Source organism: Haemaphysalis longicornis, unplaced genomic scaffold (genome assembly GCF_048455015.1).
Source record: "Haemaphysalis longicornis isolate Haplotype H1 unplaced genomic scaffold, Haemaphysalis longicornis Haplotype H1 scaffold_1, whole genome shotgun sequence".
Lineage (NCBI taxonomy): Eukaryota > Metazoa > Arthropoda > Arachnida > Ixodida > Ixodidae > Haemaphysalis > Haemaphysalis longicornis.
The window spans coordinates 368,270,790-368,342,878 of NW_027526203.1; the positions used below are offsets into that span (position 1 = coordinate 368,270,790).

General features: G+C 50.6%; 1 long non-coding RNA gene across 1 annotated transcript; it reads right to left on the reverse strand.

Moving 5' to 3' along the window:
• Positions 1-30,117: 30,117 nt before the first annotated feature.
• LOC144171399 (uncharacterized) lies at positions 30,118-37,667 on the reverse strand. The gene is made up of 3 exons (XR_013322955.1): positions 37,353-37,667; positions 34,907-35,059; positions 30,118-30,375 (listed from the first exon to the last, which is right to left on the reverse strand). It is a non-coding gene; the product is annotated as an uncharacterized LOC144171399 (long non-coding RNA).
• Between the last annotated feature and the right edge of the window lie 34,422 nt (positions 37,668-72,089).

Consider the following 72,089-nt stretch of genomic DNA (forward strand, 5'->3'; position numbering starts at 1 on the left):
TGTATAAAATGGCGGGCAGGCTGCGAGGAGGAAATCTAGGGAGAGTAGCGGGCAAGTCAACACACCGCTTCACGTGCAAAGGTTGGGGCCCCCCTCACCAAGGTTGCAACTACGGTCACGAGAAAAGCACGCGCTGCCGAAGGAGCCTGGGAAAGGTTCGCAGTTGTGGTAACGCTGGCACGTGAGTTCCTCTTAAAATAATTCGCCGAGCTCCTCTGTTGAAGCGTGCAGAGCAGGAATGACAACCAATTCGGTTCAAGACGAAGCAAATTTATTTTCTTTCATTAAAGGTACAAGGATGGAGCAGGCCAAAGAAGCTGTACTGCTACGAGCAGCTTACCGAGGCGACACACACGACCGGAGCACGAGACAAACGCAAGCTATCACTTTCACAAATTACAAATTACGAACTCGTCAGATCAATGCGACGTTCCAGGAGCGAGTAACTCGAAAGCCCGTTCCAATTTTAGCTGTGGTTGCCTTTGGTCCCGGGTTGATGTCAATACATTTACATTCGCGATCAAAAAACACCTCATCATGCCTCATCATCACCCCTCATAAAAACAAAAGCCGCAGTCAAAAAACACCGCATCATTTGCGCTCTAAATTCGAATTGCAAAGAAGTGTAATCGTAGCACAATTTTCTGGCCCCACACAAAAAAAAAATCGAACATTTAAAGTTCCGCGACGGCTTTTGGATGTACATAACTCAAACATATGCTTGTAAGGGGTACGATTCAGGTTACAAGAAACAACTATGACCTGTCCCTTTTTCAGCATATACTTACCGGTTGGCGTCGCCGCTTGCGTTGGTATCTGCCGCTCCACTACCCGCCGCGGCTCTTGTAAATGCCCGGTGGGGGCATAGGCGGGGGCTCGGGTAGGCCGCCAGGGTCCCACGGATGGCGTAGTCCTTGCTAGGCCTATACTGGGCACCTTGCGAACGGCGCTGCTCAGCCGACGCGCTGCTTGCGAGGAAGGCACGCGAGGAGTGGGCCACGGAATGCTGAAAGTAAATTAAGAAAAAAGGTATCCCGGAGGCGCTGCTAGAACCACGTTCTGCCACGCCGACGCCGCGCAATCGCACAAGATGCCACGCGCCGCCGGAGCCATGTGACCAAGTGAGGGACGATGATGATGCTTTGCTTCACTCGCTGGAAGTGGTGCTGGCCCGTAGAAAAAGGCGCACATCCCCTCGGAGGGATTGGCCGAGAATAATTTGTTCCAGTCGTAGAAACCAATTAGATAAGACGAAAGTATACGGGAGCAGAAAAAAAAAGGAATTAGTGAGTATGGTAAAGAAAAAAAAAAGAGAGGAGAGCAAAGGTGGGGAAATGTTGAATAAAAAAAATTGGCTCCAATCTAAGTTGTGAAGGTGGTTGACTGCAAAGCTTTAAACGGCACCCACAACTATTCCCATGCGACGTACCGAACGCAGCAATGACGGCAGAAGGCGGAGAGGAGCGTCTGGGGAAGTGTGAGAAGGAGGGCGGCACGGGCGGCTATCGCGTCATCTCTCTCACTGCCTCCCCCTCAGTATTGTTTCATGCGTTGCCGCCAAGGAGCGGCCTAATCCGTCCTCCCGTCTCCATACGCTGTTCAGTTCACTGCTAATCCAAACCACCTAAACGCCGTTATGATACATTATGCGGTTTGCACCTTACACGAGGAGGTGGAGGGTGAGGAACATCTTTATTCGACTTTATTCGACTGAAAGCTGCTAGGTCGGCAAGGTCCTTAGTCCAGGACTCCATTGGTTCTACCCGCATTCACCGGCCTTTCGGTCAGCCGTTACTGCCTATTCGGGTCAGAGCTGGCAGTTCACTCTCCCACAGCTCGTAAGGAGTGGGAATTAGTTTCAGTTCTGGGTTATTCTGGCACTCTCAGTCCATATGATGTAGAGTAGCACGTTGGTCGCAGTAGTCGCACAGAAGTTATAGGGTGTGGGGTGAATGCATGTAGTCTCGTCTCGTGGGGTGTGGGAACGTGTTTGTTTGTAGACTGCGGAAGGTCACTTCTTGTTCTTTGGACAGCGAGTCAGCTCCTGGCGGGTAAGTGCATCGGGATAGCTTGTAGTGTTGCGTTGTGTCGCTTAAAGTAGTGAGAGGGTGATCTGCCCGGTCGTCATCCTGCAATGGTGCCCGGTTTTATAAACCTCGCACGAACGCATGGGCTGCTTGATTGCCGCGGAGTAAAAAATTGGAACGTGCCCAAATTATTCATGGGTGTTTTATTTTTTTTGGGGGGGGTGGGGGGTGGGGGGGGCGGTTATGGGCTAGAACCTGCATTGCTTGTTTGGAAATTCTTCCCACCATGTGCGTACGACAAGCTGCTTGGGAGTAAGTGATGATGGCGTGAGTCTGCGCAATGGCTGTTGAGATCGCTGTCTCTTCCGCTTAAAGGTTATGCACTGCTTTACACTTATGCACGTTATGAGGGCAGTGGGGGCTGCGATAACTGCAGTTCTGGTGTTCGCGCGGGCGTAGTCCGCTGAATCCGTGTACACGGTGGTGGTAGATTCTCCGTATAGTTTTTTGAGGGCTTGGACTCTGGCTCGTCTTCTACCTTCCTGGTGCTGAGGGTTCATGTTTCGTGGAAAATGGGGTACTCACAGCATTGGCCGAATGTCCAGTGGGATGTCCGACGTCGTTTCGATGGTTTGTGGAAGTGCGTAGTCTAGGCGTTGGAGTACGTGGCGTCCGGGGTGGGGGGGGGGGGGTGGTAATGGGTAGCCGTGTTCTCTGCGCGGTGAGGTGGGCTTCAGTCTGTACTTCTACAATGTTATGTAGTCCAAGTGCTTGCAGTCGAGTTTTTGTGTACTTGTGGGCAAAGCTAGGGCTTGTTTGTACGCTTTGCGGATAATTGTGCTTATCTTTTGCTTTTCTAGCACCTCAAAGATGGTGTAGGGGACGACATAGGTGATTCGAGAAACAATGAACGCTTCGACCAAACGTAAAATGTCTTGATCTTTCATGCCGTGGTTCTGATTCGCAATCCTTCGGAGCATCGTTGCAATATCCGCTGTGGTTGCTTCTAGTTTTTGGATTAGCTGGTTGCTTTTGCAATTTTCTTGATAGGTTATGCCCAATATCATAATTGCTGAAGAAGGAAGGATACTATGTCCGTCCAGTGACATCCTTATGTCCATGGCTGTGTGGCGTCACCTCTTTTGCACCAGTAAGAGCTCGGATTTGGGGGGGGGGGGGGGCAGGTTAGTCCGCAACCTTTTGCATATGTCTGAACTACGTTGGCGCCCTGTTGGAGGCGGTCTTGCATTATTCCTTCCAAACCTTTGTTGATCTATGTCGTGAACTTCACACGAGGGCTCTGAATGAGCGTGCGTTGTAGACCCGCCGCTGTGCTCGTTGAGTGCACCGTCTGCCTCTTTGTCTCCTGGTGTGGGCGTAGCTTAGTCGGTGAGACGACGGGCTGTTGCTCAGTTACTCTATTCGGGACCAGGTTCGATTCGTGGCGGTGGCAGTGATTTCTTTTATTTGTTTGCGGGAGTTGCCTGTTGACGGCAACGGACGCGAAAGAACCCTTGGAGGGTAGAGGTATACTGCTTTGCAGTAAAGTCAACTTTATCTGAATCGCTCCTGTACGGCATACAAGACGTCTCTGAAATTAAGGAGTACACGGCGTGACAGGCACTTTAGACAGCGACCCAGCTTTATACATGCTCACAAAATGCAAAAGCACACGAAGAGTCGGTGACCACCCTAGACATCGCAAGGGAGTCTCCAGCAGGCGTCTTCGAGGATTAGAGAACCGGCTGGAAAAAATGAAGTAATGCATGTTCAAGTGATTCAACTTTTTGGCAGAAGTGCCACAAGAGAGGGGTCGTTAGATATGTCATATACGAGTAAATATTTATTGTGGGGACAACGCAACAAAAAGAAGTCAGCTAAAGTTTAGGTAAGCGAGACTGGCAGAAACTACTTCTCCAATGAAACCTCAGATGTTAATATGGATTACCGTGAAGAGGGAACCACCTCCATTTCTTGTGGAGTCCGCAATGAACGCCTCGTATTCCTGTTCCCCAGGTGTTCAAGCTGGGAGACGTGTGCCGCCCGTGATCGGAGGCGTCTTGGGCCAACAGGTATTGGCGATAACAGGCAAACAACACGCAGGGGTTCAGGAAACTTCCCGGACCGTGACACGAGATGCTTATTTTCCTTGAGCGCAGAGCATAACCAAAAAACAGGCTTCTAATAAAGTAGATAAAAAAATTTGGCTAGTCACCGGGCCCACAAACGTGCAATGGACGCGCGGAGGATTTTCTAGAAAAAAAAAGAGATGTGGTTAACTAAGCACAGTAAACAAAAGGTTGACATACCAGGAAAAGAGAAAGGCAGAACAACCAGCTAAACAACAGCGTAATGTGTACCATTTCTCAGGAGAACCAGTTAATCCTTGAGACAACTGAAATAATTTCAGAAATTTTCCACCTCTCAATGCCGAACCTTCAAAATGATCTGCCTCCATCTGGTGCACCAGCAATAAAGCTTTTCTAATGAACGGGAACCTACCACACCGCACAGATGCAACCGCCCAGATCCACAGAACATGGACACAGATGTTAAACATTGACTGGCACTTCAGAATATAGGTGGTATGACGTAAAGGCAGATTACCTTACCTATGCCCTCACTGGATCTCGGGAGCGCTTCAGAATGTGGGGCCGTCTGAACCAGCTCGAACAAGACTTTGTGGACGAGCCTAGTACAGCGTAGGTCAGAGCCATACTTACCGCTGGAGGGGGTGGTGGTGGTGGTGATTTATTAACAAAGGAGGGAAGAGAAAAGGCCTGGGGATATTGTTGAACTCAACGGGGAGTTCACCCTCATACGACCCAGTCCAGGGAAGGGGGTTGGGGCTTCAAAGGATAGGAAGAGAGAAGGGGGAAGAGAAGAGCGTTAGGAGAGTGGGAGATAGTCTATATCGCGTTCGTTTAGTCCATGACTCGATGGCTACAAACGCAGTGCTAGTCCTGTTGTAACCAGGAAGTTGACTAGGTGCTGGAAGACCTCCCGTCGGATGGCGTCCGGTCCCGTGGGGAACAGGAAGTCTTCTAGCTTGTGGCTTGGGGCACCGAGTCGCTGGAGTTCGGCCCGGAGTTGTGTCCTTGCGGTGTCGTGCTGCGGGCAAGAGCACAGCAAGTGCTCTAGCGTCTCGGGCTCTGGGCAGTCGGCGCAGGTGGGGGATGCTCGGCGGCCTTGGTGGTGCAAGCGCGCTCCCACGTTGCAGCAATTGAGCCGCAGGCGAAGAAGGAGCGACCGGGCGTCTCTGCTAATGCGTCCGGGCAAGACCCGTGGGGCCTGGCCACTAACTACTCGGGCATCTGGATGCTTGGCCTCCACCACTCGTGCCAGGATAGTCCTTGCAGCGTCAAATGACACCACATCCCGGGAGGCTGGAACCCCTGCCTGGCGAGCAGCACCTTTGGCCAAGGCGTCTGCAACCTCGTTGCCCGTGATGTTCACGTGCGATGGCAGCCAGTGAAGTCGCAGTGGACACCCCTGCGCTTCCACCGCATGAAGCTTGGCCGCCAGCGACCGCTCAACGTAGCCGCTAGAGCTGTAAACAATCAGGATGCGGTTATGAAGTGACGGGGCAGAAAGAGAAAAAAGTGAAATAAAACTTTCTACTTCGGGCACAGCGGCTTATAAATTCTTTTCGCCAACACTGCCTTTTCTCCCAAGTGTCGCATTGCTAACTACCTCGAGGCATTCAGTTAAGGTTCGTCCGGCAAGGGCGTTTTATGGTGCTTTGATGATAACTTTATTTCGGGCATTCAAGAGATATGGTAGACGATATAACCTATGCATGTTCGTGATGAGTCGACAACAATCGCCAAGGCACAGTTTCATTCAAGGAGGTGAAGAACTGTGTCCTAGAGCTATTCTTATAAAAGAGAGAGAGAGAGAGAGACAGAGCGATATATATATATATATATATTTGAAAAAGACCGGCCCCCGGTCGAAACGTTAGAATAAATGTTGTTATGTTTTTCAGTTTGACTTCTCTATCGTATATATATATATATATATATATATATATATATATATATATATATATATATATATATATATATATAGCGAATCAGAATAGGAAATGAGGGGCTCGTTGAAATAAGACAGAAATAAGAATTGGCAGTCAAGAAAACCTCGGAAAGCAAAGGGGAGGATGTAGTTGGTCAAGATAAAGAATTTGGAAAATAAGAGAGTGGAGAAAAAATGCCCGCCAGGTGGGATCCGAACCCACGACCTCCAGAATACCGGTCTGGTGCGAAAACCACTACGCTACCGGCGGGGCTACTTCAGCCTCCACTTTCTGGGGTATTTATGTTCAGGTGTTTTTGTTTCCTGCGCTTGGGGGTGGTAGCCAGCGCCACTCGGACTACTCGGGGTGAAGGGGACCTTCTTTTTAACCCCCGGGCCGTGACTCGAGCGTCTACGACATGTCGAGAGTGGTCGACCAGCGTTGAACCCTCTTAAGCTCCCTATGGCACCAAGACTGCCAGAACAGAGGCCCTCGCTATGCATGTAGCGAATCAGAATAGGAAATGAGGGGCTCGTTGAAATAAGACAGAAATAAGAATTGGCAGTCAAGAAAACCTCGGAAAGCAAAGGGGAGGATGTAGTTGGTTAAGATAAAGAATTTGGAAAATAAGAGAGTGGAGAAAAAATGCCCGCCAGGTGGGATCCGAACCCACGACCTCCAGAATACCGGTCTGGTGCGATAACCACTACGCTACCGGCGGGGCTACTTCAGCCTCCACTTTCTGGGGTATTTATGTTCAGGTGTTTTTTATATATAGCGAATCAGAATGGGAAATGAGGGGCTCGTTTAAAATAAGACAGAAATAAGAGATGGCAGTCAAGAAAACCTCGGAAAGCAAATTGGAGGATGAGGTAGGTCATTGAAACAGATAAAGAATTTGGAAAGAAAGAAAGAAAGTGGAGAAAAAAATTGGGACCCGTCAATGCAAAGATAAATGACACTAGATTTCAAGATGAAGGCGACCTCATTAAGGATGGCATTGGACGACGTGGCTTTTTTAGAATCTATAGAATTCGAAGGAGTGAGTCAGGATGCATGTCTGGGAAGGGATGTCGAACACGAGAAAGTCTATTTTTTGAATGATTCCATGGACGTCCGCTGCGAGGATGGTGACACATGGTATATTGAGGGATATCTTTTGCCTTGGGAGGAGGGGAGATCAAGTGAAGCGCATGTGATGCCAATAAGTGCATCAGCGATGCTTGGGTCGGAGTAAACGTCGACTTCACGGGTTACGGAGGTCGTTGATGCGGACAGCGCAGACGGGACGGGAGTTACGCTGGGCGGTATGGGTGGCCGTTCAGTCTGGGATAGACGAGCGGTGCCAGAGAGCCAGAGCCGGTGGGACGTTGTGGGGTTGTCGTGGCTTGAGATTGTCCCAGGTTATGATGGAGAGAGAGAGAGAAACATCTTTAATGGGCAAGTGAGGTCAGGGTGGAGACTCCTTGACGAGGGAATGGGCGTTTACGAAGGGATTCAGTTATCTGTTTTTCAGAGATATTTTCCAAGTGTTTCGGCCGAAGAGCCACTGCAGCCTTAAGATTTTCCAGGTGAGTAAATTTGTTTTGGCAGCCTGCTGAGGGTGTAAATAGTGGTTTCCAAGCTAACTGATGACACAACGTGGAGACGAGTAAGGAACGCTGGTGAGAAATTAAATATATCGTTCCATGGCCAGGAGCAGACGCTTCGTAGGCTATTTGAATGGAACACTTTTATAAAAGAGTAAAAAATTACTGGAGGATTTTAGTAGCTTAAGACAGCCGTAATCTTAGCTGGCCATTCGGCTTAGTGGGTATGAAAGTTGTGTGCGTGTGTGTGTGTGTGGGGGGGGGGGGGGTATTTCCAAACGCGACGCTGCACAGAGCTCCCTCGTGACATGCGTGTTCATGCGATGCAGAACGGTAATTAAACGTCATCATTGCCTGCACCCCAAAGCTAAAGCGACCCAAAACATACCAAATCATTATTATAACAAAAAAAAAAAACAGGTAGATTTGTGTTTAGAAAAAAATTAAATAAAAAAAAAACTAAGCAATAAAAAACGTAAGAGATAGACCTGCTGGGGCTTGAACCCCGAGCCGTCAGGGCCAGTACTCAGTATTCAACATCGAGGCCACAGAGCCCTAATGGTGGACTCGTTTTAGCAGGCGCTCAAAAGAATAGCGCGCGCAGTGACACAACGCCTGTCACGTGGGTGCTCTGTGCAGCGAAGCGTTTGGAAACACGCTATGGGGGGGAGGGGGGGGATATGTTGACGCCGCAGCCAACAAGGAATATATCAAGCGGAGGGAATTTCCCCCTGTCGTTGGCTAATCCCATTGAGTCGGTATGTTACTTGGTAGTATCATGAAACTAGCAATACACGCACGCGATGTATACCAGGGAAGTATCACTACGGAAAGCTAAAAGGCTTTCGCATTCAAAGCAGGTAGCAGATTTAGATGTACCTCGAAAGCCGTGTTTCATGCAGCGTAGGCGTTGAGTAGTTGTTAACTGACTTAGCTCTCACCGCACTTCCCTGGGTTCGATTGCCGTTCCTACCACTGACGGCAGCGATCATCATAATTTACCCTGGATTGAGTGCGACACCTATCCGACGACTATTCTAAGCTGCGTACTGAGAAGCTACGGATCTCTATTGGGGCAGCTACATGGATTTAGCATGCCACACACGCGTTGTAGCAATGAACGGAGGAAGGCATAATGACGTGGTATTCATAGTTCGTAAGCAGAATAAAGTATACCTCGAAACACGTTTTTTAAGTTGTGTGGCGATGGTGTACAGCAGTGGGTAAGTCACCTGGGTCACAAGGCGCGTCTTAAAATACCCAGGCAACCTGCATAATTTGCGCCACATGGATAAGAACGCACTAGAATAAATAGTAAAAAACGTTCGGCGTACTACCGAGAGAGCAACTAGACTGGATGCGGAGCTATTATGGATACGGAGCTATTCTTGTTGTAGTCCGGTAGACAAAATGGCCGCCGAAGTAAGTGGTTAACAATATACAAAACAAAATACACACGCGTGATCCGATGGGACTTTCTTCGAGCACATACACACTTGGGATACTGGCCAGAAATGGAGAGTTTTGAGGAGCTGATGTGCCCGCTTCACAAAATTCACAGAAATGTTAATTGGAAGCGTAAAAGTTGTGGAATAATGCGTGCCGCGTGAAACCTGAACGTGATGGTACGGGAATAGAGCGGGTGCATACCAGCCGTGTAGAACTCTGATTGTAGGGGAGCTGTGGTGTGTGCCATTCTGCTTGCTGGCAGAATTCGCGCCTTTAGACAGAGAAACCAAAGTGAAAAAAGACAGGCACACACGATGCACCAGAAAAGAAGCCGGTCGAAGTAATTCCCGCCAAAAGACAAAGAAACGAAAGAGAATAAAGGGAGGCAAATATGATGTAGCAGGGGAGAGGTTGTTAATAGGTATCGCCAAGCTTTCGCCTTCAGAGCAAGCAAGCGGAATTAAGTGCCCCTGGGAATTTTTTTCAGTTGTCGCTTCCACTGATTTATTGTGCATCGCGCCGCCGCCGCCTGACCGATGGCGCTGCTTTCAGTAGAGGTGCATCATCAACAACAACCAAATCATCATCACCATCATCATCATACCACAATCATAATCATACCACTACCACCGTCAGCATCAGCAGCAGCAGCAACAACACATCCCCATCAATATCATCATCAGCACCCCTACACCCCCCATCCCTATACCACCAGACCGTAAGCTGCAGCATTCTGGGCTTGTCACATCCGCGGTATCGACATAAGAGGCCCAAGCGTGTATGTGAACCCAAAACGTGTGGGGATGGAATGCCGCACTAATGTGAAGCTATGAAACCTTGGCCGAGACTCTAAATTTATCTACGGAGAACCGGAGTGCTTCAAGGCAGACTAAATGACATTCGAAAGGAACTGTTCATCATGACTGCGACATCGAGTGTTTTGCAGCGGCGGCCCCATGAGGCAGTGTTGGATTCCACGACTCAGACGTGTTTTACGGGCACGTAATTGAGAATATGGTTAGCGACTAACACAGATGTAACTCTTATTGTAGGTTATACGCAGCACCTCTTCATGAACATACCGAGTCACTGCACCGCCGACAAGCCTTCGATTAGCTAGCACACAGGCCTAGCGCCACATCTGTGAGCTTGACAATATCCGCTTTGTCACCCCGGACTTGCAGACACGGTGTTAGAAAGATAACATAGTTCCAGATAACTTATTAGAAAGAGGGACGCGGCGTTCCTCTTTCACGGCGAACACTGCGCAAGATGAGTCACATAGCCCGACACGACCCAGCGGCGCATGCGTGAGAGGCTGCGGGTTTGGTCGGCTGCCGATCGGCTGAGCGGCCGCTCCCGGCGCGGCCGCCGCAGCTACGTGAGCAGAATTACTGAAAACGGGGCCTTGTGCGCAGCGCCGACAGCGGACCCGGCGAATCACGCGATGCGCTTCGAGTGGTGTGTCGCCGGGGGTGTGCCTGCGGTCAAAAGGTTAACTTGCGCATCCTCCGCTAAACCGCAGGAGGAAAGTAACAGAGCTTTGCTTTAAAACATTTGAGATCGCGTGGGATTGTCTGATCCGGCTCAAGCAAGACGTCATCCACGAGCCCAGCACAGCGTATATCAGAGTCGTTGGACGTCGACTTAGCGTTGGACGTCGAAGGCTTTTCACGGCGCCTCTCGCTAATTCGGCGTATTTCGCGAAGCCTGCGTAATCCCGCAAAGAAAACTGCGGGGAACGTTTGTAAAGCTATGTGTTCAAATTTCTGAAAGGCAGAAAGACAATCCTCATGGTAACACGGGAGAAAGAGATCCCATATTTTTAACTCAATACCCTTTTCACCACATTTGTAGCTCAGCATGAGCAAACACTCTATTTAGCCTTCACATGTAACACATCCGACTTTAGCGGCCGCAGTACACCTCGCGAAAAATTCCACTGTGATCAAGAAGCGATCCATCTAGTATGTGCGAAATATTGCTCTGCGTACGCATGATAACGCTTACGTTCCGTATCACAGACGCCGTAAATATTGCTGTTTCGATTACGAAACGACAGTGTGGCGTAAGGATGCCGCCAGTGCAAGGACCAGCGTCCGGCTCCCTATTCAGGGCTTAAATTACAATCAAATTATATGAAAGACTTTTGTCTGCGTGGCGACGAATTTTTTAGCCAACGGTGCCAAACCCAAAGTATCCCATTGCTAAGTTCCTCGGGGGTTTCAGTTGAGGTTCCTCTAGTAAGGGGGGCAGTATATTGTCATGATTTTAACTTTCCTTTGTCCATTGAATGCACCCTGTAGCGACTACGTGTGCTGATAAATTGATAACGGCGTCCACGGAAGAAGTTCAATTAAGGACATGAAGCACTGTGACCCAAAGCTATTGAGTATAGGAGTCATACTAAACTGACTGAAAAGTGAAGGATTAAGACTAGCAATCAACGGCCAAAAAAACTTTCCTGTTCATTATCAGCTAGGGGCAAGTTTTTCGTAAGACTAATGAGTGCTACGTTTTTATAACGCACTAAAACAAAGGTACCCCGTGTGTTAACTGAGAGGAGACGTCGGATGCGCGTAAGGCCCACATTGATTCCGATCGAAAAATAATTAGTAGTCGTTATAGGGTAATAGGCAGAGTAAGTACCCTCGACCTCACCTCCAACCCAAACCTCTGTGTTTGAACCCAAAATTATTTTCAGAGAACCGTGCCCCAACGACCCCCCCTCCCCCTCATTCCCATTTAGCCAGCCTTGCGTACAGTTCCACCAGCTTGTGGCCGAGAGAGGGCACTACGCGCTTTCTGTTTTGAGTGTCGAGCAACCTTTTACTCAAAAGCTGCCAAGGAAATTTATTGGGACGCGTACAAAATTAACTTAGTTAAACCCGGAGAGCAATCTGATTTCTCCATTCATACCGACACAATATATCACCGAAAGAAAACAGAAACAAAAACAAAAAAAAAACCTGCCGATTTCGCGGGGAATGATCATAGACGCTGTTGAAAATTCCAAAACTCTACTATGAACTCGCGCAATTTATCCATACTAATGCCACCTGGCCACGATAAACCGATAGAGGTCGCTTTCGTACAATCCCTGAGAGCAATGGAATAGCTGGCGGTTGTGATGAGTGAGGATGTTCAAACGTTCACTCTACTTCACTCCTATCCAGTTATTAGAATGGCGCGGCCACCTGCCGAGAGATGGCGCAATGTGTATTACAGAGGCGCGTGAAACGAAATCCCGTGGTCAAGCTGTCCGCCACAGTTGTAGCATGAGCCGCGTGTCCCGGATTGTGTATCAAGATCTCAGTCGCAACCCCTGATCTACTGCTTCCTAGCGTATCAGCCTTTAGGACGCAAACGATACATAACTCTCCAAAGGGGAAAAATGCGGTTACACATTGGCCTGAGTTTTAAGCCTTGTGGGCCTGAAACATTAGACATGGAATGTTAGGCAAGAAATATTAGTTATTAGATGTCCTGAACAGATCCAAATATCAGATTTTTGCACAAGCGCGCATGCGTGAATATTTACGGCACAAATGTTTAAGATAACATTGCTGCATTGTCAGCCCAAGAGGATTTGAGAGTGCACCGGGTGATGTTTTAAAAGCGCGGATCAATCTTTGTCCCTTGCGGTAACGTATTACATGCCAAGTCTCCTTCCTATAAATGAAATTAATATTATGATACCAACATTTTTGATTGGTTTTCGCTTTAGAGAAAGTGTGTCAATTGAAGTTTGTCAGCAGAAATATACCTTTAATAATACTCAAATGTTTGCAGTTGAGATGCTCAAGTTTCCTCCAAGAAATATTTTGGGCCGTTTTTATTTACCAATTACTGAAACACCTCAGAGAAAAGGTATATTTTCGAATTCAGGTTGACGATCGCAAAACATTCACTTAAGTTTAAAACATGCGCGAATAAAATCACTCATATTCACTTTTGTATTTGACTTCACAACAAAAATTGCTATTCAAACATGCCTTGGTAATAAGCCTAACAGACTGCAGAGCTGGCATTGTTCTAGGTGCTTTGGCGTTTCCGGTCTAATATCATTGATTACCTAAGTGGACATCAGCAGAGATATCACTGGGAAGGGGTTAATTTCATATGTCAATAGCTCTTTCGATGCAATGAAGTGCAAGGCTAAAAAAGGGGAAAAGTACGAAGGTTACCGTAAAAACCCGCGTATAATACGAACCCGCGGATAATACGAGGTGTAATTCAGGGGCATCAAAATCAGAAAAAAAAAAAATTTTCATCCGCATATAATGCGAGGTAAAGAGCACAGAAAACATTTATTTGCACTGCAGTTACCGTTCAGTCATTGTCAGTTTTGGCTGGCACTGTCTCCCGACGTCCGTTCAGTCATCGTCAGGTTCGCTGCCGCTGTCTCCTGTAGTCGCCTTGTTGGAAATGGCTTCCCACAGAAAGTGGTCCTCAGTGCCATCAAGGGTGTTCGAGGTGCCGCATTTCTTAAAAGAGCGACTGATGAGCTCCTCTGGGATGCTGGCCCACGCATCCGCGATCCAGCCACAAAGCACCGCTGGAGAAGCCCGCGTCAGCCATCCGGTAGCTGTCACTTGCGGGTCTCCTGACCTCATCCACTCTTGGTAGCAGGACCTGATGCAGTCTTTGAAAGGCTTGTTGATGCAAACGTCTAGCGGTTGCAGCTGGGATGTCATTCCTCTTGGAATGACAATGAGTTCGGTGCGGGGTTCGCGCAACAACTTCTTCACGGAATCAGCCAGGTGGCAGCGAAAGGCGTCCAACACGAGCACTGACGGGAACCCCCAACAGTGCTCCAGGCCGCCCACACCACACAGATTTTATCCAGTCAAGCACCAGTTGCTTTCTCCACCCGCGAACACTGCTTTCGGTAACGCCGAACTGCCGTCCTGCGGCGCAGTTCCTGATGGTCTCGGCACATAAAATAACGTTTCTTTGAATTGCACCCGAATACTGCCTTCGTGCACCCGACATCGTGATAGACTTGCGCGGTGAACGTGCCGATCCTTCGCGTGGTAAAAACAATCAAAATGGCGCCGGCTGAGAGAGCTTCAGAGAAGCAGCAGCCAGCTAATGCCACCGCAAGACGGCGCACCCTCCGCTGAAACCGAACCCAAACTTTGGGATCCACATATAATACGAGGCACAAATTTTACATAGTAAAATTTGGAAAAAAACCTCGTATTATACGCGGGTTTTTACGTATGTAACGCAATAAAGCTTGACTTTGGGCTAGTTGGGTATGCATGACACCTTGAAAAACAGCGCAAAAAACCCGGATGCTCGTGTCTGTGTAAACTCTCTACGTCCGGTTTTTTTCGCGCTGTTTTTCAAGGTGTTACGAAGGTTACTTGCAAGAATATACACATGATAAAAATAATCCTCAGTGAATTCTTCAACGTCACACGATTAGTGGGCACCATTTAGTTTAGAAATTATATATGGTAAATTTCAGAAAAGCAAAAAAAATTGCATCAATTCGCCCGCAGACGTAATTATGGATTCTCTTTGCAGTGAAAGCAGCTAATAGCCTACTGGCCATATTTGTTCGGAGAGTAAATCCATCGAATGATAACAGGCGTGAATTTAAGCGTCGAAAAGTCGTAAAATGTTCGCCATTATTGTTTTATAAAGGTGTTTAGCTGTTCTTTGTTAACTGCGTAGCTGTTGTTGGGTGCATTATATTTTTACCTAATCATACTACACCTTGTCTTTTGTACTAATTGTACTAATAAAATCAATTGCAAATTTCTGCCTCAGGTGTTTATCACCTTGCTAAAAATACGGTTGAATTCTGCCTGGGAAACTTGTCATAAAGTGTAAGGAAGGAAGGAAGTAAACTTTATTTTCCTAAGCACCCTTAGTCCAGGGCGCCGTCTTGGGAAGCTGTGGCCATGGCTTCCTCCGCTCTGGACGTCAGCGGGAGCTGTGTAGCAGCGCTGGGGTCAGCCAGACTTGCCTCCCAGGATGCCAGAGTAGGAGTCGGAATGCGGGTCAACTTTGGACGTTGATCACAGGCCTATATTGTGTGGAATATGTTTGGGAAACCTCCGCTGAACGAGCAAGTAGGGGTGAGGTGAGGTGAGTGTGAGTGGGGAAAGAGGTTCCCAGCCTGCACCACATATGTATCGCAGGGAAAGAAAAGGAAGGGGAGGGGGTAGAAATATGGGTTGAGGTAGTGGTACAAAGGTGGTTGGGGCAGGAAAAGGATGGGGTAATGGGGAAGAGGAGATAGATCTACCATCGACCACCGCCCGGGAAGGGGCAAAACTATCAGCGGGCTTTTTTTTTCCCAAGAAAATTTCATTGTTTGAAACGAAAGATCAGAAATTTTTACAAGTATTAAAAGAAAAATAACAAACCCTAAACGTTAAGAACACTTTGTTCTAAAAATTGATCTTCACTGTCGACTTGGTCCTTAGTAGACGTCTTGTCTTGTTTGTTCTTGTTCTTGAACTTTACTTGATTCTTTGATCTTGACTTGTTGATCCTGTTCTTCATGATTTGTTCGTGACTTGACTTGACCGGGGATATGATCTGTTACTCCTGATGGTTTGTGATTATGTGTTGTTGTTAGTGTTCTGCTTGGTTTCCTTGTGTTTTTATTGTGTAAGAAGGGAATGACTGGAGATGTGGGCGGAGGAAGCCTCACCAACATGGCGTTTCTGCTCCATCCCTGTATCATATTCCATCTTTTATGTTGTCGTGATTGATCATGTTCGCGTTCTGTTATGTTTGGTCTATTCTTATGCTTGTCGAATGAATTCGTTAATTTTTAAAACCATCTCTTCTAAAATTATTCTTGTTTCCTCTTTCTTAATTATTTCCGGTTTTCTGTTCTCCAAGTGCTCTCCTAGTTTTTTAACGAGTCTTTTCCTTTCATTTATTAAAAGTGGGCATTCCGTTTGATAATGATGAAAGTTCTCTATATCCTTGCTACACTTGCATGTAGATGCCTGCGTTATTCTGAATCTTGAAAAATAAACCGTGAATCTACCATGCCCTGTCAGGGCTTGGGAAAAGTAGAAGTTTATAGGAAAGTGGTCCGGAATAAGATTTACGTTCTTAATCTAACTATAAGTATAACTTGTTTTGCCATCTTTATTCCACACCTTATTCCACTTCTGGTTTAACTTTGTATATAAATGTTTCGAAATGTATGGTTTTGTTATTGGAGAAAAAGTTACTTCTCCGTTTCTTGCGGCTTCTTTCGCCAATTCATCTGCAAAGTTATTGCCTATTGAGGAGCTGTGTGCTAGTAGGGGTGCCGGGTAAATTTAGAAAGCGATGTGTGAGATGTTCAGTGAATAATGTGTTAGTCTGTATCTGTCGGAGGAGGACGGACTGCCGCCTTGTGAGTGTACGATATGGGAAGGGATGTACCTTGCGCTGAGTGTAAGGATAATGGCTCATGATAATCGAGTCGTGCTGTTATGTTGCAGTAGCCGTTGTAAACAGATAAACAGGCGCTTATTTACTTTAATGCGCACCTCGCTTTCGTTTATTCGGGTTTCGACCTTTTTGAAATAACAAGAGCAATGTTTTTTTTTTTACCTTTCTCTTCTACCCTTGTCTCCCCCGAAGGTACCGAGTTTATCCAGATACCCGCCTTCCTGTGGAAAGTGACGGTCATCTCATTTGTTAACTGCCTCTTGATGTACAGTCTCGTGTCCCTCCACCGGAATGTTGGACCCTCAATCCCCTCCAAGCCCCGTGACGGCCTCGCTGCCGTGGACAATGGTGCAGAGGGCTTTGTGGTAGGAATTTTTCGGCGTAATTCAAATTTATTTGGCCTGTTCAATTTTTTTTCTATAGGTTCGTATATGTGTGTTTAATTGACTCAGTATTGACCGATTTATCCTATGTCTTTGCTTGTGTCTAGATGGCAACACAACGGTCAAATTCTATCATAATAAAGAAAGCACGGTTTTTGTTCCATGGTGCATATATTGGCTGGTTTTGTTATGACGTTGCGGTCAAATTTGGGGAATTTTTCGAGTATTATGGTAAATAGGGATGCTTCCCATTCCTTCATAATGATAGGCTTGTTGTATTTAGATAGTGGTAAGGTAGGGCAGGTACTTTCCCATGTAGTACCAAAGCCGGCGACGAGGGACACCAGCCTTTGTCATCTCGTTTCGCCCAGCTAGCAAGCTATCTCCCACCCCGCGGCTGCGCGCTGTACCGAACCAGCCGTGGTGGCCCGTGGCTCGGCGGAACAAAGGAAGCGACAAGTGTTTTCACTCGTTGATAACTATTACTGCACAATAAAGATTCAAAGAGCCTGCAGCCTAGCTGGTTCACAGCAAGGATATATTTCCTCGTTCGGGAAATTTCAGAGAATCTAAAGGTTCGACTCAGAGCGGTAGCAGTCAGATCCGGGACGTGTCAGCGCACTCGCGTGTGCCTGGCCGGACGCCGATGGCGGCCATTGTCGCATTCTTGCCCGATCTTCCGAGGGAATGAGGTCGCCAAGCGCGTCCTGTCGAGCGGCCGTGCCTGCCGCCTTGCTTCTCGAACGCCGTCCTCCCACCACTTGCATCGCTCGGGCTCTCACCGGCCACAAGACACTCCTTCGGCAAAGAGGCAGATCTATCTCGCCGACATCTCGCGCAAAAGTCGCGTTCCCACAAGCTATACCAAGTAAGATTTCATTAAAATAAACCCTGACGCTTAGGCCACTAAGGTATTCCTTGTCTTTTGTGTGAACAGTTCTGCTTTCATCCGAATTTGCCTTTTCTTAAACTCAGCTGTTGCTTGTAGCGTCACAAGCACTTGAAATCTGGAAGATGGAAGAGTATTTATGCAGCAGTGTTTTCATACGAGGGATGTGCGCGACCCACCCTGCCTTATGCGTTCGGTAGCGGTTGTTGTTGTTGTTGTTGCACCTTTAGCGGTACTATGTATGCTTCATCTCTCTCATTTCTGTAGGGAGTGATCACCCAGCGTTGTCAAGACTTTAGAAATTTAGTTAGGATGAGTTCTTTGTCGTCCAACTGCATAGTGAACGAAGTAAGATGAATGGGCTTGCGGGAACGCTGGTAAAGAATGAGAAGACAAAATTTACCTTATTTAAATCGCCAGAAACCAGGAACTAGTTCATTTCATCCAGATTTACAGTCCGTGTGGTTTAATTGCAGAAAATGAAGCTGTTCATATTGAAAATTTTGTGACACCTGACTATCGAAGCCTCCCTGTGCAACCATTTTGGTCAACAATTGGAGGTTTAGTCAGCAGAATTGAATCATAAAATGCTATACACTCGAGCAAACTGAACTTCACTTAGCGGTGCATGGAGCCAAAAACCTTTGCAGTGCAGTTATAAAAGCTATGACAAATTTTGCAGATGTCTGGGAAGAAAAATCTGACGCCCCTTTCTGGAACAAAGATGGCTAAAACGCGAAGCTTTTTTCCCAATACAAATGCAGAATCCACAATCCAATCAGCCAACGTACAAATCTTGGAGAACATTGAGCTAACGAAATGTAATATGATTTTGTGTCTATTAGTTTGGGATTGGGTCATGTAAATAACTGGTTCGGTTAGCTCAGCGTTGTCGTTCATTTGGGCCTCCCACTAGTTAAACGTATGACGTGATCAACGTGCCATCTGTGTGCCTGTTAGAGAATAATTTCATTATCATCATCGTTCAACCATATATGACGCTCAACTGCATTCGTCTACCACTATGGGAACCGTCATAGACTTTCATACAATAATAGCTAGAGAGGAATCTGGCGCTATCGTCAACCCGAACTCTGGGACGTCGCTTACGAATCGATGGGAATAATGGGTGGTAGTGGAACCAGATTGCGTAGGATCGAAACGTGCCTATGACGACGCATTTCGTGTTTTTTTATCAGAACAGCCGTTATCGCGCAGTTCACTATTTACAAATTACTCTGTGCAGAAAAAATTTAGTTCCTATTAGTTCCTAAAAACTGATGTTGAATGAAATAAACCAGTGCGTTTAAAAAAGCATACGCGGAGTAAAGGAGGTTTGCGGAGTACTTTTGTCGTTTTCCGCCAACTACAGTGAGACGCGGTTAAAAGCTATTTGTAAATGTTTAGCGCTTGTAGTTTTTATTATTAAGAAAAGTTTTGGGGCTCCTAAAACAGAAAGGAACAGTTTACTTTTGGAGAAGTTATTTCAACCTGAATTGGCGACATTCGTCAAGCTGCGTTGCTATCGGCCGCCGGTCCGGCTGATCTACGCCGTAGGATCCGGCGTTCGCACGAAAAGTGTGGCTGTCCCAAGCAGTTCGCGATCTTCGTCAGCTTCGAAAGCGCATTGCTGTGCCGAATGAGCAGCGCCGAAACTCCTAATGCGCAGGCGAATCAGTCGCATACAGCGCCGTGATTTGTGTTTTCGTACTCGCCGTGCCGGCAGTGATTTGGTAACCCACTCAATTCGCAACTGTGGTTATAGAACATTTCCATTCCCCGCAGTGACAGCGCGCGTGCGACATTCAGTTCAAGGGGACACGAATTTTTTAACGCTTCTTCCCAACACGACGCATAGGCAAAAGCGTTCATGCGTAACCAGGACAAAAACAAAACGGGCTGGATGATCTAATCATAGTACCTTCCACGAAGCCATGAAGTGCCAATTCGGATCCACTTCTACTCATCACGTCCGCTGCGGCGGAAGATCGCAGCGCCAGGCTCTTCTCTAGTTGTGATTGTATGAAACTCCATGGAATTCGTAATGCCTGTAAATACAGCCTATTGTTTATGTGGTGAGCCCTTTGTGGGTATCTTTTTTGTAAAGTAGCCTTTCCTGCAGCGCGTTTTTTCCCCGACACCATCACAATTGAGATAAAGAAGGCTTCGCTTTAATATTAGTGAATACACTGGTGTTTTTGCTCATGTCCAACAATGCTTCAAGATTTGTTCTGGTTCAGAAGACATGCCTGCTTTTTTATCAGCTGTGGCGTTCTTTTTCTTGTGCTTAATGCTTATGGTTGCAAGCTGCATTGCTAAATAGTTTTAAATTGTCTTCTCGTGACCTGTCTCCTTTTATTTTAATGGGAAGCATTCTTTGCCCTTCTCATCCCCATTTCAATGGCCAGGCTGGCTGCGTTTTAATGCGTAGCCTTCTTTGCCGAGTACCCCCCCAGCCGGGAGCGTGTAACGCCCTGCATTTCCAGAAAAATGCAGATTTCGCGAAAGTTGCAAATGTAATCGTTAGAATAACGAAAATGGAGATAACTGGTCGAAAGAAATTTTGAAAAACTAAAAAAATACCAAGAAAATAAAAATTATGGAAAATTTCAAAACGTAAGCCACATGGCATTTCCAAAATAATGCAAATTTCGCGAAAGTTCCACCTGTAGTCGTTATAATATCGTAAATAGAGATAATTGGTCAAAAATAAGAAAAATACACAATAATTACGGAAAATGGCGAAACGTGTAACGCCCTGCATTTCCACAATATTGCAGATTTCGCGAAAGTTCCACCTGTAATTGTTATAAAATGATAGCGTAAATGGAGATGATTGGTCGAACTAAATTTCAAAAAATTGTAAAAATAAGAAAAATATAAAATAATTACGGAAAATGGCGAACCGTGTAACGTCCTGCATTTCTACAATAATGCAGATTTCGCGAAAGTTCCAAATTTAATCACTGTAGTAACGTAAGTGGAGATAATTGGTCGGACAAAATTTTGAAAAACTAAAAATTAAGAAAAATATTAAAATATTACGGAAAAAATTCCCCGCATTTCCCCGAGGGGAAGAATGTGAAAATGCGAATGCACGAGTTGAATTTGCGCGGTTCGGTAATGTTCGCGAAAGAGAGATCACACACACACACACAACTACAAAGAAAGAAAGATGCATTTATTCACAGACACCTATTTGTGTTGTCGTTGTACTTGATTGCTAGAGCAGATCTCAGCTTTGAAATTTCGTGTCAGTACTCCTTTAAGCAGGTGCATTAGCCCTTCTCATGCCCGATTCTTGGCCAATCCCCCCCGTGGGTATGTGCCATGTCAGCGGCCAGGCAGCGCGCGCCCATCTCCCCCCGTTGCCAAGGTAGACGAGGAGATTCCTGACCAATCCCCCACGTGGGTATGTGCCATGTCAGCGGCCAGGCTGCGCGCGCCCATCTCCACGTGCGCGGACATCGCCGGTGGACGCAGGTTCAGGGTCGCTTGAGAAGTGCATTGCACTTAAAATGCCAAAACGTACACAGCATGACATTTCCACAACAATGCAGATTTCGCGGAAGTTTCACCTGGAATCGTTATAATAGCGTAATTGGAGATATTTGTTAGATCAGGATTGAGAAAAAAAATTACCAGTGGCTTAGCTCGGCTATACCAGGATATACGTATCGTGAGCTAAGGTTCAGCAATCCAATCCAATCCAATCCAATCCAATCCAGTCCAGTCGCTACTCCTCGCGCATGCGCAGCACGGCTCTCCACGAGCCACGCGAAACGGCTACCAAGCGGCTCCGGCGCAGCGTCAGACTTGGCTACTGCGCAACGGAGGTGCACACTGGGCACGCGCCGGCGCCAGTGCGTCTGCCGCGGCTATGACGTCCCTCCTGTGGAATGCGCAGACCGGCGAATGTGCAGACCCAATTCTTTACACACGCGTACTCCAATTAAATTGGATTTCCAATCCAATCCAATACAATCCAATTTAATCTAATCCAAATCCAATCCAATCCAATCCGATCCGATTCAATCCAACCCAATGCTCCTCGCGCTGCCCAGCATGGCCCTTCAAGGTCCACGCGGAACTGCTCAACCTCGGCCAGTGTAGCTTACGCTACAAAACAAAAATTTGGCTGGAAAGAACTCACACTCAAGGGGCGGCATAAGAATTTTACGCATTAGTAGATAATTCTCTGAATTTCTGCAGAATTTTTTGAGGAGGGCGCTGCGGTCGCCGAAGGGATCGGACGCACTTCGCATCGGCTCCGATGATTTCGACAAATTGTGCCGGGCCAATCGATTACATCGAAGTGATTCTGGTATAGGGTTGCGCAGCTTGACCCAGGGAATCGGCTGATACCAATCTTCGGCAAGTTGCATCATTTTTCACCCATTTATCGGCATCGACAGATCGGCCAACGTGGTCGTCCGGCTAAGCCTAACCTAGGCTTAGCACGACTTCGGGCCGGGCGCGCCGACGGCGGCCGCCGCGGCGAAGACGGAGACCACCCTGGAGGGAGCGGTGACCACCATGGACACCGACATCGAAACCACCACCACCACCACCACCATCCAGTTTCCCGAGTACGAGGAAGACGGCAATCACCAGCAAGCATCGACGATGGAAGTTAACTTCACGCAAGGACGGATGTCGGTAGCGGTTACCGGCGTGGATCCAACACCGAAGGAGGGAGGCGAAGGCAGGTGGCAAGAAGCAAGACGGAGAATGCGGCGGCGAGCGACCGGGGAGGAGACGGCCGGCGGTAAGTCGGTTCCCTCTTCTGCCGTTTCCGCGTCTGCTAACGCTTCCGTTCCCGCGCCCGCCGCAACCCCCGCTAAGAATCAGGCGAGGTTCGCGAAACAGGTCGCGGTCAGGTTAACCAAGGCAGCGCGCATGCCGCGTGAGTTGCCGAAGGGCGATTTTAGGGTTATACTCCGGCCACGTGGCGGGCTGAACGTAGCTCGCACGGCGGCACCGTTACTCATGGAAGCCATTTTAGAGGTGGCGGGAATTACATTGCAGGAGTCCAGGGAGGACGCGATTTGCACTAACGACGCACAGAATATTATAGTAATTAGCACCCCGCACGAGCAGAGGGCCCAGAAGTACTCGAGCATCAGCTCGCTCAAGATAGCGGGCAGGGTGCACGAGGTGTGCGCGTACGTACCGGCGCCCGAGGGCACCGTGAAGGGAGTTATTAGGAACATTCCGACCGCGTACACGGAGAAGGAGTTACAGGAAATCATAGTCAGCGGAGAGAACCCGACGGCGCTAGAGGCGCACAGAATAGGTAGTACTACCACGGTGATCGTGGCCTTTGAGGGCACCACAGTGCCCAGTACAATCAAGTTCGCAGCTCTAATTACCAAATGCAGTCTCTATAAGCAGCACTACGAAGTGTGTCACTGCTGCGGCAGGTTGGGACACCGCACGGACGTGTGCCCCTACCCGAACACTAAAGTATGCTTTGCGTGCGGAGTGCCCAACCCGGGCCCCGCGCACGAGCTGCAATGCAAACCCCGCTGCAAATTGTGCGGCGGGGCTCACCCCACCGGGGCGGCGGGATGCCGTAACCGCTACAAGACCCCCCACTTGGTAAAGCAACGCCGGTGGGAGCGCCGGCGTGCGGAAGAACAAAGGCAGCAACAGCGGCGTGTGCCGACATTAGGCCTGGCCGACTTCCCGCAGCTGCAGCGCGCGCCCGAAAAAGGCGCGAAACAGCAACAGTCAATCCGAGCGGCAACGGTAACAACAACTGCAACAGATGGCAGCGCTCCGGCGGAAAGATCAACCGGCAGCGCGGGAAATCACGGAAAGAGCAGCAGCAGCGGTCAGCTACGAGAAGGAGTAGCGTGGGCCAAGGCAGTGGCGGCGCCGCCGCTACCGCTGCCGCCGCAGCCAAAAGCGCAGCAACAGCAACCAACGGCGGAGACGATCGAGCTTCGCGGCGAGGTTGCGCGTCTCAAGGAGCAGCTAGCGCAGAGGGACAGACAGATACAAGAGCTCAGCACCAAGCTGGACATGGTCCTTAACAACCAACTACACCAACAACAGCGGCAACAGCCACCGTTACAGGCACTACCGCAAGTCGCGCGTAGACAGGCGCAGAGGCGCGCGTACGAGCAGGAAGAGCAGATGCAGCTGCAGGAGGAGTCGGAGCCGGAATACGCGGCAGGCCTGCAGACAGCGGAATCCACCGAGGAAGAAGAAGAAGGAGAGGGAGAAGTAATAGCAGCGACAAGCGGAAGCGGCGAACTTACAACCACGGAAGAAGAAAAGGAAGCAGAGAACTCTAGCCCCAGAGCCAAAAGGCGGGTAACAATGCTAGAAGCGCTCGAGCGCCGCCACCAACGGTTGGACGAGCGTGTCAACCACACGGAAAGGGAGCTAGAAGCGATCAACCAAAGGATAGCAAAGGTGGAAGCAACAACAGCGGACATGAACACCCGCATGGCTAACGTCGAACGCCTGCTGCAACAACTACTGACAAGAATTCCCGATCTCACCCACCAACAAAAACAGCAGCCGCAGCTGCCACTGCAGCCACAGCCACAGCCACAGCCGCCGCAACAGCAGCCGCCACAACAACACCAACAAACAACCGAAGCCACTCGCCCAACATGGCCGGAACAACGCTAGCGCGCGAGCTCGTGGTGTGGCAATGGAATGCGAATGGCCTGCGCGCAAAGAAGGCAGCTTTACAACAATACATAAAGAGTGTCGGCAGAAGACCGGACGTTATACTCGTACAGGAGACACACACAGAAGACCCCCCGAGCCTGCCGGGATACCGCTCCTACGCCAGCCCGCCCAGCGCAAGAACGGCCGGGAAAGGTGCGGGGCAGGGAGTGTGTACCCTGGTAAGGAAAGGGATCACCTACGTAGAACACGGCTTACTACAGAACAGCACCATCGAGCACCTGGCAATCGAAGTCGTGACGGGTCACAAGAGGAAAGAAAGCACCTACATAATTAATGTCTACAGTAATCCCAAACAGTTCCAGCAAAAGTTCAGGACACTCATCCATAAAACGAAACAGCTGGCCGGGGACGACACCGCGCTCGTGTGCGGGGACTTCAACGCGCCGCACACGGCGTGGGGGTACCCGAAGACCACGGCCAAGGGCCGAAGCCTACACGACGAAGCCCTCGAAGCGGAATACCACCTGCTCAACGACCCGAACACCCACACGCGACACGGCACGTCGGTACAGCGAGACACGAACCCGGACCTCGCTTTCTGCAACAAAGCCACCACCGGAGTCCGCTGGCGGAACACGGGCGAGACGCTCGGCAGCGACCACTGCGTCCTCGAGATTGCGGTGCCGCTGCACGGCCGACCCCCGGCCCCCCGCAAGCAGGCAATCACAGATTGGAACAAGTACAGAGAGGAGCTGGACGCCCTGACTGGACGGGTGGAAGACGACATCGAAGAGTGGACGCGAGCCCTGAACGCGGCCGCGCGGGCAGCCACCACGGAAATCGAGGCGGACGAAGGGATCCCGCAGATAGACAGCCGCCTAGCGCACCTGCTGGAGGCGAGAAACTCGCTGAAAGCCCGATGGCAGAGGCAACGTCACAACAGAAGACTCCGCAAACGCATTGCACTATTAAACATCCAAATCGAGAAGCACAGCGCAGTGCTCTGCCGACAGCAGTGGCAGGCGGTCTGTCAAGAAGCGGACGGCCAAATCCACAAGAGCAGGACCTGGCACTTGCTCCGGCACCTTCTGGACGAGAGTAAAACGAAAGGGACCCAACACCACATCCTCGCACGGACGATGCACAAGGCGAAGCAGGAGCTCGGCGAAGCCGAGGTCCGCCGGCGCATAGACGGCAAGTACCTCCCGTCCACCCCGCCGACCCCCCTCCCGAGTTACGCGGGCGAGGCTAACGCCAAGCTCGACGCCGACATCGAGGAGTGGGAGGTTCGGGCAGTCATCCAAACGATAAACAGCAAGTCCGCCCCGGGGCCGGACGGGGTTTCCAACAAAGCGCTGCGTAACCTGAGCGATGCGGCAATAAGGACGCTGACGGGGTACTACAACAAGTGCTGGCGGACCGGCAAGCTCCCAGCCAGCTGGAAGGAGGCCAAAACGGTCCTGATCCCGAAGCCGGGTAAGGCACCGAGCATAGACAACTTGCGGCCCATATCCCTGACGTCCTGTGTGGGGAAGGTGCTGGAGCACGTCCTGCTAAACAGGTGGCAAGCATACCTCGAAGAGGAAGGCTTGTACCCGGACACCATGCTGGGCTTCCGGGCCAAGCTCAGCACTCAAGATGCGATGTTGCTGCTCAAACACGAGGTCCTCGACCGACCGGCCGGCTCCATGGACAACCGGGCGGTGCTCGGCCTAGACCTGAAAGGCGCGTTTGACAACGTCCGCCACTCAGCCATCCTCGACCAGGTCTCGCGCCTCAACATGGGGGAGAGGTCGTTCGCCTACATTCGCGACTTCCTCTCGGGCCGCACCGCAAAGATCGTGGCCGGAGACATGGAGCTGCCGAAGAAGAGTCTGGGAAGCACGGGAACGCCGCAGGGCGCCGTGATTTCGCCGACGCTGTTCAACATCGTAATGATCGGGGTTGCCCAGCGCCTCCAGGGCATCCCGAAGGTCGGACACACCATATACGCAGATGACATCACGCTGTGGGTGTCCGGCGGCAGTGACGGCGAGATTGAGGCGTCCCTGCAGGAAGCCATAGACGCAGTCGAAGACCAACTACAAGACACGGGCCTGACGTGCTCCCCGACCAAGTCGGAGCTGCTGATATTAACACCAAAGGGAAGAAGAAGAAGCCACAAGAGAGGAGAAGAAGAAGAGAAGCCGGGCATCAACTTAAAGACACGGGACGGGACGGCCATTCCGCGGGTGAAGACGCTTCGTGTCCTCGGACTGCACGTCGACGCTCACGGGCACAATGGCTTCACCGTTGTCAAGCTCGAATTGAAGGTCATGACGGCGATGCGATTAATCAAGAAAGTGGCGTCCAGACACGGAGGCATGAGAGAGGCCAACCTCCTTAAGCTGGTCCAGTCATTCGCCGTGAGCCACGTGGCGTACGTTGCTGCCTTTCACAACTGGACGGTGGCGGAGCGCGGGAAATTGGACGCTCTGCTGCGCAAAGCATACAAGACGGCGTTAGGCCTGTATACACACACTAGCACAGAGAGACTCCTAGAACTGGGGGTACATAACACCCTTAGCGAGATCGCGGAAGCGCAAAACACCGCACAGCTCACGCGGCTTACACTCACTAGAACCGGTAGGTCAATTCTCCGCAGAATAGGCTACCGATCGGGAACGCTGCGGGAAAATGAAGGCGGGAGCGGCGAGGGCGGCGGGGGCGGCGGCGGCGGCGATTGCGGCGGCGGAGAGGAGCCGCGACGGCCGCTGCCGGTGCCGGCGCGGTCGCTGCCGCGCGGGCTGCTCGGCCTCATGCAGATACCGCCGCTACCGAAGCACATGGACCCGGAAGAGAACCGGGAGCGCCGCGCGGCCAGAGCGAGAGCCCTAACGGCCGTGCACGCGACGGACACTAATGCATACTACGTGGACGCGGCGGAATATCCGAACCGCCGGGGCACGTACGCTGTGGCCGTGATTGCAGCGACCTCCGGGAAGCTGTGCTCGGCGGGCAGCGTCAGAGCCCGGGACTCAACGAAAGCGGAGGAGCTGGCGATCGCGCTGGCCCTAGTGGACCCACGGTGCGCGACAGTGCTGTGCGACTCGCGAAGTGCAGTGCTGAACTACGCCAGAAACTCGGTGTCACAGTGCGCGATCAGGGTGTGCGGGGCCCTGCCCCGACGGACGCTACCGGTGGTCCTCAAATGGTTCCCGGCACACGTGGGACCAGTGGGGACCGGGACCAACCGCAACGAGGAGGCGGACCGCGCGGCGCGCGTGCTCACAAGTCACGGCAGTGCCGCCGGCGCGGCCGCTGCTACCGCTGCCGCACCCGCAATGGGGGCGGCGGCGCCGGTGGCGGCTGCGGCCGCAGCGAGTCCGCCCCCTCCATCGAACGCGGAAGGCAACCAAGAAACGGATGAAGACGGGGATGACGAAGAGGAGACAACCCCACTTAGCTCCTACAGAGACGTGCTGGCATGGTACAGGGAGGGCAGACGAGCCTACCCGCCGCCACACCGGAACCTTACCAGAAGGGAAGGGGTGCTCGTGCGACAGCTTCAAACGCGAGCGATATGGACGCCCGTGTTCGCCAAGCACGTGTGCCCCGAACTATTTCCAACGGACACGTGTGCGCTGTGCGGTAGCGCTCGGGCGACCATGCAGCACATGCTGTGGGGTTGCCACCAATCACCACTAGCAGACGAGGACGACCCGCTACCACCGCGTGTGAAGCGCGCGGCGACCAGCGGAACTTACGAATACCAGAAGATGGCTGCCGAGCTCGCGCTTGCGGCCATCGAGCGCCAGCGGCCGAAATCGCTGCTACCCACCCCCCCACAGGGGGCTGGAGGGCGGCGTCAGTAGGTGACCTAACGGTTCCACGCAGGCTCAATAAAGAAGTTGTATCTCTCTCTCTCTCTGCAGAATTTTTTCGCCTCCCTCGCCAACTTGCCTGTAAAGGGTGCACCACAACACAAGTTGGAATATGGCGGTGAAGCACACAAGTATTGGTACGAAGCATCCTCCCACAACACGCACTGCAGAATTTGTTTTCTGTATGGATCCAGAGATGCTTATCTATGGCTGCCTGTAACGTATTAGCGAGTTATTCTCCTGGGCGAAATGAAGCTTTGAATTTAAGGTTGTAATTGGCGATGAATCCTGCCTCTAATGCCGTTTGTTATATTGGAATGATGCTTTTCGCTGTGATCAGTAGGTATGTTTTTTATTTCGTTGTTACTGGTTTTATAATTAAGCTACAGGAGTTCAGCAGGGCAGTCTCGTATTTAGTGCCGGTCTCATGACAAAGACATGCTCCGGAATCACATCGCCTACTCCATGACAGTAACCTCTCCTTGCCTGATCCAGAAGCTTGATACACGATGTTAGCACTTCCCTGGGTCTTCCAGATATGCTCGAACAATTTCAGGAGGCTCGCATGACACCCGTGCAGTCATGTAATAAACGCAACCAACATTCCTATTTTGGGACAGCGCCTTGGTAAGCTCTTTCCCCGAAGTTCAGCCTAAGTTGGTGGTGAGGGTAGAAGACGCAGCCCATGCCAATGGACTCCTGGAATGAGGAGGCCACCCTAAAATTTTTCTTCAAGAAAATCAACATGCTTATTCTCCTTCTCACTAAATCAGTGACTGCCAGGCTGGCGCACGTATCACGTCCTTCTGGGTTCAAAGTGTGCCCGCTACTCTTCCGGGGTGAACTCTGAAATCCTCGGCCGTTGCAGCGTCTTGAATGCTGGCGTTTCGTTCTCAGTCAGAGAGGCTGTAAATCAGCGACCAGATGTATGTGCGGAAATGGTTCAGAGTTCAAAGGTAAGGTGAAATGTGAAATGTATATCCCAGAGATGTACTTATCCTATGAAGACAGTTCTTAAGACGTAACGTGGTGATCCCCACCCCAACTCTGGATAAAAAGGGCTCTCTTTCCCTTGGACTTACAAAATATGCCCGGTGTCCAAGTAAAATTAAAATAAGGTCCGGCTGGGAGTTCACACCCTCTAAATATCTTGGGATAAGCGGTCGCTTCAGCAGAGCTTGGTTTGCGATAGGACGGACACGCATTTTGCAGCGAAAGTAGCACTCATCGTGTCGCCTAACCCTCTAGATATAGCATATTACTGTGCACTCTCCCGATATCTCTGTGCCGCAGGAAACATGGGTCTCACCCTCGAAATCTTTAGCCATCCATAAATATTGATCCTCCCGTCTAGAATTTCAAGGTAGAGAGGCGGTGATTCCTGATATAAGTGTTCCGCATTTATCTTGTCCATCTGCATCATTTATGTCCTCATCGAGTGGATCAGAAATTTTTCTAGGTCCCACCATTACCATTGCGCCAATCTTCCACTCTGCCACAATGGAACAAAAAGTACCCTGGCTCATGCCCCCTCCGCGTTCTTCCTGTAATCTAATCCTGCTTACGTCACAGCGTCAGCAGATTTATGTTCTAGGGGAAACTTTTATCATGCCCCAAGCATTGTATCGTCAACAAGCCTGCAGTCCGACTTCCACATTTACAGGCTTGAGTAACTTCCTTTCCCGCCCCGCACTTGCAGGCATGGTGCTACAGGAGCGCAAAAATAACGGGCAATACCGCGCTGAAATTCACCTGAATATTTCTCATTAATGACTTGATCGTGAATTGCTCGAATAAAAGAGACATTGAGAAGGATGTTATCATGTGCATTTAATCGATCGTTGCTTGTACATAATCGGTAAGTTCAGTACACCAAATCGCCAATCAAATCAAAACTATACTTCGAATATAATGTTCATTAGTCATCGTCTACACCGAATCGAAATCTTAATAGCTTAGTCAATAAAATTATCCGTTCAATGTGCGAGAGCGCAAAGATGCATCTTTAGCTGATGCAGCAGCAAGTTCCATGAACAGAGGGCCGCTCCGGTTTATGTGACGCTGACCGACCCGGGACTTTAGACTTGTCTTCACTGATGCTGCAAGAAATAATAAACGATTATCGGTAAAGCAGTGAATAAATGAACAATCAACCGAGTCATTTTCGGGGCATGCAGCTGCACTAGTCAGAACACACATGGATACACTTGTCCCTTGACGACACTCTTGTTGACCCGTCTGTGAAGTCACCGTTACTGTACCGGTAGCCTCTCGTATTTTCTAGTTTATAACTCGTTTATGCAAATGTTGCTGCGAAGTAGAGGACTGGGATGATGCGGGTATGGGACGGCCCAACGTTAGGCGTGACATCACACTTCGAGGTCTATTGTCGTCCACCGGTACCCAATGCGAAAAGCACTCATTGCACCTCGCATACCTCATACTGCGGGGTACCGGTTCAAAGACCTCAAAAAATGTGACGTTAGGACTAAGATTTGCCGCTCCGGCACACGCCCGACAGTTGCTGCTGTTAAAATAGCAAAGTCATGCATGTCCACATAGTTACTCATACCCGTGGTGGGGTATCGGTGGACGCTTATAAAAAAACTCAAGGGCTGAACCATTCACATGGTGGTGCATTACCCAGTGAAACTATTTCGATTTTATCGGGGAGCACACATTCAAGAAACGAAAAGACCTAGGACGCCTAAGTATCGAATGCGAAAGCACGAATGATCAACTGAATAACGCCTGAGAAGGCCTTGCTTCCTCATCGCGTTGTCGGAGGGCTTTATGATGCCGCCGCTTGGGACGCTTTGCTTTCCGATCCACCTCGATGCTTTCGAATGGCTTCGATCTACTTCCCACGCGTTGCGCCGCTCCTTCCTTCCACAACTCTTCCACAATCACGCCGCTCCTTGCGCCGTGATTGTGGAAGAGTTGACGATGATGGCGAATTTCGGTCCTTGTCTGTTCGCTGGTTTGGCTGCGTTCTTCCGCTATCTCCATCTGCAGTCTACCGGCGTGGGCGGGCACTTCTAGCTACTGGCGAGCTTAAGCTTGAGCTATGGAACGCCTCGCGCTATAAAATCTGCTAACCTCGCACTCTCTCCTTACCTAGTTTTTACGCGGACATTTTGAAGACGATAGTGTTTCTTGGGCTTCTTGAACGGGGAAGTTTTGGTCTGTCTGCATGTCGGTCTGTCCCTAGATTCAGCTACCAGGTCAAAGTGAAACTTGCTGCAAAAGAGGTTTATATACCCACAGCCAAACATAACGACTAAGTCCGGTGGCGATGTTCACACTTGTCAACATAGCTGAGCCAAAACTAAATACAGGGTGATCAAAGTTAAGCCGACAGGTTTATTTAAAATTAGGCGGTTAGATGTACGTAAATACTACCCTACAGGGAGGTTATGCGCCCAGGGGGACACAAAATGAGGTGGTTCCTATTGATGTAAATGGCTTAATTGATGTAAATGGCTTAATTAACTAAAATTGAATAATAAATGTTAGTGGCTGCAGTAAGCAAGCGTGATAGAATTGAATAGTTAGACGCAATCGTGTTTCTACGCAGTTTCATTTGGCAGAATCCTTCTAGCGGATCTATACATCGAAGTATAGAATTCCGAAGTTTAATTGCTGTTCGCATGATTACGCATGCAAGACAGTGAGGACCGGCGCAAAGCTCCTTCCTTTTGTGACGTGCCTGCCATGTACGGTTTTTAGTTTGACAACGGGGTGGAGGCGTAGGCAAAAGGGATAACTGGCACCCTTTCAGTCTTGGCTGGTTTTATCGCAATCTGCATTAGGCGGAACCATTTCCGAAACAAAGAACAAAAGGGAGGAGCTTTGCGCCAGCCATCGCTGTCTAGCATGCGTAATCATGCGAACGGAAATTAAATTTCGCGGTTCACTATCTCGGAGCACGGATGCGCTAGAAGAATTCTGCCAAATGAAACTGCGTAGAAACACAATTGCATCTAACTTTTCAATACAAATATGCCTGCTTACTGCAGTCACTAAAAAGTTAATTATTCAATTTTAGTTAATTAAGCTACCCACTTCAATTCTGTGTACCCCTGGGCGCACGGTAGAGGTGGTCTTCACGTAAATCTACGCGCCTAATTACAAAAAAAAAAAAAAACCTGTCGACTTAACTTTGATCACCCTGTATTACGCTGATCTGGGGCAAGGCATCAGTACATAAGTGATATTCAAGTGCTTTATTTATTAAAAATACCAGGATGGTTGCTTTAATGAAAGATACGTCCAGAAAAATACAAAAGCGGCCTCCCGCGGTTTCTGTCGCGGAATTTTAAAAAATCAAGCGGCAACAGTAACGAGAGGTCCCACTAAACAGTTTTGACGTTCCGCTTGGAACGCACGTGGAGTAAGTAGAATGCCTAGGTTCACGCGCGTCTCCGCCGTACTTCAGCGCTGGCGTCGAGGCATTCGGCGCGGAGCAGTGGAACGCGGTACATTTAAATTGACTCGAGTAAGATCATGACGGCATTCAAGCCGCACAGGCCGCGCCCCGCACCTCTTCGATCTTCCCCGCCTACTTTAAGAATGGCCATTCGTGTAGTTCATCAAGAGGTGAAACACATTAACTTTGGATGTTGTTGCTAATCTTTTAGTTGTGTTTTTAGGAAACGGAGCTCGGGTGCCGGATACGTTTTGGACGTTGCGGAGGAACGTCCGGTTGCAGTATGCAGGTGGAGGAGCCGCTTCCATTGCTCTTACCTTGTAACGGATTATTAAAGCAAGTTATTAAAGCAACTTATTAAATTCAAGGTAGCATTAAAGTACTGTCCATTGCAACTAGAGGCACGCCTATTATAGTTCGCTTGAGGTGGCTTTGTTGGGTGGCCGCCAATCACACAAACAAGTCCCTATGACGTCATCATGATGAGAAGGATACGTGACTGGTGAGGTACCACTGCTTCACTGCTTTTTTACTTTTAGATAGCTTAGTTGCTGGAAGTTTGCGTGAAGATTCCCCCATTGTTATTGGGCCAAAGCAGTCTTCTTGCGCAAATAAACTGGTATTTCTTTTTCGTGGCCCTCCAGATCATGTTTGCTGCCTTCCCGCGCGGTGAGGAGATTGACCTGAAGATAAAATGAAATTATCGGTTTCAGCTCTCCTAATCACGGTCGTGAGCAAAAAGAATTAGAGAAAAGTTTGCACCAATCCTACAGAAAGCGCATGTCACAAAATAGAATCTCATACGGGAACATATGGGGTCGTGAAAACTGTTACTTCGAACTTCAAGAATTCGAATTTATGGATAATTCGCACTGCACGATTTGATACGGCCAAGTCTCCGTAAAAGTCTATGTATAACTAAGCCCGTTATTTGTAACTGGAGTATGTTCCGCCACGGAAAATTCTACGCACCGCCGCGGCGGCGCTTTGGCGCCTGGCGCACACCACAGAACCGCATCCACTGCGTATGCATGTGAGGCTGCGTAGAACGCAGAAGGAAATAGGGTAAACCTAATTCAATTACCACATAGCGGACCTTTTGGAAGACACATTCTTTGCGAACTACGTCGAGCCAAAGAGAACGCGAGTACAGTGGTGTGTGGGGTGCGCTGACAGATGAGGACGTCATATCTCAGGTCAGAAGCGGATGACTTGTCGCTGCCAATGACGGCAAGGAGGATGAAGACAGAGCGTAGTGTGGCCGTTAGTTCAGAAGTCATGGCCGATGGAATGCCGCCCACCTCTTCAGTTTTGAAGAAGGCAAAGGTGGGGCTGAACAAAAGGTAGCCGACAATCACGGACATTTTCAAGCCTTAAAGTGTTTACATGCCCAACTGCTTATTGACATGCCCAACTGGCCTTATTGCTCACTATCATTAGTTCGAAATTTCATTAATTCGAACTGAGGAAGCGTCCCCTTCCAGTTCGAATTAGCGAGCTTTTACACGCCTTATTCGATTCGCTCCGGAAATCGAATAGGAGAATATTGTGAGCGCGAAGCTCCGAAGCGTAGAAAATCATTTATTTCACTGCTCCATTATCCCCATCACCAAACACATCGAGGAACGCTTCGTCTTCTACGAGACTGATCATCATCTTCGTTAGTTGCTGGTCCGGTGTTCCGAGACGGCTTAGTCGTACAATAAACGCCTTACCTCGCCGAGTAACCAAGGCCCTTACAATATTCGATCGATGTTCTGGAAATTCGAATATTGGAGCAGCCCTCTAAAACTATTGGCTATTATAGTAACCCCCGCTTGCACATCTAAGCCTTCGGCTGTACCTCTAAAAGAAACAAAATAATCGCTTCCGCAGCAATACTTTCCTATTATTTCCGCAGCGGATTAATGTGGTAGACGTCTCCCCCTGAGCTACGCGTCAGGAACAAAACTAATCTGCTTCTTGGCAGAACTGCTACCGCCATCATACAGCCCCAGCTAAGTGTCATCCGAAGTAAATAAGCATCGCTTTGACGCTCACCATGAAGAATAAACAAGCCTGCAGTGGACTGGGAAAACCCAGAAACAGCTTCTACAAATCGCCAAACTCAATCTCTGTGGCCGCAACACCTTCTAACCTATTTTGTGGAAGCGAGGCAACTTTGAGTGATATTTTGAAGTAGGAAGTCGACCATCACTCACCCAGCCACCTTTCTTCAAGGCCTTCACGGTGGTGAGCCGTGTGATATCGTTCCGCAGCCGGTCAAGGAATATGGGCAAGCAGACTGCCAGTTCCGCCTGAAGGCGTTCGCCGAGGATGCACAGGAACTGGTCCACGGAGGCGGTATGTGGCGACTAGAGGCAGAAAAAAAAACAATTAGGGGGTGTTCACTGAGCTGACCACTTCCCACAAACGGCAGTGGCCACACAAGGACATCAAGCGCAGTGTTAAGCCTCTTCGCGAGTGAAACAAGCCAACCCGATACGGTTTGCATCCATATCCCCCCTTCATTACTACGCCGCCTGCTAATCAACAATTCTGATCAACGATTCTAATCCAAATATCCCAATTCGAAATATTCCATTCAGCGATTCCTACTGGTTGTTCGTCCACCAACTTATCCGTATTTCCCTCTTCAAATAATTTCCTCCCTTGTGCGTCTTTAAAACGGTGTTGATAGTGAAACCAGAACAGGTCCACGCAGGCGGTATAAGGCGACTTGAGAAAACAAAAGACATGATAAGATGGTGTCCACTGAGGAGACCCCGCCTCGAACCAATGGCAGCGACCACACAAAGATGCCAGGCTTGGTGTTAGCCTCTTTAGTAGCGAAACAAGTCATCCCGATGCGATCTGCATCCATGTTCATCGACCTGTTACTACGTCTCCGGCCATGATATTGCAATCTATTCCTATTGGCCAAAGTCTGGCTACGGTGTTTATCCCTCCGCTTTCCCTTATTTCCACTGCCAAACTGTATTCGTCCCTTCTGCATCCTAAAAATTGTGTCGACGGTAGCATCACTGGCAGATGATGCTACCGCATTTCTGGTCTCCAAGATATAGTTCTGTAAACATTCACACATTCCTGGAAAAGGGTGTATGGTAGGGGCCCGCCTAAAATTATTATTTAAATTCAAATGACACGTACTTCACTCTAAACAAGATGGCATTTACCCCCAACCCCGAGTGCGAGCCTAACGAACGCAGCACGCGGCCCGCTCTACCAGGGTGGGTGCGACGAGACCTGCCGCTCTGACTGTAGCTGGAAGAAATACTGCTTGGCGATAGCTTTTTAAGCGCTCGCTCGCGCGCTTGGTGATGGCGTGGCCGTCGAGTGTCCGAGCGAACCTGAAGCGTAGCGGAGAACAAATAAAGGGGATGGCGGGGGAGCTGCGAGGAGGAAATCGGGAGAGAGTAGCGAACGAGGAAACACACCGCTGCACGGGAAAAAGTTGGGGCCCTCCTCACCAAGGTTGCAACTATGGTCACGAGGACAGCACGCACTGCCGAAGGATCTTGGCAAAGGTTCGCTGTTATGGCAACCCGTAGTCTGCAGGCGCCCAGTGCCCCGAGATAGAATTATTGGGGATACGCTGGCACGTGAGTGCAATAAAACAATTAGATGAGCCCCCCTGTTGAAGCGGGAAGAGTAGGAAGGGCAATCAATTCGATTGAAATAGAATCAGAATCATTTTCCTTCATGAAAGGAACAGGGATGAAGCAGCTCGAAGAAGCTAGCAGCAGCTTGACAAGGTGACACTCTCGACCGGAGCACGGGACAACGGGAACTATCTCTTTCACAAATTACAAATTACGAACTCGTCGGTGCAATAGCAACGTTTTAGAAGCGGTTACACGACAGTCCGTTCCCATTTTAGTTAAAGTTGCCTCTAGGTTCGGGGTGGACTTCAAGACTTTTTATTAGAGATAAAATGTAATATTACTGCAGTCAAAAAATCCCTAATCAACTGCGCTCAATATTCGGGCAAAGAAATTTAACCTCACAGCGTTTTTTTTTTTGTTTTTTTTTTGCCGCTAGTAATAGCTAGCATTTAAAATTCCGGCTTGTAAAAGGTACGATGGGGGTTAGAAGAAACATGTATGACCTGTCTCTTTTTCATGCTTCTCTTTTTAGGCGAGTCGTCGTGCGCCTGACTGTATTAATACCGGTGTCAGGTGACCTACTTTCGTGCCCTGAAGTTCGAAACAGCAAACCAGAGCATGTTGCAAACATTCATCAAGATATTTTTAGGGGCGAAGCCCCTTACGGGGTGGGGCTGTCGGCGTCTCCTGTTGTCGTCATCGTAGTGAACGTCATCTCATTTAGTCGCGGTACTAAAAGGCTGGGAAACTCGTTTACGCCTCGCGCTAGAACGTAACGTGCACTAAAAAAACACCAGGACACTCGTTTACACCTCGCGCCAGAAAGCTTCATGCTTCAAAAACAAGAGACCTTTACAGCAAAGCTGTATACCTCTGTCCCCCGACAGTTTCATCTCCGTTGGCAAAAACGCTAAGGCAACAACAATACACTTGAACACTGCAAGCTTCGCCCCTACCCATGTTTCACATTAGTGGAAGTTGCCGGATTTTTTTTTCGGCCCTCTGGCTCCGATAAAATTTGTCAGCGAAGCTATAAACTTACCGGTTGGCGTCGCCGCTTGCGTTGGTCTTTGCCGCTCCTCTCCCCGCCGTGGCTGTTGTAAATGCCCGGTGGGGGCACAGGCGGGGGCTCGGGTAGGCCGTCCGGCTCCCACGGGTGGCGTGGTCCTTACTAGGCCTATACTCGGCACCTTGGGAACGACGCCGGTCAGCCGACGCGCTGCTTGCGAGGAAGGCACGCGAGGAGAGGTCCACAGAGTGCTGAAAGTAAATTAAGAAAAAAAAGAATCCCGGAGGGTCTGCTCGAACCACGTTCTGCCACGCCGGCGCCGCGCAAGCGCACAAGACGCCACGCGCCGCCGGAACCATGTGACCAAGTGAGGGACGATGATGATGCTTTGCTTCAATCGCTCGGAGTGGTCGGGGCCCGTAGAAAAAGGCGCATATCCCCTTGGAGGGATTGGCCGAGAATAATTTGTTCCAGTAGTGTAAACCAATTGGATTAAAAAAGGTTTAGTGTGCATGGTAAAAAGAAAAAAAAGGGGAGAACAAGGGAGTGGGAATCCAAAATAAAAAATTGGCCGCGTATCTCCACGTGCGTTCAAAGCAGAACGTGAAACCTAGCTAGTGGAACCTTTCGTTGCTGTTGCCGCGTGATTTCTCATATGCCGCCCGGAGGTGGCGCGGGCAACAGCAGGCAGTACGCGTTGTTGTGCAGTAGATGTAGAATATCATTTGCTATTGAAAAACCAAGCAACCAGGAATTTTTTAATAAAGGAACACTGTAAATATCCCTTGTGTACTAATTTCCTGTCTTATATTTGCGTAATGTCTTGTTCTTCTTCAACAAAGTTGACAAGTATGAACATATAAAACGGGCTTAGGCGTTTACATTTGGCTGGGAGTATAAAAGACTATTGCGCAGTAAGCATTTTACTTTGGCCGGGTGGCTGAATCGAGTTAGAGACAGACAGACCGACAGACCGACAGACCAAAATTTCTGGGTTTAAGTAGCCCAAGAAAGACTATCGTCTTTAAAAATCCCACTTGATTTCAATAGCTTCTGCACGGCAGACATGACGTCTATGAAATGAAGGAGCAGAAGGCGTGACCGACACCTTATAACAGTGGCTTATACATAGAGTTTCTTAATAAGTATTCTAGATATAAGTATAAGTATACTAATCCATGTCGGCGTTGGGGGTTATGGGAAGAGCACAGCTGCTGGCTTGGCATGTCTATTGGAGAGGAGATTTTAAAGTGGCGCCCCTAGCGGCGCCAACGCCCCTTGTATTTCTGGAGACCAATATTTAGCTATTTATCCAATTCTAGGGTGCGCCTTTGAGTATATGTTGATCTGAAAGAATTATTCCAACTGTACCCATCGCCCTAGAAGATTTTGCTGGCTATTTTACAGCGCTTTGTCCGAAACAAAACGAAACTTACCTGACTTTCCGCCGTCCCACTACGAGAGCATCCGCGCTCAGCAATTCTTACCATGACTATGAAAATGCGTACAATTTCTGCATGGGAAACCTTACTAAAAGAAGAAACAGAAGAGCGCAGTCTCCAACGTTGTTTAGTTTTCAGCGTTCGAATTAAATTCCACTTTGATGAGAAATTGCATTCGCGTCTGCGTACTGGCTCACCGACTGCTGCAAAGCGGGGTCTCCCACGCTGAACATCGTCGCATCGAATAGCTATAGGTGGCAGAGTTAAAATACCATCACAGGCTTTTGCAGACAATACACGGGCTAATACGCGCAACACAAATTATATACGCGTGATAAGAAACTTCGCGAAGTTCGCTGATCGCGCGCGGCGTTAGGAGCCACTGAACTGTCTTCCCGTCTTCTCGCCACGGCGCCAGGTCAGCCAGGGATCAATTAATCACGCACCACGATATAACTACGCATTACCGCCTCTCTCGCCGTCGATACCCTCCTGCCCACCCTGAGCTAACTAACCATTAGGAGCGCTTATGGCGACCCCTGCAGACAAACTCTTTGGCCTGCCGAGCACTACTGCTTCGCATTCACCCCTCGCAATTCCCCTCGCCAAACTATCCACTCTGTGAGGACCTAGCCACACTGGTCCACTCTATGTGGGCCTGCCCTCAATATCCCTTCCCCTCCATAGTTAATGACGAGCAGTGGGAGGGAGCACTGGGCAGCTCGGACCCAGAGATCCAGATACTCCTGGTCACCAGCGCTGAAAACGTCGCCGCCGGCCTCAAACCGACGGCCACACCACTCCCGTAAACCCGGCTAAGGCTCAATAAAGTGATCTCTCTCTCTCTCTCTCTCTCTCTCTCTCTCTCTCTCTCTCTCTCTCTCTCTCTCTCTCTCTGACCGTGCATTCATTGTCTGCTGTCGTTCAGGAGAGGGAATAAAAAAGAGCAGAGACCTCCCGCATTTTAGTGTGTTTGTATTGATTCCGACAGTCAAATAAGCGCGGAGTGCTGGGGAAGGAAAGGAGGAGGGGGGGGGGAGGGGTCAGTGGATGCGGCTAGCGTCCCCCTCCGAATCGTTTCTGGCCTCAACGTTAATTTGTCTTGTTTTCTTTGTCGGCATTTATTTGCAGGCAGAGCCGCGGGTCGCGTGATTGTCTAGACCAATGAGCGTTGGGTTCGCGGCGACAGCTTCTGTTTGAAACGTACTTGTTTTCTCTCGACGTACCCGCCGCGGTGGCTCAGTGGCTAAGGCGTTGCGCTGCTGAGCACGAGGTCGCGGGTTCGATTCCCGGCCGCGGTGGCAGCTTTTCTGATGGAGGCGAAAAGCAAAAACGCCCGTGTGTACGAGATTTCGGCGCACGTTAAAGATTCCCAGGTGGCCGAAATTAATCCGGAGCCCTCCACTACGGCGCACCTCATCGCATGCGTTGCGTCGGCGCGTTAAACCCTACGACCGTTTTCTCTCGACGTAGTAAGGCTTCGCGGATGGGGCGCGGTTATCGGCGGTTGAGTTAGCTGGCCTTTGTCGGTGTGCAGTGTGCCCATCTCGCGGTTCGCCTTCAACTCCCTGTGCTTGGTCCATCGCCGTCTACGTGTCAGCTCGCCCGTCTTATATGCGCTGCTGTCTCTCCCTGTGACGACGTCTAATGACCATTGGATACCGATTCACACATCAGAGTATGCGATACGGACAGCGCTGCCAAGTTTTTATCGGATTACGGGTCGTCCTCCGTGCTCGGAGCGTGTTTTGCGTTGCTACGTGTGAGTACCGCGGTCCTGAAGGCTGCGCAACTGGTGCAAAATTAAAAAAGAAATGGTTATGTGTTATCGTGCCATGCTCGTTCGTTTGTGTGTTCATGGAGCCGTGTCCTGACATTTTTTCATCAGCACTTTCATCTTGGAAGCAGCAGCTTGTTTTAACGGCGGCCTGCGGCGTGAGCGTTGCAGGTGACCGGCGCTGATGCGACTCGTAGGTGTTTTTAATGGCGACGCACCACTGGTTCACTTATCGGCACCACTGTCGCGTGAGTTATTTTGAAGCGAAGGTTGCTAGGGAGTCAGTGAGTGAGTGGGTGAAAACTTTATTAAGACGAGCTTCAGAAAAAAAGCATTTTGAGAGCAGCTGCCTTGTCAGATTGGACTGGTGTCTCAATAGCTTTCGCTATGTGTCTATCATCACGTGAATAACGGCAACCCCTGGCAAGCTTCCTCCAAGAGCCCGAGGGCTCCCTAGTGCTTTTTTGGGGGGGTGCCGGCCCTACCCGGGCAAGGGGGGCGATGGGCTAATCAGAGCCCCGAGGGAGTTCTGCTCGCCATACGCCCCGTCGTCTTCTTCTTGCGCCTAGTAGAGGACAGTGAGGTGCGAGTATGCAATGGAAAAGATGGTTAGGGCTGCACCACTTGCGGGTAAACTCAAACTTGTTCAATGTCTGCTGCTCCCTCCGCAGGCGCAGCCACAGCACCGTGCGTACTCGCTCCCTTAGGGCCTCCACCGCTGGGGTCTCGCCTCTGTGGCCTGCAGTACACTGGGCCCGCCATACCTGGTAAGAAATCTCGACCAGGCAGAGCACAAACTGGTTAGTAGCCTCTTTAGGTAGGGGGTTCAGGTAGCGTACTGTTCTATATTCTATTTCCCGCAAGCCGAAGAGGTCGGCTAAGCGGGAAAGCAGGGTTCGATGGAAGCGGCAGGAGTGGAAGGTATGTGGGGTGTCCTCCACACTGTGGCACAGTGGACAAACCAGGCGGCCGCAAGCGGTGTGCCTGTATGCCCGGCTGCGAAAGGGGAGAGCCCCTTTCACAAACCGGTACATAAACGAGGCGCGGCGGCTATCGAGAAAAGCGGCGGTTATCATGGACCAGGATGGTTTAGCGGACGAGAGTTCATACGGGCTAAGATGGGAGGGAAGGCTGGGGGGTCAGAGCTTCCACCAGGTCCTTCAGGGGAGTGCCAAGCAGGTCGAACCCTAGCTGCACGCGGAGCAGAGCCTCCAGAGTCCGCGCGGCATCCCCATAGAACGGTAGTGGTGACCCTGCCCTGGCAATACTATTGGATAGGGTGCTTTGAGAAAAAACTTTGAGGCGGGTGCTGAGAAAGAAAGCCGTGAAGAGCTTAGTGAGGGCTACGTCACAGTTAATGGCCACCTGCGTCCAGCGAGTGTGGAGTGCAGTGGCCATGACTGAGAGGTTGGGAATTCCCAAACCTCCCTTATCTCTGGGAAGTCTCAGTACATTGCGCTTGATCCGCTCACCCTTCCCACTCCATAGGAAGCGGAATATGACAGAATCAAGCCGGAATCACATGACAGTGGCCACGTACGTTAGCACCGAGAACAAAAGCGACCGGACAATGTTTGCCTGGGCGGTTAGCGAGCACAGGAGTTTTCCGTACTCCGCAACTCTGCTGTCCAGAGTGTTTGCCGCTTCGTCCAGTTCGATGCTGCAGTGCCCTGGCGGTTAAAAGATAACCGAGGACCTTGATCTGAGGGACAACCTGGACCCCCGCTACCTGTGCTGACGGAGGTGTCCCCCCCAGGCGGAGGACTTTGGTCTTTGAGCGATCGAGACGCGCCCCGTTGGCCCGGCAGTACACCTCCATGACAGCCAAAACCCTCTCAAGAGAGGTTTCGTCCGGGACTGCTACGGTGAGGTCATCTGCGTAGGCAAACAGCGGGACGTCGCTCGCGACCCCTCCAGGTAGCGGGAAACGACCGATCTCAGGATCTCTGGCAAGCCGTTGTAGTAGTGGCTCGATCGCTAGGACGTACAGGGCGGGGGACAGGGGACAGCCCTGCCGGACACCACGCTCAATCCTGATGTCCTCCGACACTCGCCCGTTTACCACAACGGCGGACACTGGCTCACTATACAAAGCGCGCACCAGATTTACAAAATCTGTGCCCAGGCCCGCCCGCTCGAGTGTCTCGAACGGGAAGGCATGAGCAATGCGATCGAAAGCCTTCTCCTGGTCGAAGGTGCACACCATTCCGGGTAGCTGCCGCTGATCCACCCAGGTGAGAAGGTCGCGCAGGGCAAGTCCGTCCAATTGCGCAGACCGACCGAGAACACAGCAGGTTTGGTAGGATCCTACCACCTCATCCAGTGCCAGTGTTAGGCGGCTGGCTAGGCACTTCGCCACGAGCTTGTAGCCTGCGTTGAGGAGGGTGATGGGCCGCCACGTACGGAGGTCTGTGCATCTCGACTCGTCCTTACAAAGCAGGACGATCAGGCCCTTGGAGAGCGATCTGGGCAGCCCACCTCTGCCAATCACCCGGTTCACCGTGGCGGCAAACGGCACGGCGAGCAGCCCCCAAAACTTGACGTAAAACTCGACGGGAAGGCCGTCGGGACCCGGGCTTCTGCCAGTGTTGGCGCTCTTGAGAGCAGCGAGCAACTCGTCTGGATTGATGGGGCCTCCAGCTATGTTCGGCGGCTCGTTTGGCGGATCAAGAGGGAAGAGGTGAGGAGAGGTCTCCTCCCGCCCATACAGGTTTGCATAAAAATATCTGGTGATGGTGAGGGGGGTGGCGCTGCGGTCACCGGAGCGAGCGGACGTGTGTCGCATCGGCTCCGTAGATTATGACTAAATGTGCGGTGCTAATTAGCTTCTTCGATGGACCATTGCTACTAGTCGACGCAGCTTGACCGGAGGCATCGACCGATACTACACTCTTAGTCGCGTCCCGGATGGCGTCCTATTTATATGCGGTGGGCATCATCAATACCGTGATATAAGAGGCCCTGACAGACTTCTTTTCCGTGACAAAACCTCAGGTGGTTACAGCACGCTTATATTCTGCGCCAACGACCCGTGTCACGGCTATAAACTAGCGGAAAACCTGACGCCAGGAAATAAATGAAAAGAGGGGGGCAATCATGAAGCTCTGAGCGATATGTGTGGCTTGCGGCGCATGCGCGTATTCCCAATCACACAATGGCCCGCGACCTTCCTTTGCGGTGGCCGACGACGAGCGCCCGGGGACGCGGTGAAAGCCGAAAAACACTAAAAAAAATCTTGCGCGCACATGCGCAGTAGGAGTGGAAAAAAGTTCGCGCGTGGCGAGCGGTGGTCTGGTGATTTGTCTTTACCGCGCGTGCGCAGTATGGAGTAATTTCAGCGTGGGGCAAGTTGGGGTCCCGCGCTTTGACTCTTGCTCTGTATAGTTCATACTTAGCTCCGAGCGTTCACACTTTATTGACCACGTTCGCTTCCGCTGACATCAAATGTGTGCTTCGAGGTCGGTGTAACAGTGGAAGCAACTGCGAATGCGATGGGTTTATTAGGGCCACCGGGAACGCAAGCCAAGCAGCGGTGCCATGTCAAGCCGGCTGGTGTGTGTATTACGGGCATAGCCCGGTTGAACACGAGCGGATAGGTAAGTCCCTGGATTTCTTTTTTTTTTCGATGGATGGGGGAGCGCAGATTGTAAGAATTTGTGTTTGCGGACAATATAGCAAGGGCCACGAAGTTATGCCTTTTGCGTCGTCGTAAGAAGCCCGCGCCAAAACCGTTCTCCGATACCCGGGATCGTACGATAAATTTGACGTGCTTTATAGAGAGGATTCGGTTTCCCAGTGCGGCGGCCGTTTTGGGATCCAGGAGAAAAATGAAAACGCTTGCACATGTGAGGTACTTCCGTTGCCGTAATGAGTATACCGTGGTGCCATAAAGAATTTGCATTTTTACACCGTCCCAATGTCGAGGTCAAGCCACATAAAACGCAGTTTGAATTTTGTATTTTTCAATATTCTATGGCCACTGCTTGTCATTTTCGGTAGGCGTAGCAAAACGTTAGGTAACGTTTTTTCGTAACTAGGTTTTCGCGTCGTCGTTTCGGCTAGTGAATTTTCTGGCACGTTAAGTAGTCTGGATCCTGTGCCGATTTGGAAACTTCCTTATGGTGCGTTTAAGTGGTAAAGTTTTCACACGAAGCAACATTCATGAGTAACACCAGTCCGCATCTTGTTGTGTTCGGCACGGCTGTCGTCTTTCTGAAGTGCCAACTCGCGGTTTGCAGAAACATGATAGCATTGGCAGCGCAAACGCGGCGCGGCGCCGGCGTAGCGGTTGCTCAAAGCGGTGGCTTCTAATGTTGTTACAACGCCTTCTGTAAAGGCGTTATACTGGAGGCTATGGTTGTTACAGATGCGCTGGCTGTTGCTCGGTGCGCGCAGTTTACCTATGCTTTAGCAAAAAATATTGCTAGCAGTTCTGTTCGATTTTTCATAATGTTTGGCGCCATACTATTGATGGAAATTGTTTCATAAAAAGAAACTAGGGCACATTACCTCCCGTGTGTAACAGCGAACAGTTTTTTTTGCGACGTCCAGTTGACGTGCCGGCGTCAAATAAAATTATGGCAAAGTTTTCTCGCACGCCTTTGGATTAAAAAACCGCTCGGCCTTCCTATGTATATGATGAAAACGTCCTTTTGGAGGGCGTCTGAATCTAAAGCAGTAAGAAAGAAATAATTGCCTAAACTACAGCGATGCACCTGTCTGATTTATGGTATTTTCACATATCTGCTAAGGCGTTGGTGATACTTCTGCTGCGCCCCTTCAGGCTATACTGTTTTGCCGCCGATAAATAACACCACAATTTTGTACCTGGTCACTTTTTCAACTGCTGTTTCTTTTCTTCACGCAGTGCCAACACAGCAGAATGCTACCCAGAATGCTACCACATTTCAGTGCGACGAAATTCCGGAAGCAGCAGCTCCCGGGCCAAATATTGCTTGGGGGATTTTACAAAGGCCTTCTACATCATCGGAAGTGGTGTACCTGGACCATCATTTGAAGCGCGGAGAAAGTACTTTTTCTTTGTTTGGTAATATATTACATTAGGTCATGAGATACCCGTCAGCTTTAGGCCAAACGTTTGGCGTTATACAGTCAGGAGCCTGCAAAAAAGATGAGTTTCCTCCTTGTTCAGCAAGCTGCTGAAAATTCCATAAATTAAAGCAATAATTTTTTCTTGACAGGTCCTTATTTGCTCTTCCACAAAAGAATATTTTCATTTGTGTGTTCCACAATTGCAATCTGCTAATATTTGTATTTTTTATTTTAGTATAAGTATTTCGTGTTCATATTTGTATTTTTGATATGAAATAAAAAGAAAACATTGTTCCTTCGGCATGGTGTCATTAATGTAATTTTCATCTCACACTTGTGCATGCTCATGGATTCGAGAATGACAAAATACTTAAAATTTACATACCCAACTCAGCTCTCTGTTTATGTCCCAAGCTTGTATAAGTAGACTATCACTTCAAGATCCGGTTAGGTTTAAGGTATACAGATACTTGCTTTACAGCTTTGCTTGCAACATGGCCTTATAAATATATGGAGTTTTTTTTTTTAATTCGGGGTATGTGCATTGAGACCTGATAGATCAGGTGGCAAAACACTGAGATTATAAAGGTAAAACCTCATTGCATGACAACTGAGGTTATGAAGATGTTCCAGAAGTGCACAAATCACAAATGTGTTAGTGCAATTGCAGCCATTGTAACCCACTTATTGGTGGCATTGTTTTATACGGTCTAACCTTCAGATGGACAAGTGTGCGTTCATGACCGAGTGCTATGGTTTTGGTAAACGGCCTTGAAAATGTTGAAAATGCTGAACCGCGACCTTGCGCTTCCGCGTAAAATAATATAACTCCTGAATAACAGAAGCGCGAATGAAATGAGGCCACTTAAAAAAAAATTGCAGAAATTAAGAGAATTGTCTACTAATGCCCAGCATTCTTATGCCGCTTCTCTTGAGTGTGAGTCTTTTAGAGCCAAATTTCTGTTTGTGCAGTTATCTCCATTTACCCTATTATAACGATCACAGGTAATATTTGCGCCAAATCTGCATTTTTTGTAAATGAAGGGTGTTACACGGCTCACCGTTTTCCGTATTTTTTATATTTTTCTTGGTTTTTAGTTTTGCAAAATTATGTTCGGCCAATTATCTCGATCTACGCTATGATAACGATTACAAGTGGAATTTCCGCGAAATCTGCATTATTGTGGAAATGCAGGCCGTTATACTGTTTGCCAGTTTCCGTCATTTTTTAATACTTTTCTTAATTTTTGGTTTCTCAAAATTTGTTTCGACCAATGATCTTTATTTCCGATATTATAACGATTAAAGGTGGAACTTCCGCGAAAACTGCATTTTTCTGGAAATGCAGGCCGTTACAAGTTACACGGCCTACCGCCCATCCGGTCTGCGCGAGAAAACGCTAAGATATTCTTTGTGTGCTCGCGATTACCAATTCTTCAGGCGACGCAGCAATTCTGCAGGAGTCGGGACACAATGTTATATAGAGTGAGTAATTTATTATTGGTTCATTACATTACCAGAGACGTAAATTACTAGCGCCCCCTATTACAAAAATAAAGGTGAAGGCATGTAACCACACCATCAGAAGAGCTAAGACGAGCAGAAAAAATTCAGTGCACCATTTCATGCTTGGTATACTTGCCCCTCGTTACCAGACATCTCTTATGTTCAGCGCACGACAGTGTGCCTTACGTGCTAGTTATTTGCATGCATTGTCATAGGGGGCACTTTCCGGCAATGTCCAAGTATACTTTTGGTAAGAAGGCCGAAGAACTATTATCAATTCCGTTTGCATCGATGGAATAAATCACCGCATGGCGCATCATACTGTTGAATCGGGCACACAGCATGACAGAAGGTTTCCGCTCGTACAAATGTACTTAAAGCCCCCAAACCGTAGTATTATGCCTCTTTGGTAGAGTGATTAAAAAACGGTGGTCTTAAGAAAGTCACTCGCCGCCGAATGTGTTATTTAAGACTCCTGCTTGACGCGCAACAGCATGCAGAATACTTATACGCCCATGTTTGCTCTCCCCAGCAACCCGTGGGTTGTGGCGCAGTGGTTATGATACCCGCCTCTTCATGTGTTGTAGTAGACACAGGTTCGATTCTCCGTAGGGTTGCGTGTGTGTGCCTATGTGCACTTTGTGTGTCGCGTATGATGTAACATGTGTTAGAGCATTCGTCACGGGATTCTGACGTTGGCCTGGCAATGCGAGCGAAAAAAAAAACGGATATACTCAATTCTGGCCGAGTGCCTTGTTTTTTCTTTTTTTATGTGAAAAGCAACAAGGCCGCTTATTTGAGGGGCCGTTTGATTTGGGGGCCGCTTCGTAAGCGGGAATAGATTAGCATAACGGGCCGCGTAGAAAAATTACGGCCAGTGGCCTGCCGAACACACGGCCCGGTGTTTAGGTGGCCCGCTGGTTAAGCGGCCCTCAATACGGCCGCTTAAACGCGGGGCCGCGTGTTCGGTGGGCCGCGTGTTTGGCGGGCCGCTTGCGCGTGAGGCCGCCTGAACCGCCGCTTTATAAGCGGCTTTAAAATGACGCGGCGACCCGCCTGCATGCGGGTCGTATAACCAGGAATTGACTAAGAGTGTAGATTCGGTGAGGTGCATCGAATTTTCACCAATTTATTTGAGTGCAAAGTTTCCTAGCGTGGCCGGCCAGGTAAGCTTATAACCGAGGCCCAGTTCGAATTCGGCCCTGGGCGTGCCGGCGGCGGCCGCCGAGAGTTGGAGATGGCTACTACCCCCCAGGAGACGTTGGCGATGGATACCGGCGGTGCCGCGCTGGCCGGGGAAGATTTTCGGGCATAGAGTGTGAGTGTGAACTACGACGAGGGACGAACGGCGGTGACGGTCGACGGCACCGACTTGCAACCATCGGACACGGAGGGATGGCAGGCGGCTGGCAAGCGACTTCGGCAGCGAGCGGCCGGCGCGGCAAGCGGTGAGTCGGTTCCTGCCCTTGCAGCCCACAAAGTTGGCAACGCGCAGTTTGCGAAGAGGGTATCTGCTAGAATCAGTAGGGCGGCCCGCATGCCGCGGACGCTGCCGAGGGAGGAAATTAAGATCGTGCTTAGGCCGCGCGGTGGGCTCAACGTGGGCCGCACCGACGCGTCTAGGCTAATGGCCGCTATTTTCGCGGCGGCAGGGACCTCGCTGCAGGAGTCGAAGGAGGACACCATGTGCACTAACGTGGTTCAGAACATTATCGTAATAAGTACCCCGCACGAGGGAAGGGCTAGCAAATACGCAGGGATCCGGCTGCTGAGAGTCGGAGATAGAGACCACGAGGTTAACGCTTACTTGTAGGCGCCCAACGGCACCGCTAAGGGGGTCATTCGGGGAATATAGCTGTCGGATTCGAACAGGGAGCTTCAGGACAATATTGTAAACGACGCTAATCCACTCGCGCTAGATGCGCATAGAATCGGAAACACGACCACGGTCATTACATGTGGTGTTTGAGGGAACTAAGGTGCCCAACTACGTAAAGTACGGAGCCATGTTGGTGAAGTGTAGTCTGTATAGACAGCATTTCGAAGTGTGCCGTTGCTGCGGCAAAGTCGGTCACAGAACGGACGTGTGCCCCTTCCCGGACACGAAGGTGTGCTTTGCGTGTAACGCGCCGAACCCCGGCCCGGATCACGAGAGAGAATGCAAACCTCGATGCAAGCTGTGTAACGGAGCGCATCCCACCGGCGCGGCGGGGTGCAAAAATCGGTACAGAGTTCCGTACGTGGTGACGCGCCGCCGGTGGGAGCGCAGGCACGTGGAGGCGCAGCAGCCCCGATTAGGCTTAGCGGCGTTCCCGCAGCTGCAGCCATACGACCACGTGATGGCGCAGGTGGCGAGCGAGCGCGGGCGCTTACGTCAGCGCAGCGGCAGCCGGCGGCGCTCCAGCAGCCGGCGGCGCAGCGCGAGCCGCAGCACGAGCCCAGTCGAGAGAGCGCGTGGCGTGGGCCGACCACGTCGGCCCACGCCACGCGAAAGGCCGTTCAAGCGAAAGGCCGTTCCGCAGCAGACGGCGAGTCAACCGCAACCCAGCCCCGAGATGCTCAAGCTTCGCAACGAGAACGAGCGCCTGAAGAAGCGTATCGCCGAGCAAGACATGCGCATGCTGGAGATGAATAGGAAGCTGGACCTGCTTCTTGCCAACTGTAACCGAGTTGACACTGCCGAGATAACGAGCGCAAGCTGTCGCTCCTGCGTCAGCGTGACGGCACTCGCCCAACCTACATAAACCCTTCGTTATCGGCAATAAAACGTTGTTCGACCCATGCCGTCAGCTCTTTCACACCAACCAACGCCAGGAGCAGGCGCAGGCGCAGGCGCAAGCCATGGAGGTACAGACCGAAGCGCCGGCCGAAGAGGCGGCGAGAGAGGAAGCCACGACCGAGGGTCCCGAGCCCCGAGCCAAGAGGCGGGCGATCGAGACGAGGGCGATCGACAGGCGCATCCAGCGGCTGGAGGAGCGTTTCGACAAGTTTGAAGAGTCTACGAACAGGAGGCTAGTGGCACTGGAGGCGACGACGGCCTACATCGTCGTCCGCCTGACCAAGTTGGAGCAGATGTTCCAGGCGATCCAGGAGACACTGGTGCAAATGCAGGAGGCCATAGCGAGACTGAGCGCAGGAACCCAATACCAGCACCCTAACCAACGCCCATCATGGCCCGAGCAGCAGTGAGACACGAGCTCGTTGTGTGGCAGTGGAACGCGAACGGCTTGAGTGGCAAGAAGGCGTCGTTACAACAGTACATTGGTCAAGCCGGCCGGCGGCCGGACGTGATTCTGCTGCAAGAGACGCACAGCGAGGCTCCCCCGAGCATGCCGGGGTATCGCTCGTACGCTAGCCCGCCCAGCGCGAGAACGGTCGGGAAGGGTGCCGGGCAGGGAGTGTGCACCCTGGTGAAGAAAGGGCTCACGTACGTGGAGCACGAGCTACTGAGCAACAGCGCCATCGAGCACCGGGCGATTGAGGTCGTCACGGGACGGAAGAAGGAAAGCGTGTTTGTGATCAATGTTTACAGTAACCCAAAGCAGTACCAGCAGAAGTTTCGGACTATGATGCACAAGGTGGGTCAGCTGGCCGGGGACAGCGCCGCGCTGGTGTGCGGGGACTTTAACGCTCCGCACACGGTGTGGGGGTACCCAAAGACGAGGGCGAAGGGGAGCAGCCTGTTCGAGGAGACCACGTACGCGGGGTACCAGCTGTTGAATGACCCGTCGGAGTACACGAGACACGGCACGTCGGTGCAGCGCGACACGAACCCGGACCTGGCGTTCTGCAAGAAGGCCGGAGTGCGGTGGCGAAACACGGGCGAGACGCTGGGCAGCGATCACTGTGTCCTGGAGATCGTGGTACCTTTGCGCGGCCGGGCGCCGACGCCCCGGAAGCAGTGTGTGACGGACTGGAGTGCGTACAGAGAGGCCCTGGATGTGGTGCCGGAGCGAATCGACGACATCGACGAGTGGACGCGAGCCCTCAACGCGGCGGCGCAGGCGACCACGACGGAGATGGAGGTGGACGACGAGACCCCGCAGGTCGACAGCCGGCTGGCGCACCTGCTGGAGGCGCGGAACTCGCTGAGAGACAGGTGGGAGCGGCAGCGCCACAACCGCAAGCTCCGCAAGCGGGTAGCCCAGCTCAACCGGGAGATCGAAAAGCACAGCGCGGTGCTCTGCAGACAGCAGTGGCACGCAATCTGCCAGGAGGCGGACGGTCAAATACACAAGAGCCGCACCTGGCAGCTGCTGCGCCACTTGCTGGACGAGAGCAAGACCAAGGGGACGCACCACCACATCCTGGTGTGCACCTTGCACAAGGCAAAGCGAGAGCTTGGCGAGGCGGAGGTCCGCCGGCGCCTGAACAAGTACCTTCCGTCCACCCCGCCAGACCCCCTCCCGAGCTACGCGGGCGCAGCCAACGCCCGGCTCGACGCAGACATCGAGGAGTGGGAGGTCCGCGCGGTGCTTCAAACGATCAACGGCAAGTCGGCGTCGGGGCCGGACAAGGTGTCGAACAAGGCGCTGCGCAACCTCAGCGACGCGGCGGTGACGGCGCTGACGGGGTACTAAAACGGGTGCTGGCGTGCCGGCAAGCTGCCCAAGAGCTGGAAAGACGCGCGGACGGTGCTGATCCCGAAGCCGGGCAAGCCACCACATATCGAGAACCTGCCGCCGATCTCGCTGACGTCCTACGTGGGGAACGTGCTCGAGCACGTGTTACTCAACCGCTGGCAGACGTATCTGGAGGAGGAAGGGCTGTACCCGGACACGATGCTGGGCTTCAGGGCCAAGCTGAGCTCGCAAGACGCGATGCTGCTGATCAAGCACGAGGTGATGGCCCAACCGACCCGTTCCATGGACAACCGCGCGTTGCTGGGCCTGGACCTACAGAGCGCGTTCGACAAAGTCCACCACTCGGCGATACTCGAGCAAGTGTCCCGACTGAACATGGGAGAACGCACGTTCGCTTACGTCAAAGACTTCCTGACGGACCGTACGACGACGATCGTGGCCGGCGACATGGAGCTACCGAACAAGACGCTGGGGAGCGTGGGCACGCCGCAGGGCGCCGTGATCTCGCCGGTGCTGTTTAACATGGTAATGATCGGGGTGGCCGAGCGACTGCGGAGTCTCCCGAAGTTCAAGCACACTATATACGCCGACGACATAACACTCTGGGTGACCGGCGGCAGCGGCGGCGAGATCGAGGCGGCACTGCAGCGGGCGATCGACGAGATCGAAGACCAGCTGCGGGGCACGGGGCTGGTGTGTTCGCCGGCGAAGTCGGAGCTCCTGATCGTACCGCCGCGCGGGAAGAGCCGGAGTGACACGACCGAGCCGGATCTCAACCTGAGAACGAGGGACGGGACGGCCATCCCGCACGTGAAGACGCTACGGGTGCTGGGGCTGCACATCGATGCGCTGAGGCACAACGGCCTGACAATTGCGAAGCTGGACGCAAAGGTGTCTACGGCCATTCGGCTCATCGGGAAGGTGTGGACGCGGCACGCGGGAATGAAAGAAGCCAGTCTCTTGAAGCTGGTGCAGTCGTTTGCGGTCAGCCACGTGGCCTACGTCGCGGCTTTTCACGACTGGAAGGCGGCGGAGCGCCAGAAGGTGGACGCGATTATACGCAAAGCATACAAGGTGGCACTGGGGCTGTACACGCACACGAGCACAGAGCGACTCCTGGAGCTGGGGGTGCATAACACGCTGGATGAGATAGCCGAGGCGCAGCGAACGGCGCAGCTGGCTAGGTTAGCGCGAACTAGGACGGGGCGTGCGATACTGGAGAGAGTGGGATACCGCGGGGGGCTACAAGGGAGTGTGGGCCGGTCGCCGTTGCCGTGCGGGCTGCTCCGCTCGTTCCAGGTGCCGCCGATCCCGAGACACATGCATCCCGAGGTGGACCGAGAGCGTCGACTGGCGAGGGCGAAAGCTCTCACGGCCACGCACGCGTCGGACAACAGAGCCTTCTACGTCGACGTGGCGAGGTACTCGGACCGCCCGGGCACGTACGCGGCGGCCGTGGTCGCAGCGACCTCCGGGGAGCTGTGCACGGCGGGCAGCGTGCGGGCGCGGAGCCCGGAGCATGCGGAGGAGCTGGCCATCGCGCTGGCGCTGACGAACCCGAGGTGTACGACGGTGATAAGCGACTCGCGGAGTGCGATCGTGAACTTTGCGACGGACAACGTGTCCCCGTGCGCGGCGAGGGTGTGCGGGGCCCTAGGACACAGAGCGGTGCCGGTGACGGTGAAATGGTTTCCGGCACACATGGGCCCGGTGAGCACGGGCGAGAACCGCAACGAGGAGGCGGACCGGGCGGCGCGCGCGCTCACCAGCCGCGGTGCGATCCCGAGCCCCCGACCTGCGCAGGACGACGACGAGGTGGTGCCGATCGCCTCATACAAGGACGTGTTGGACTGGTACCGGGAGGGCAGGCGGACGTACCCGCCGCCCCACCGTAAGCTCACGAGACAGGAGGCGGTGACGCTGCGGCAGCTACAGACGCGAGCGGTGTGGACACCGGTGGTGGCGAAACATGTGTGCCCAGAGGTGTACGCGAGTGACGTGTGTGCGGTGTGTGGCGAGGACCGAGCCACCATGGCGCACATGCTGTGGAACTGCAAAGTGGAGGACGGTGTTACAGACGCGTTGCCGCCGCGCCTAGCGAGTGCGGTGGCGAGTGTGGACTACGAAGCACAGCGCGAGGCCGTCCAGCAAGCGCTGGAGGCCCTCGAGCGCCAGCGGCCGACAGCACTGTCTCCTCGGAGGCTGGGTGCGAGTACGTAGCGAGCGCCGGGTGGCCGTCCAGCGTGACGTTTAGGCCGCGTCTTTTTGCCGGACAATAAAGATGTTGTTTCTCTCTCTCTGGTGATGGTGAGAACGCGCTCTGGGTGCTCCACAGTGTCCCCAGAGGCTGAGTCGAGCACTGCAGAGAGCGACACGTGCTTCCTCGCGAGGCGCTTGCGCAGCAGCTGGCTCGAGCACCAGCTCTCTATCTGCCATCGCTCGGCACGGGCCACTGCCCGCAGGCCGTCCCACCTCTGTTTCAGCAGTTCCCGCAATCTTTTGCGCAACGTGGACAGCGCCGCCGTGCCCCCGGGGCCGCGCGACGAAGGCTTGGAGAAGGGCAGGATAGCGTCCGAGACGGCTCGGATCTCCTGGAACTCTTCCCTCCTTCTCCGCTTGGATGCGGCCATGAGGCAGGCGCGAACCCTTTCCTTCAGCGCGTCCCACTCATCACCATTGATATCTGCATTGGCTAGAGGCCTGAGGAGCTCTTGCACCTCAGCCACCACTTCGGGGTCTTTGAGGAGCCTGGGGTTTAGCTTCCAGGGTCCCTTGCATCGCGGGGCCCAGTTGGGGTCCACGATGCGCATGATTAAAAGCTTATGCTCGGAGAGGGCCGTGGGAATGACACGCACAGAGTGCAGACACCCAGAGAGTGACTGCGAGACATAGACCCGATCGATGCGGCTCTCCAAGCCGCGGAACGTCCAGGTGAAACCTGGCTGGTTGGGCCGAAGCAGGGCAGGCATCGACCAGATCCAGCTCCCCTACCAGGGCACGCAAAGATTGCGCCCCTGCGCGGTCAGGACCCTGACACACCCTACGGCCTTCGATCTGACACATTCAGTACACAGTTGAAATCCCCGGCTAGCACTAGCCTAGTCGGACCTACGAGCTCACTGTCCAGGTCCTGAAAGAATTCCTCCTGCCCGCACTGCCGGTTCGGGGCATACACGTTGACGACGACGAGCATCCCCGAGTCCAGGTCAGTGACGAGCAGGCGACCACACGAGTCTCGCATGTAGCGCGACACCGAGCCCGCAAAGGATGGCAACAGGATGGTCGCCACCCCGCGCGAATGCTGGGCGCCACAGCTCCAATACGAGCGCGTACCGTGTGTCGAATCGAACCATCGGACCTGATCTAGTTTATGAATATAAGTTTCCTGAAGGAGGAGGATATCTATGTTGGAAGATTGAGCCAGTTCTAAGAGAGCAGCCTGCTTAGGTGCGGAGGAGAAGCCGCGGCAATTTAGAGTGCCAATTGTGAGGGAGAAAGACATTGGAGAAAGGGGTAGGAAGGGGGGGGGGGGGCAGAGGACTAGGCAGGCTAAAGGAAGACAAGGTGGAGAGGGGACAGGGGTTGGGACCTGGGAGTGAGCACCGGTTCGGCTAGGTAGACTCATATTCCACGTTCGACATGACAGAGCAGGTGCACTGCTGCTCGCAGGTCGAGCACTCGATAGCTGAGCGGGAGGAGCACGTGGATGGCACGATTGTGTCCGCGTGGCGGCTCTCCTCAGAATCGGAGGACAGGTTGGTGAATCGGTTGGCTAGGGGGACAGGGGGACAGGCTCGGGGCTGGGATCCGCAGGCGGGCCCTTGGGGCTCCGCACGCATCTCTTTGTGCCCGGGCGAATCCGTAGACTGGTCTGCCAGTCGCGTTTGGTCGATGGCGGCGCAGTCGCCTCGTGGGGAGGTTCCTCGCCTACGGGGGTTTCGGGGGGGGGGGAGGCGCCATTCTCTGGAGGGGGAGCCTTGGGTCCCTGCTCCTCCGGAGCTTCCTCCACTGCTACAGCCGAGGCTGCGGCATCAGGAGAGGCGGGGGCAGACCCGGATGACCCGTCGGTCGCACCCTCCGCATTTCCAGTGCCTTCGCCGGGAGTCGGCCACACTTGGTCGTCCAGGTTAGACCTGTTGGCGTCCATTTGCCAACGCACCGCCGCTTCGTGGAGCTGACGCGGAGCTACCGGACGGTTGCTGGTCAGCGCCTGTGCGAAGGACGGGCGCGAGCACTTTGCTATCGGGTGGTCGCCCCCAGCGCGGGCAGGACCGCTCGCACGCCTCAACCTCATGGGCATCGAACAGGCCGCAGCGCGAGCACTGCAGGGCCTTGCAGTCAGCAGCCATGTGGCCACTGCCGTTGCACCTTCGGCACACACGGAGCACGCCCTCGTACTCGCACTGGACGACATAGCGTCCGATGCCCAAGAAGTTGGGTACAGGCTGTGCCATGTCCAGCCGAACGTATCTAACACCCGTCGCCAGACCTGGCACAGCCCTCATCATCTCCCTCCGCACCTCGGACACTTGTCCGTAAGCGCTGAGGGCGCACTTGAGGTGGTCGTCGGGTGTGTCCATCGGGTACGACGAGACCCGCACCACCTTCTCTCGCGATCCTCTATACGAGAAACGGAGCTTGTGTTCCCCAACCGTGAGGCTGAGGTCGGCAAGCATCTTCTCCACAGCCGCCCGCGTTTTGAAAAGGCTCTCGGTTCGCCCGCCCAGAAAGTCGTGGACGCCGTGGATCTCCGCGAGAGTAAAGCGCTGGAGCAGCGCTTTCCCTACCTCCGCGGTCGACACACCGCGGGGTACGACGCCAAAGAATACAATCTGACGCGCTGCCGTGGCCGGGACCATGGCGGAAGCGCGCGCTGTGCCTGTGCAGCTACAGTTTCAGGCACGGGCGCGGAAGGGAAGGGGGAAGAGCGGGGGGGGGGGGGGGACGAGCCGCACACAGGCAGGTGCTCACAGCCGATGACCCACCACAGGCAGGTGTAACGAAAACGGAAAAAAGGAGCCGAGGAGGAGCTCTAAAAGAAGGGGCCTCGTCACCCGAAACCACCTCAGAGGACCGGTTTGGACGGGGGAGAGGGGGGGGGGGGGGACACACCCACTAACAGGTCCGAAAGCAGTAGACGAGGCTAGCGCGCACGCAACACGAACAGAAAACGAGAAGAGAGTGGGGCACACGAGCTGCTAAGTCCGAAAACCAAAAAGGTCTCGCGAGGCGATTGTGTAGCACGTTAAAGTTTCATTTTGGCGTAATGTGCACTGTGGGCTATCAAACCTCTTCGTAAGGGGTGTTGCCTGTATTGCCGCACTGACTCGCACCTGAATTCGTAGGTATGGAACTTAAAAGCTACGTATACACACAGCGTTCATTAAAAGTGACCTAGAGCCAATCTTCTTTTGCGCGGCGGCAGCTTTTCTGATGGCGGCGAAAAGAAAAAGCGCCCGTGTGTACGAGATTTCGGCGCACGTTAAAGATCCCTAGGTGGTCGAAATTAATCCGGAGCCCTCCACTACGGCGCGCCTCATCACCTGCGTTGCGTCGGCGCGTTAAACCCTACAATCAATCAATCCAAGCTTCTTTTGTCCCCGGAAAAGCGGAACGTTCAATGCGAACTCTCGAAAAACTTAACTTTCGGCGGCTTATCGTGTTCACCCCGGGTAGGTTGCCCGACGGAACTGCTGTTCTTTTAAGTCGGCTGTCTTTCTACCGCCGCGAATGATTGTAAAGCCTTTTGGGGCGGCTTTTCGTGTCTGGCGCGTGAACCGAAATAATGTCATCACGCAGCCCCCCACAGTTGTTGCAAGGGCCCTTGTCTAAGATTGCGTATCAAGATTTCAGTTGCAACGCCCTGATCTGTCACTCTCTACCGTATCAGCCGCTAAGACCCCGAGGGAACATAACCCTTTTAGCGGGAAGAAATGCGCCCAATCATCGGCCTGAGCTGCGATCCCTCCGGGCCTGAAACATTAGACGTGAAATATTAGGAACAAATATCAGGCATTAGGGTCTTGAACAGACTCAACTTTAAGGTTTTTGAACATTTAAGGCGCAGATGATTAAAATAACATTGATATATTGTCAGCACTAAGATTATTTCGGTTGCACCTCCGAGGTTTTGAAATTGTGCACCATTTTTTGCCCTTTGAGGTTACTGCTTAGATGCCAAGTATCCTTCCTATTATTGTTAACGATATTAACATACGATACTGTTAACGATACTAACCGTTCGAATTGTTCAAAGGAAGTGGAGAAATTTTCATTAGTCAGCACTGGTGCTCAAATGTTTGGGGTTGAGATGTTGAAATTTTCTCTGAGCAATATTTGGGCCTTTTTATGTTTCAGTTACTGAACCACATCTCGCAAAGTCTACATTTTAGCTTTCAAGTTTACGATCTCGAAATATTCGCTTCAATTTAAAATATACGCGAATGAAATCCCTCATATTCGCTTTGTAACTGACAGGATTTGTCCTTTCTAAAAGAAAAACACAGATGTTTTTTCGCCTTTCTTTTGTGCCATTGTTTTCCCCGAAGGTAGTGCGTTTATCCAGATACCCGCCTACCCGGGGGAAGTAGCGGTCATCTAATTTGTTAAATTCCTGCCGCTCCACATTGTCAAGTACCTCCACCGGAGCGTTGCACCCTTAATCTACTCCAAGCCCCCCATGGCCTCGCTTCCGTGAACAGTGGTGCAGAGGGCTTTTCACGGGAATATTTCGGCGCATCGCAAGTTTAGTTGTCCCTTTCAACTCTTTTTTCAATAGATTCAGAGGTGTATATAACGCGCTAAGTAACAGCATATTTATCTTATACATTGAATTATGCCTGGATGTCAGCATAACTGTCATATTCCACCATAATTGTTGGAAGTAATTTAAAAAAACGTTATTTTTTTATGGTACACATATTGCGGGTTCTGTTATGGTGTTGCTGTCAAATTTGGACAGTTTATAAAAATACGGAGGCTGCTCTTCCTTTCATTTCATTAAGTTATACCACGTAAGACGTCGTTTAAATGATCCCTCAGGTACGCAAATAAGTTATTCCTTTTCTTTTGTGGGAACAGTTCTGCTTTCATTAAAATTTGCCGTTTCTTCAATTCAGCTGTTGCTTGTAGTGTCACAAGCACTCCAAAGCTGTGGAAAATAAAAGAGCATTTATGCAGCAGTGTTGTGATACGAGGGATGTGCACTAACCACCCTGCCTAACATTTTCGGTAGTGGTATTATGTCCGTTTCACCTTTCTCCTTTCTGTACGCAGTGATCAGCAAGCGCCGTCAAGACCTTAAACATTTAGTGAGGATGAGCTCTTCGTCCACCGATGAATGAATTTGCTGCATCACTGGAAAAGAATGAAAAGACCAAAGTTACATCGTTTAGCTCGTAAGAAATCTGGAACTGTGTACAGTGAAAGCGCGTTAATTCGAACTTCAATATTTCGATATTATCGGTAATTCAAACTCTACGATTTGGTCCGGCAAAGCTCTCATAGAAGCCTATGTATAAAAAAGGCCGTTAATTTGTATGCGAGTGTGCTCGGTCGAGGATAATTCGACCTACGCGCCTACGTGCCGGCGGGTTGGTGCCTTGGGTCCGGCCACAGAAACGCACCCGCTGATTACTACACATGACAATGCGTCGCCTCCAGAATGTGGTGAAAAACGGAGAGAGGAGGTAAAAATGGGTGACACCAATGGCGGACGCTTTCGAAGGCGTCTCCTTTGCGGACTACGTCGGTGCGAACGCGAGTGCAGCGCGCCAGAAACGCAAAACCTGTCGCTGCCAATGACGACGAAGAGGAGGAGGACGCAGCACCAGTGCGGCCGTACGCCCGAATGTCGGGGTCGGATGGAATACCGCTAAGTCCATTGTTTAATTTTAAAAAAGGCGAAGATGAGGCCGTCCACCATATCCGGTATACGTAGAGGAAAAAAATGCTCCCCGTTTTCTTAAAGGCAAAGGGCAGGCGGTAGTTACTAAGTTTTTCGAAAAATACATTATTGACATGTAGAACTGCTTTCCTGTCGCCGTGTGCTGCTGTTATACTTCACAATTCGAAGTGAGACAGCATCTCCTTGCGGTTTGAATTAACAATATTTTACTGTACTTGTGTCCAGATTTACATTCCGTGCAGTTTAGTCCAGAAAACCAAGCTGTACATATCGAAAATTTTGTGACAACTGACTGTACAAGCCTCCAGGTGCTTCTATTTTAACCAACACTTGGAGGTTCAGTCAGAAAAATCGAACCTCAAAATGCTATCCACTAAAGTGAGCGGAATTTCACTTAGCGACACACTGAGCAAAAAACTTGTACTGTGTAGTAACAAAAGCTAGGGCTAAATTTGTAGACATCTGCGGAGAAAAATGTGACACCCTTTGTGAAAGAAAGATTGTTGAAACGCGAAGCTTTCTCCAATACCGATGCAAAATTTATAACCCTGTCAGCCAAAGTCCAAATATACGGCAACGCTGTGCCAGCCGAATGTGATGTTATGATTTTCTATCGATTAGTTTATGATTGGGTCAGCTGGATGAGCTTATTCGGTGCGCTCATCGGTCTCGTTGATTGGCGCTTCCTATTGGTTAAGCGTATGGCCTGATTATAGTGCCATCTGGGCGCCTGTTAGAGAATGTTTTCATCATTACCATCATAGCTCAAACGTATGACGCTAAACTGCATTCGTCTACTCCACTACTTCAATAAAACCCGCTATCAATGTAAATACATTCCATTCTTTATGAGGTGTGTGATTCATGCGCCCATTCTATGAAGTTGCCTTTCCTCCATTGTTTTATCCGACACCGTCACAAGTGAAACATGGAAAGCTTCGCCTTAATAAAATTGAATACGCAGGTGCTTTTGTTCATGTTCAGCAGCATGCTGCAAGATTTGTTCTGTGTCAGAAGACATGGCGGACTTTTGAATAGCTGTGGAGTTTTTCCTTGTGCACGATGCGTATATGACAGCACAATAGGCCTTATGCAAAATCTGCTGCCCTCTCGCGGCCACCGCGAGCGCGACCGCCATGTTCAAGGGCTCAACTGGAAAGCGGCGCATCGAACTGCAGCGAGTTCCCGGCGATCTATCGTTTCCTGTCGTCCAGGATGCCTACATACTGTTGTGTGCCATGTTGCACACAAAGTGGGAACAAGGATGCTCAAGGGCCAAAGGTAAGAGTGCTAGAAGTCAAAGTATTAATGTTTATTGCGTGTCGCGCGCGCAGCGAATCGTATCCGTGTAAAATTCGTTCATGTGACAATGACAACAACAAATTATGTCCGTGTGATATGAAAGGGGTTACCAAAGAACTGCCTGCTTGTGTCAATATGCCAGAATTACCTCGCGCTAACGCAGCGGCGATTGCGGACTATACTACTTCGGTGATCGGCGCGAACGCGACCTCGCGCTAACGCAGCGGCGATTGCGGACTACTACTTCGGCGATCGGCGCGAACGCGATCGAAGCTATAAAAAGAATTTCAGCGAATGCTGAATGGAACGGCCAGCGCTCGTGCGTGTAATACTGATAAATTAGCGTTCGTGCTTGCTGGTCCGGTGTTTGAAATTATTTGATCCCTCGGAAGGCAGGAGTGTCAACTGGCTTGAACATAGAGGGTGCAACCGCTGTGTTTACATGCTTTGCGAGTTCAAGGCGAACGTCGCTGCTACAGTTCATGTCCGGACGTACTTTATGTACTGTTTGAAAGATTCCGTTTTTTACATTCTCACAACGAAGAGAAGTTTGCACGCGATGTAAGCATTCTGCGTTCACACCAAATGCAAGGCAAAATGAGTTCGAGTGGTCGCATGAACGAACTCCGTGCCGAACACGAACCATCGCTTGATCCGCGATTTTTCTTGCCATGAATGACGATTATCTGGCCAAAAGCACACGCAAAAAAAAAAAAAAAAAAAAAAACGGTGCGCGAAAAAAGATGCCCTTCTAACGAAAAAAGACACATGGAAAAAGAGGCAGTTTAGGTACATTTATTGTATGCCTTAGTTCTGCAATTAGCGCAATAAATGATTATTGAGCATTTTCAGTACATAATTGAGGAGGTAGAACGAAGGGGAGGAGGGGGTAGCTGTTTCGTAAACATTGTTCTCTGGGGTGTACCACCGTTGTACCCTCTCATTTTATCAAGTATTTCTTTGCTGCCTTCCTTAGGTGAACCTATCGTATCGTACTTGCGATTACAAGCTAACACACTTTCAGTACGGAAAACAAGAAAACAAGCTAAAGAGGTTGTTTTTTCCCTCCATGGCAATCATCACATCATCTCATTTTTGCAGGTGTCATTCCACTGCATTCCTGATGGTGAAGAAGCTCCGGTAGCAGGCACAACGCACAGCAACAGCAGGACCAGCGACACTGAAACCAAACAACATACCCGTGAAATTCAATACAGGCACATAAACATTACCTGTTCAAGAACTAGACTAGTGCTTACAAATAAGAGAAGGGGAGAAAGCCGCCATTTAGACCTAAATTTGAATACGGTGTGACGGGGCCTTTAATGCAGACCCTTGGGAATAAACAGGACGGCTGGTAGTTGAAGCATTTATGACGATTATAAAAATAATCCAAGATGATTTACGTAGTGTGCAACTAGAGCACCATGGTCTTTGACCATGTTAGAGACTACAGTACCTGCTCTGCATAACAAGAGAGTCCTTAAACACTCCATAAGTAGTATACACGTTAACAAGCGTGGGTAAAATAAATTAACAGAGTCTTCACACAGACAAAATAAATGAAACGAGCGCCACAAGCAAAGGTGACGAAAATATGACAGCCTTTTTAATGACCCTCGCACAAACAATGCGCTCGCGCATGATGCGTTCAGGTGTGCTTTCACGCGACAGAAAGCGCAACCCGCAGTCCATAGCGTTAGTCCTATAAAAATTAAACACCAACTGTGTTCGATCGTTTGTAATCTGCACATTCATTATCGTGGCAAGAATTCCTTAGTATTTATTTTTCATTCAAAACGCTTACATCAATCGAAAATTTACTCTGCACCGGGCTGCAGCATTGCAGTGCTATTTGATTTCTTAAAAACGGGATTTTTTTTTTTTGCGAGCGACCCAGGATTGCTGTTACAAAAACAAGCGCAAAGTTGAATCGCGGAAGAGCGAGCATTCGTCAATGTGTTTTCGCTTTCATAAGGACGATTTACCGCACTGTTTGTTGCAAAACACGATACCCCAGCGCTACTTGAACAAACAAGAGCCGTGAGCCAAATATTTATTGCATAAAATAAGAAACGCACAAGAAGTGAAACGGAACACGCGTGTTGCGGCTGCCCGAGCGACTGATTTTTCAAAACTTCGATTTGCGTGCGGCACCATTGATGGCTCGGTAGGCTTTAGAATGTAATTCATTCTAGGCACCATTAAAGAACTTCTGCGCAAACTCAAAAGTACATACAAATAACAACAAACCAAGAGTACTTACCCGGCGCACCGTTTCGTCTTCATCGTCGGCAGGCAAACGTACGATTCGGTGGCGAACTTGTAACTGCGCTCCTGGTGCCGTTGCGATTGCGTTTTGGACGCGTAATATGTCTCCGCGAAGCCAGACAGGAACCGGGGCAACGCAGACAAGTCCACACACCATTCATCAGTCATTACGTGCGACAACACAGCACGAGACGTGCAGCGAGTCACCAAGAAGCGATAACACGCACGCGCAGCACCTTGTAGCACACGTATTCCCGACCGGCGCTATCCTTAAACATGGCGTCGAAGCGAGGGTTCGATTCGGCTGCGACAGAGGGCAGCACTTTTGCATAAGGCCTATACATTGCTAGTCTTTAAAGGAGCCATGAAGAGAAAACACAAGTTTGGTTCATTCAAAAGATTGTCTCGTTAGAATCATAGTGACACCACTTTTAACGTAAACTTCGCTCAAATAAGCTACATAATTAGGAAAAACGGGAATGGTCATGCGACCCACCAGCTCATTTCCCGCAACAGAACCTATGATGTCACATGAGCTAAGCTCTGCGATTGGCGGAGGCTGGCAGAAGCAGACGCAAATTAGGTAGAGCTTACAAACTAGACAAACGAGCGATTTGCGCTTAAATTTAGGGCACATTCTTTACAAAGCAATAATAATGATGGGACAAACAGTGGAAGTTACGAAAGCACATGTAAACGAAGAAGTACTGATGCGTTCTGCTGTTCGTACTGCGTACAGCATGCTTGGTTTAGCTGCACAGCACTACGGGGCTTGGGGTTGTCTCAGACGATACTGGCCGATTGACGCAAGCAACGGTGTCTTACGTGACCCCATTTGTCGAGCGAGCACTGTTTCAGGGAACGAATATTTTCTCCCAGAACAAAAACAAGCCAGGTTTAAATGCGGGCAAAAACAAACCAAACGCTTGCCACGGTATGGTGGCGCCATCTAGGTTACGGAACGTAAAGAAACGCGGGAACAAACCAACACCGCTGTACAGGGTGGAGACAACCTTTGAACGGTCCCGTGCCGCCGCAATTGGGCCAACGGGCTCAACGCGTTATTCTTTTCGTTTCCCACGAGACCTAGCAACGCGAAACAGACAATATGATTCAAACTTCTTCAGTAAACCGCGTTGCGGCGATAATTTTAGCGCGGTTTTGACACAATGACTTGCTTCGGCGGCGAGCGAGCAACCGAAGATGGCGGCGCCAGCGTATACGTGTCTCTACCCTGTACGGCGGATGCGTGAATGAAGGGACTCTAGGCTGCAGAGCGGTCGGTTCCTGTGATGTCATTTGGGACCACGAAAACGCACGATTGAGCGGGAAAATCAAAATTTTAACCTAAATTGTTTAATTTCTCAGTGAATAAAGCACCGTTTGTATCCGGACAAGCGCTGGGGGCACTATAAAACACGAAATCTTTCGAATAAAACCAACTTGCATTTTCTCTTCATGGCTCCTTTAAAAAAAAATTCCCCGCATTTCCCCGGGGGGAAGAATGTGAAAGTGCGAATGCACGAGTTGAATTTGCGCGGTTCGGTAATGTTCGCGAAAGAGAGATCACACACACACACACACACACACAACTACAAAGAAAGAAAGATGCATTTATTCACAGACACCTATTTGTGTTGTCGTTGTACTTGATTGCTAGAGCGGATCTCAGCTTTGAAATTTCGTGTCAGTACTCCTTTAATCAGGTGCATTAGCCCTTCTCACGCCCGATTCTTGGCCAATCCCCCACGTGGGTATGTGCCATGTCAGCGGCCAGGCTGCGCGCGCCCATCTCCACGTGCGCGGACATCGCCGGTGGACGCAGGTTCAGGGACGCTTAAGAAGTGCATTGCACTTAAAATACAGTGCCCTTCCACTCGGTGGAGAAGGATTGCCAGCAAAGCGGTGGTGCCGAGCCTCAACGTCAGCGACAATATGCTTTGATTGGGTAGTCCAAGTGGTGCACGAAAACAACCCCTTTGCTTGTAATTTGCGACTTTGCATACTTCGCGCTTGCTTACGTGAATGAAACCTTGACGAACTAGAGTTTCATTCCAGTGGAAAACATGAGGCTCTCTGTTTCCTTCCTGCAGACGCCCATGTATTGACACCAGACGAGAATTCCAGAGTATTTACAACTTCACTGTGAAATGTGTAACTTTGAAAAGTAAATTAAACTCGGTGTAATGTCAGAGTCGTCTTAGCGGATAATTGTTGTATAATTTGTTTCGGAATAGTTTCAATAAAACAAGAGCCCCTTCCTGTAATGATACCCCTTCTGAAGATGGCCGTGCTTCAATGTGCAACACTCAAAGTGGGAAAGCCATCTTATGAAGAAGCTTACAACGATCCCATTAAAGTCGTCATCACCTGTAAACACAACTACAGTGCTGGAAAGATACGTTTTTAGGTAAAATACAAGCCGTGTTACATTAATATATGAAGGCCCTAGGGCTTTTTTAATATGTGTTAGGAGTTTTTCCACAATCTGAAGGTGCGGCACACAGTTTTGCGATCCCGGGGATTGAGTAGGCGCCGCAACCTGGCGCTGCGCTCGCGAGCAATTCTGGTATAAATTGCTCCGTTGCCGGAGACGATTTGCTGGACCCTAGCCATAGACAGCTTTGTTGTAATTGTCTTCGCGTGATCTGTCGGCTCTTATTGTTTGGGAAGCATTCTTTGCCCTTCCAATCCCCGATTCTGTGGCCCGGCTGACTGCGTTTTTACATAATTTACCAACGTACTGGAACGAGCTAGTTCGTGCTCCTTATAACTCCGTTTAGCGCAACAAAGAAAACACAAGACGGGAAAGACAAGGACCAGCGGTTATGTTTTTTTTGTGTTTTGTTTGGTGCACTACACGGAGTTATAATGGAGTACCAACTAGCTCTTACGCATAATTTGTTAAATTATATTACTAAAGCGCTGGTCGTTGCCTCCCATTTCATATGTTCTCTTTGTTGTGCTTAACGGAGATAAAAGCGTGCGAGACGTGAACTGACAAGCCAAGGCCTGGCTCTTGTGGCCTGGGACAACAGAAGACAACTCGATCCTGCCACGTTGCCCGCTGCACCACCACCGCCCTGGGAACGCATGACTCAGGTCGTAATGCATCAGAACACCAACATACCCAGAAGGCACCCCCAAGCCCGACAACAGGCTCAACGACGACTCCAGATGAGCAAACGGCCTGGGGAAATTGACATCTACACTGACGCCAGTATTCGCGACGGACGCATCGGTGTAGCATGGAGATCTCCAGAGGCACCACACCTGAATGGCGCGGCAGGGCTCGAGCTGAACACCTGTTCACCCCTTGAAGCGGAGCTACGGGGCGTACTGGCCGTACTGGACCATCTAACGTACTCTGCGAATACACCTCAAATGGCACGCATATTGACCGATTCCCATGACGTCATGCAAGAACTCCGGAAACCATATTCAGACCACCCTATAGCCAACATCATTACGCTATCCCTTCAACATCTTTCGCGAAATGGTGTTACAATACGCGTGGCGTGGGCACCAGGTCACACGGATTTCCAGTCGGGGAACCGAGCAGCACACGATGCTGCCAGGGAGAGCGCTTCATTACCTCCGTCCCCTTCTGCCGTCGTGCCTTGCATGAACCCGCGCCTGGAACTGGATGCTAGGCGTGTTCAACGCAAGATTACCCTATTACGTCAAACTCCTAAAGGATATCTGCCACAGAGCCTTCAAATACCCAGGGTTGCCGAAATATTCATCAATAAAAGCATCGCCAACAGTGCCTACACGCCCTCTGTTACGAGGAAATGGTACCATCCGAATGGGCAACCACCCCCGTATTGCCCTTATTGCCAAGAGAACGTATCATCTGACCTTCACCACCTCACGTGGGTGTGCAGCCATTTCGCGCTCCAAAGACAGGACTTGCTCCGTCACGTCCCTCCAGACACGAACACTCTGCACCCTCCAAATCACGAAATCGGTTTTCTGCAAGCACTAGGCAATTATGGCATACAGAGTGGCCTTGCGAGATTAGTGTAGCCTGGGGGTGACTACCCATCCTGCGAAGAGCCTTAATATCATGGACGCAAAATGATTGCTCAAAGAAGGGACGTTCAATTGTGCGACGAAGACCTTTTGCTACCCCCTTCCCTTCACTTCCCATTCCCCCATGCACGGCCTCCGGGCCTCCCCTTTTCTCCAATAAAGGCTTGAATCAATCAATCAACCCTCCGACCCCCAACTTGCCTGTAAAGGGTGCACCACAACACAAAGGGTGTTACGGCGGTGAAGCAGGCCTAAGTATTAGTACAGGAGGGGGGGGGGGATAGGTTGCAGTTTAAGGGAGAGGAAAAGGATTGATTGATTGCAGGGTTTAAATGCGCCGACGCAACGCAGGCGATTAGGCGCGCCGTAGTGGAGGGCTCCGGATTAATTTTGACCATCTGGGTATCTTTAACGTGGCGCCGAAATCTCGTACCCACGGGCGTTTTTGCTTTTCGCCTCCATCAGAAAAGCGGCCGCCGCGGCCTGGAATCGAACCCGCGACCTTGCGCTCAGTGAGAGGAAAAGTAAAGGAAAGGCACTGGTGATATTTTGAGCTCGGCAGGGAGCTCACCTGCATACAACCCAGTGCAGGTTAAGGGAAGCAGAGGGGAAGTGACAGGATAAAGTTGAGAGAGAGAGAGAGAGAGAGAGAGAGAGAGAGAGAGAGAGAGAGAGAGAGAGAGAGAGAGAGAGAGAGAGAGAGAGAGAGAGAGAGAGAGAGAGAGAGAGAGAGAGAGAGAGAGAGAGAGAGAGCTGTCAGTCCTAGAAAGCGGTAAGTCTTGGCACATCAGTCAGTCACTGCACTCCTAGCTACAGCCGCTGCGTGCGGCCGGTCGTCTCCAGGTAATGAAGCTACAATGGAACAAGAATTAACCTTGTTCATGCCCCCTCCCCCTTCTTCCTGCAATCGAAGCCTGCGTACGCCACAGCGTCAGCAGACTTATGTTCCAGGGAAAACTTTTACCATATCCATGCGTTGCACCGCCAACAACTCACAGGCCGACTTCCACATCTGCAGGATTGATTAACTTCCTTTCCCGCCACGCACTTAAAGGCATGGTGCTACAGGAGCGCACAAGGACGGGCCACACCACGCTGTAATTCACCTGAATATTTCTTCATTCAATGACTTGATCGTGAATTGATCGAAGAAAACACACTAAGAAGGATATAATCATATGCATTTAATCGATCGTCGCTAGTACAGAATTGGTATGATCAGTACCCCGAATCGCAAATCACATCAAAACTAGACTTCGAATCTACGCAAAGGAGCGCAAAAAAAGACAAAGACAGAGAGATACACGACAAGGACTGCGCTGAACTATCAATTGGTTTTATTTTGTAAGAGAAAATATATAGAACCGTCTAACCTAAGGTTTATCTGCGCATGCGTGGAAAATTTAGTTCTTTCTCAGGCAAGGTGATAGAGGCCATGCTGACGCATGGTCACCTTATATTGGACGGCTCTATACAGGGTGTCCCAGCTATCATGCACCAAGATTTAAAAAAAGAGAAATTGCGTAACTCGAAGAAAACCTAGTGCATAATGTTTGCAGTACTGTGAAGAAGCGGTGAGCAATTTTTTCGCTAATGAGACTTAATTAATTAATTGTAATTAATTATCTAACTCGAGAAATACTGTCGTAATCACTAAAGTGTCAATGAGGCACTTGTAGGTAACCACGAGGGGCATCTAACTGCGCTATTTTCAGCGACGAACTAATTGCGTTCTAATTTATTTTGACTGATAAAGGAAACCCGCGAAATATGAAAAATACCACGTGACGACGCTTACGCGCGCATTGTAAAGCAGCGTCCCCAAACAAAGCTGATTGAAAGCAACTGCTTCGCGTGTTACCCGCCCGAAGAGACAGCGCATCACCTTGATGATAGCATGCATGGAAGGAGCAGCAGCAGCAAGATTCGCGGGACGCGTGTGCAGATAAGGAACAAACTCGGTCGCGATTTCTTCTTTCTTTCTTTTGTCTATTTCAATTTGGCTAACTCAGAGGCAGCCTGTCTGAGGGCGTTGCTTTACGGTGCGCGCGGAGGCGCCGTCACGTGGTATTTTTCATATTTCGCGGGTTTCCTTTATCAGTCAGAATAAATGTGTACGCAATTAGTTCATCCCTGAAAATACCGCAGTTAGATGCCCCTCGTGGTTACCTACAAGTGCCTCATTGACACTTTAGTGATTAGGACAGTATTTCTCGAGTTAAATAATTAATTAGAATTAGTTAATTAAGTCTCGTTAACGAAAAAATTACTCTCCGCTTCTTCACAGTACTGCCAACATTATGCACCTGGTTTCTTTCGAGTTATCAAAATAAAACCATTCATAGTTCAGCGCGGTCATTGTCGTGTATCTCTGTCTTGGTCTTTCGTTGCGCTGCTTTTCCTAGATTATGTACCAACAGGCCCAATTTTCCACGTTAGACTTCGAATATAATGTTCTTTAATCATCGCACACGGCGAATCTAAATTGTAGCGACTTAGTCAATAAAATTATCCATTCAATATGCGAGAGCGCACAGATGCATCTTTAGCTGCAGCAGCAAGTTCCATAAACTGGGGGCCGCTCCGGTTTATGTGACGCTGACCGACCCGGGACTTTAGACATGTCTTTGCTGATGCTGCAAGAAATAATAAACGGTTATCGGTAAAGCAGACAATTGATGAATAATTAACCGAGTCATTTTCGGGGCACACAACAGCTGCACTAGTCAGAACACACATGCATCCACTTGTCCCTTGACGACACTCTTGTTATGCGCAACCGTAAGTTGCCCGTCTGTGAAGAAGCCGTGACTGTAGCGGAAGCCTTTCGCATTTTATAGTTTATAACTCACTTATGCAAATGTTGGTGCGCAGTAGAGGGCTGGAGTGATGCGCGTATGGGACGCCCCAACGTTGGGCGTGACATCACGCTTTGATGTCGTCAAGCGACACCTAATGCGAAAAACACTGATAGTACCTTGTGTGCTTCCAACTCAAGACCTCAAAACGTGACGTTAGAACTAAGATTTGCCGCTCCGGCACACGCCCGACAGTTGCTGCTGTTAAACTAGCACAGTCATGCATGTCCACACAGTTGTACATACCCGCATGGGGTATCGGTGGACGTTTTATAAAAAATACTCATGGGCTGAACTATTCACCTGGTGGTGGATTAGCCAGCGAAACTATTTCGGTTTTATCGAGGTGCACACATTCAAGAAATGAAAAGACCGAAGACGCCTAAGCATCGAATGCGGAAGCATGACTGAGCAGTTGAACAATGCCTGACACGCCTTTATCCCTTCTCGCGTTGTCGGATGGCTTTGTGATCTCGCCGCTTAGGATGCTTTGTTTTACGATCCACCTTGATTCTATCGAACGGCTTTTTTTCCCTCCCCTACGCGTTGTGCCGCTCCTTGTGCCGCCCGTAAATGTGGAAGAGTTGATGACGCATGGAGAATTTCTCTCCTTGACTGTTCCCTCGTAGGGCTGCGTTCTTCCGCTTCTTTCATCGGCAGTGTACCGGCGTAAACGGCCACCTCTCGCTACTGGCGAGCTTAAGCTCGAATAATGTAACGCCTTAGGCTGTGAAACGCGCTCCCGGCACACGCTCGATCTCGCTACCTAGTTTTCTGTACGTGGACATTGTTGGCTAGGTACATTCCTGGGAACGCATTCAGGGCATGCCTACAGGAGGTAGAGGTGACAAGGTTCGCTATGTCATATGCTGCAGCTGCCGCTGGAGCTTCTTCAGGCGCTGTTTGTAGGCGCCTACAGCGATGCATGCGCCTAGATATCAATCAATCAATCAATCAATCAATCAATCAATCAATCAATCAATCAATCAATCAATCAATCAATCAATCAATCAATCAATCAATCAATCAATCGATAGGTTACCGCTCAAGCACTAGGAGGGCCACCCACGAAAAACTTGTGTCCGGACTCTGAATACTGTTTGTACTCTGTATCGTAGCTAAGAATCCCCCACACACAGAGTAGCACACACCCCAATTGGCCAACGCTTTAAAAGCAGGGATATACGCTGCTTTCGGGTAATATTCCTTGATTAGCACAGTCAAGCCATCCAATCCAACTATTCTTAAAGCACTCTACACTCCTTGCGCGTAACGCACGTTCATTAAAAGAGCTGCGAAGCACTTGAATCCCAGGCACTTCGCACGAGGCAGCCGTTACCTGAGACCGTATCGGGGCCAAAGCTTTGCCTTCTCTGATGGAAGCAGCAAATGTGCGCAGTGACACCACTTCATCGTCGTCTTCGCACCATCTGCTCTTCGCAGTCTCAGAGTCTCGGTGGTTCCCTGTGGTGGACGACCTGTGGCTAGACTCCGTGCGTGCAAAGAACCCCTTGTTGAAGGGGCTCCGTCCAAGCTCTCCTGGGCAGTGTGGCGTTGGGGGCGGTAGCTGTAAGTACTAGAACAGAACCAAATTAGGGCACGTGCAATCGCAAATGGAAACTGTTCACTACCGTAGAATCTATGCAATGATTCACGCAAAAACTGCAGCTGCTCTGCGGGGACACAAATCGACGAATATGCTCCAAAAGAAATTATGACGGCATTCAAGCCGTACAGGCAAAGCCCCGCACCTCCTCGATTTCCCCCTCCTACTTTAAGAATGTGCATTCATCTACTTCATCAACCTGAAACACGTTAAATTTAGATTTTGTTGCTCATCTTTTTATTGTGTTATGGGAAGCCGAGCTCGGATGCCGGGCTCCTTTTGGGCGTTCTGTGGGAATGTTCGGTTGCAGTGCATATGAGGAGGAACCGCGTGTGCTGCTTTTACCTTGTAACAGATTACTAGGGCACTTACAAGAAATACGAGGAAATATTTTTGCGCTACAATAATGTGTGCAGCAAGGTTGGTAAAAAA